This window comes from Scyliorhinus torazame, chromosome 1 (genome assembly GCF_047496885.1).
Source record: "Scyliorhinus torazame isolate Kashiwa2021f chromosome 1, sScyTor2.1, whole genome shotgun sequence".
Classification (NCBI taxonomy): domain Eukaryota; kingdom Metazoa; phylum Chordata; class Chondrichthyes; order Carcharhiniformes; family Scyliorhinidae; genus Scyliorhinus; species Scyliorhinus torazame.
In genome coordinates this window covers 404,272,537-404,334,148 of record NC_092707.1, presented here as the reverse complement: position 1 = coordinate 404,334,148, position 61,612 = coordinate 404,272,537, and the positions used below count along the sequence as shown (strand labels likewise).

The window sequence follows — 61,612 nt, the reverse complement described above, 5'->3', positions numbered from 1 at the left end:
TGTTGAAGGCCGTGATTTAAGGGAGATAGAGTTATAGATGTATACAGCATGGAAACAGGCCCTTCGGCCCAGCTTGTCCATGCCGTCCAGTTTCTATCACTAAGCTACTCCCACTTGCCCGCATTTGGCCCATATCCCTCTATACCCACCCTGCCCATGTAACTGTCTAACATTTTTAAAGGAAAAAATTATACCCGCCTCTACCACTGCCTCTGGCAGCTCGTTCCAGATGCTCAGCACCCTCTGTGTGAAGAAATGTCCCCTCTGGTCTCTTTTGTATCTCTCCCCTCTCACCTTAAACCTCTGCCCTCTAGTTCTAGACTCCTCTACCTTTGGGAAAAGATGTCGACTATCCACTTCATCTATGCCTCTCATTATTTTATAGACCTCTATAAGATCACCCCTACGCCCAGCCTATCCAGCCTCTCCTCATAGTTCAGTCTTGGTAGCATCCTCGTAAATCTCTTCTGCACTCTTTCTAGTTTAACAATATCCTTCCTATAATAGGGTGACCAGAACTGAACACGGTATTCCATGTGTGGTCTTATCAATGTCTTGTACAACTTCAACAAGACGTCCCAATGCCTTTATTCAATATTCTGACCAATAAAACCTAGCATGCTGAATGCCTTCTTCACCACCCTGTCCACCTGCGACTTCACCTTCAAGGAGCTGTGAACCTGTACCCCTAGATCTCTTTGTTCTGTAACTCTCCCCAACTCCCGACCATCAACTGAGTAGGTCCTGCCCTGACTTGATCTACCAAAATGCATCACCTTCACATTTATCCAAAGAGATCATATCGTATAAGGCACACATGGATGGAGAGGCCAGGAAGGAATGCCGGAAGTTAGTTGATGAGATCCTGGGAGTGGGCCGTGGCCAAATGACCCAATTCCCGGAACTCTTGGCATGCAGGAAAAAGCTGGGAATGCCATTTGACCTGCTGCCTACGGATACGGCGCTGCACCAGCTGGGATGTTTGAGGGGGTTGGTGCAAGGGTATGGGGAGAAGGCCAGTTGTTTTTTAGGCTCACCATGGAAGGAGGCAGGAGGCTGCCAGGAAGATCATTCAGGTTAGGGATTTGGAGGGTAGGCTGGTTTCCACCCCGGACAAGGTGAATGGGGCATTTCGAGCTATCCATGAGAGTCTTTATAGGTCGGAGCTGCCAGAGGACAAGTCGGGGTTCGCAGAGTTTTCAGAGGGCCTGGAGTTTCCCACGGTGGGGGAGGAATTGCGGGAAGGACTGGAAGCACTGCTGGGTTTCGATGAGGAATTCTACCACAAGTTTGCGGATCAGCTGGTTCTGTTATTGATGGGAATGTTTACTGACTCCCTGGCATGGGGCTCCCTTCCTGAGTTGCTTGGGCAGGCATTTATCTCTCTTCTGAAAATCCTCACCAGTCAGCTCTCGCCCTCAAAGGCAAATGCCGGCCTAACCAGTGATGCCAACATCCTGTAAATTAATTTGAAAATAATGCACATGGTATACAGGGTGATTTGATAAGGTGGATTCATAATTGGCTTAGCGTTGGAGATAGAGGGTGACGATAGATGGCTGCTTTGGTGTCTTTGGAAGCCAGTGACTGGTGGTGTACCACAGGGATCTGTGCTGGACCCCCTATTGTTTGTCATTTATATAAATGACACAAATGACTATGTGGGGGGGGGGAGCAGGATCAGTAAGTTTGCGGATGACACAAAGATTGGCCGGATGGTTAACAGTGAGGTTGAGTGACTTGGGTTACAGGAAGATATAAATGGGATGGTACAATGGGCGGATAGTGGCAGATGGAATTTAACCCTGTAAAGTGTGAGGTGTTACACTTTGGAAGGAGTAATTTAACAAGGAAGTATACTATGAAAGGTCTGACACTAGGACGTTCCAAAGAACAAAAGGACCTTGGCGTGTTTGTCCATTGATCTCTGAAGGCAGAAAGGCAGGTTAATAAGGTGGTGAAAAAGGCAGATGGGACACTCACTTTTATCAATCGGAGCATAGATTACTGTGACCACCTAAAATGGTGTCCGGCAAAGGACGCTGGGAAAAGCGGCCAAGTTCAGGGAAAACAGGCTGTAGCTTGCAAATAAGTAAAAGCTGCCGCCCAGACTTTTGCAATTTGGACAGGAACAGGGCCATCAAGAAGCCATCCCGGGACAATGGGCTAAAATGCAAATCGATATTGTATAACAGACTTGGTTGCGTCTGTTTTTCTTATTTGGGAGGGCCTACATGCCTCGGACACCAACGGACATGGTCAATAGGGACGCGCCCCGCCATCAAGATGGCAGATCTTAATTGGACATAATCACTTGGGACAGCCCAGAAAGGTGCGAAAATCCCTGGGGATCAAAGGTGCTGTGCAGTCCACCACTCTCTCGACAGCAGCTCTTGACAGCCACCAACAACGGTGACCTTTCACTGGCAAAGAAAAGACCATCCACACCAGCAGAAGGAAGGACAGAGTCAAGGACAATGATGACCAGCGACAGACTTTAAACGGACTCCAGATAAAGGCCAAACCTGCCCGGTACTTGCCAGTCACTTGAAAGTTAAGTTAAGGTCCAGTGTGTACTAGCTTAGAATTCAACTTGCATGTGTGTATGATTGATCAACAATAACAATTGTGTGATGGTGAATAAATATTGATTTGTTACATGAAACAGACTTGTGGTCATTTGTCCATCATCTATGGGTTGAAGACACACTGTGGTTTAGGCACAGCATTACAAAAGCAGAGAGGTCATGATGGAGTTGTATAGAACTTTGATGAGGCCACAGCTGGAGTACGTGTGCAATTCTGGTCACCACATTATAGGAAGGATGTGATTGCATTGGAGGGGGTGCAGAGGAGATTCACCAGGATGTTGCCTAGGATGGAACATTTTAGTTAAGATGAGAGGTTGGATAGGATTGTTTTCTCTGGAGCAGAGAAGACTGAGGGGTGACCTGATTGAGGCAACTGTTTATATTGTATTTCAAGTAATTGTTAGCTGTTAGAGGGGAGTGGAGCAGGGGGGGGGGGAGTTGTTTCATAGAATTTACAGTGCAAAAGGAGGCCATTCGGCCCATCAAGTCCGGCTCTCGGAAAGAGCACCCTACCGAAGTCCACACCTCCACCCTATCCCAGTAACCCCACCCAACACTAAAGACAATTTTGGACACTAAAGACAATTTATCATGGCCAATCCACCTAACCTGCACATCTTTGGACTGCGGGAGGAAACCGGAGCACCCGGAGGAAACCCACGCAGACACGGGGAGGACGTGCAGACTCCACACAGACAGTGACCCAAGCCGGAATCGAACCTGGGACCCTGGAGCTGTGAAGCAATTGTGCTAACCACTATGCTACCGTGCTATGCTGCCCAGAGATGGGATTGTGTAGATTAGATTATTGTTTTTTTTAGTTTACTGTTGTTTGTATTTTTGTAGAAAATGAGAAAAGCTTGATAAAAATATTTTAAAAATAAAGATTGGGGAGAGACTGGTTAAATGTCAGAGGGAAATACTAAGCTGAGAATGCTGCCAGCCGAACTCTCATTTCTGAAAGTTTCTCCACCTTTGAAAACTTTTCCTGTCCCAGCACTGCTGCTTCCGGGTCCGCCTCTGATTGGTTGCTCTGCGGCCGTGTTGCCAATCACAAACTTGTAGCAAAATTCAAACATTCGCGACTCAAATTTACCGCCAATTCCGCCCGGATCAGTAAATCCCGGCAGCACCGGATCGACAATCCCAGCAGCACCGGATTGCCACAGATCCAGCCCGGACCGCCAGAGCTCCAGCCCGGGGAGGGCGATCCAACCCGGGGAGAGATCCAGCCCGGGAAGAGATATCCAGCCCGGGGAGAGATCCAGCCCGGGGAGAGAGGTCCCGACCGGGGAAATAGATCCACACCCAGGTGAGTGAGATCCAGCCCAAGGCGAGAGAGATCCAACTGGGAGAGAGATCCAGCACCGGGAGAGAGATCCAGCTGGGTGAGAGATCCGGCTGGGGAGAGAGATCCAGCTGGGGTGAGAGATCCAGCTGGGTGAGAGATCCAGCTGGGGAGAGAGATCCAGCTGGGTGAGAGATCCAGCTGAGTGAGAGATCCAGCTGGGGAGAGAGATCCAGCTGGGTGAGAGATCCAGCTGGGGAGAGAGATCCAGCTGGGGAGAGAGATCTAGCTGGGTGAGAGATCGGCTGGGGAGAGAGATCCAGCTGGATGAGAGATCCGGCTGGGGAGAGAGATCCAGCTGGGGTGAGAGATCCAGCTGGGTGAGAGATCGGCTGGGGAGAGAGATCCAGCTGGGTGAGAGATCCAGCTGGGTGAGAGATCCGGCTGGGGAGAGAGATCCAGCTGGGGAGAGAGATCCAGCTGGGGAGAGAGATCCAGCTGTGAGAGAGATCCAGCACCGGGAGAGAGATCCAGCTGGGGTGAGAGATCCAGCTGGGGAGAGAGATCCAGCTGGGGAGAGCGATCCAGCTGGGGTGAGAGATCCAGCTGGGGAGAGAGATCTAGCTGGGTGAAAGATCCGACTGGGGAGAGAGATCCAGCTGGGGTGAGAGATCCAGCTGGGGTGAGAGATCCAGCTGGGGTGAGAGATCCAGATGGGGTGAGAGATCCAGATGGGGTGAGAGATCCAGCTGGGGTGAGAGATCCAGCTGTGGAGAGAGATCCAGCTGGGGAGAGAGATCCAGCTGGGATGAGAGATCCAGCTGGGTGAGAGATCCAGCTGAGTGAGAGATCCAGCTGGGGAGAGAGATCCAGCTGGGTGAGAGATCCAGCTGGGGAGAGAGATCCAGCTGGGGAGAGAGATCCAGCTGGGTGAGAGATCCAGCTGGGGAGAGAGATCCGGCTGGGGAGAGAGATCCAGCTGGGTTAGAGATCCAGCTGGGGAGAGAGATCCGGCTGGGGAGAGAGATCCAGCTGGGCGAGAGATCCGGCTGGGGAGAGAGATCCAGCTGTGAGAGAGATCCAGCACCGGGAGAGAGATCCAGCTGGGGTGAGAGATCCGGCTGGGGAGAGAGATCCAGCTGGGGAGAGAGATCCAGCTGGGGTGAGAGATCCAGCTGGGGAGAGAGATCCAGCTGGGTGAAAGATCCGACTGGGGAGAGAGATCCAGCTGTGGAGAGAGATCCAGCTGGGGTGAGAGATCCAGCTGGGGTGAGTGATCCAGCTGGGGTGAGAGATCCAGATGGGGTGAGAGATCCAGATGGGGTGAGTGTTCCAGCTAGGGAGAGATATCCAGCTGGGGAGAGAGATCCAGCTGGGGTGAGAGATCCAGCTGTGAGAGAGAGATCCAGCTGGGTGAGAAGTTCAGCTGGGGAGAGAGAATCAGCTGGGAGCGAGATCCAGCTGTAAAGAGAGATCCAGCACTGGGAGAGAGATCCAGCTGGCGAGAGAGATCCAGCTGGGGAGAGATCCAGCTGGGGTGAGAGATCCAGCACAGGGAGAGAGATCCAGCACAGGGAGAGATCCAGCTGAGTGAGAGATCCAGCTGGGTGAGAGATCCAGCTGGGTGAGAGATCCAGCTGGGAGAGAGATCCAGCACAGGGAGAGATCCAGCTGAGTGAGAGATCCAGCTGGGTGAGAGATCCAGCTGGGTGAGAGATCCAGCTGGGAGAGAGATCCAGCTGGGATGAGAGAGAACCAGCCTGAGGAGTGATCCAGCTGGGTGAGTGATCCAGCTGGGAGAGAGATCCAGCACAGGGAGAGAGAATCAGCTGGGAGAGAGATCCAGCTGGGATGAGAGCGATCCAGCCCAAGGAGAGATCCAGCTGGGAGAGAGATCCAGCACAGGGAGAGAGATCCAGCCCGGGGAGAGATCCAGCTGGGTGAGAGAGATCTAGCTGGAGGAGAGATCCAGCCCGGGGAGAGAGATCCAGCTGTGGAGAGAGATCCAGCTGTGGAGAGAGATCCAGCCTGGGGAGAGAGATCCAGCTGGGGAGAGAGGCCCAGCCCAGGGAGAGACATCCAGCTAGGGAGAGAGAGATCCAGCATGGGGGGAGAGAGATCCAACTGGGGAGAGAGATCCAGCCCAGGGAGAGAGATCCAGCTGTGGAGAGAGATCCAGCCTGGGGGCAGGGGGGGAGGTCCAGCCTGGAGGAGGGGGAGGGTGATCCAGCTGGGGGTGGGGAGATCCATCCTGGGTGGGGTGAGATCCATCCCGGGGGTGGGGGGGGATCCAGACTGGGGGCGGGGAGAGATCCAGCCTGGGGGGGGGGGAGAGATGCAGCCTGGGGGGGGAATTCCATCCCGGGGGGGAATCTAGTGGAGGGTGGGAGATCCAGCCTGGGGGCGGGGGTGGGGGGAGATCCAGCCTGGGGGCGGGGGGGGGGGGAGAGATCAAGCCTGGGGGCGGGGATATCCAGCCTGGGGGCGGGAACGGGGAGAGATCCAGCCTGGGGGCGGGGGTGGGAGATCCAGCCTGGGGGCGGGGAGGGAGAGATCCAGCGCGGGGGCGGGGAGATCCAGCCTGGGGGCGGGGACGGGGAGAGATCCAGCCTGGGGGCGGGTGTGGGGAGATCCAGCCTGGGGGCGGGACAAACAAAGAACAAAGAAATGTACAGCACAGGAACAGGCCCTTCGGCCCTCCAAGCCCGTGCCGACCATGCTGCCCGACTAAACTACAATCTTCTACACTTCCTGGGTCCGTATCCCTCTATTCCCATCCTATTCATGTATTTGTCAAGATGTCCCTCCGGTAGCGAGTTCCAGGCACCCACTACCCTCTGCGTAAAAAACTTGCCTCGTACATCTACTCTAAACCTTGCCCCTCTCACCTTAAACCTATGCCCCCTAGTAATTGACCCCTCTACCCTGGGGAAAAGCCTCTGACTATCCACTCTGTCTATGCCCCTCATAATTTTGTAGACCTCTATCAGGTCGCCCCTCAACCTCCGTCGTTCCAGTGAGAACAAACCGAGTTTATTCAACCGCTCCTCGCGGGGACGGGGAGAGATCCAGCCTGGGGGCGGGGGGGGGGGGGGGGGTGGGGACGGGGAGATCCAGGCGGGGGGGGGGGGGGGGGGAGAGATCCAGCCTGGGGGCGGGGGGGGGGGATCCAGCCTGGGGGGGGGGTCCGTCCTGGGGGCGGGGGTGGAGAGATCCAGCCTGCGGGCGGGGGGGGGGGGGGGAGATCCAGCCTGGGGGCGGGGGGGGGGGAGATCCAGCCTGGGGGCGGGGACGGGGAGAGATACAGCCTGGGGGCGGGGGGGAGATCCAGCCTGGGGGCGGGGGGAGATCCAGCCTGAGGGCAGGGGTGGGGGAGATTCAGCCTGGGGGCGGGGGTGGGGAGATCCAGCCTGGGGCGGGGGGTGTCCAGCTGGGGGCGGGGGGGAGAGATCCAGCCTGGGGGCGGGGAGATCCGGCCTGGGGGTGGGGGAGGGGGGGGAAATCCAGCCTGGGGGCGGGGACGGGGAGAGATCCAGTCTGGGGGCGGGGGGGGGGGGATCCAGCCTGGGGGCGGGGAGCGATCCAGCCTGACGGGGGGGGAGATCCATCCCGGGGGGGAGAGAGATGCAGCCTGGGGGGGGGGGGGAATCCAGCCTGGGGGCGGGGACGGGGAGAGATCCTGCCTGGGGGCGGGGGGGGGGGGGAGAGATCCAGCCTGGGGGCGGGGGGGGGGGATCCAGCCTGGGGGCGGGGAGAGATCCAGCCTGGGGGGGGAGATCCATCCCGGGGGGGAGAGAGATGCAGCCTGGGGGGGGGGGAATCCAGCCTGGGGGCGGGGACGGGGAGAGATCCTGCCTGGGGGCGGGGGGGGGTAGAGATCCAGCCTGGGGGCGGGGTGGGGGATCCAGCCTGGGGGCGGGGAGAGATCCAGCCTGGGGGGGCGGGGGAGATCCATCCCGGGGGTGGGGAGAGATGCAGCCTGGGGGGGGGGAATTCCATCCCGGGGGGGGGGGGAATCCAGCCTGGGGACGGGGAGAGATCCTGCCTGGGGGCGGGGAGAGATCCTGCCTGGGGGGGGAGATCCAGCCTGGGGGGCGCCGCTGGCAGAGTATTCGTCACTGCCGTTTATTATTCACTTTCCCCCTTTGGGTGCTTGCCGGAGAGGAGGTTTGGGAGCTTCTGTAGTTTAACTCTGGCGGACGGAAGGTGTGGAATCGGATGGTGAATGGGGAGGAGGGGAGTGTGGATTGTGGGGGCTCGCTATGGGGGATGAGTGCGGTGGGGATCTGCCGGGGGGGGGGGGGGTTGTGGGGATTTAGAGTCAGAGTTTTACAGCACATTAAGAGCCCCATTGTGTCTGTGCCGACCATCCAGCACCTGTCTATTCTTATCCCATTTTCCAGCACTTGGCCCAAGCCTTGTACGCTATGATGTTTCAAGTGATCATCTAAATACTTCTTAACTACTATGACGGTTCCCGCCTCTTGTCATAATATCCACTCATGTATGTAATGAGATGCAGACAGGCAGTGATTGACACACAGGATAACCAATGAACACACACAACACATAACAACCAATCACCAGACAGGACACCACCACTATAAAGCACACAGGGCATTAAGACTCTCCCTCTCTCTCACAGGACACAGCTACTGAGATAGTTGGAGTGCACAAGCCAGTGAGCACCATCTCCATGAGGTAGGGAGCTAGTCTGGTCAAACCAGTAGGGAGGTTAGAAGTTAGATTGATAGAGTGTCAACTCACAGCAGACTATGTACAGCAATCAGGAAGTTCCATAAAACAGTGTTGGACCATCTCCTGTGTCAGAAGCCTGTTTCTAGTTTCACTGCATCCAGTTGCAGTCAACGTTGAAGCAACTTACTTAACACACCAGCCTCTACCCCCCTTTCAGGCAGTGAGTACCAGATTCCCACTACCCTCTGGGTAAAAACATTTTCCTTAAATCCCCTGTAAATCTGCTGTTGACCATAAACCCATGTCCCCTGGTTATTGACCCCTGTACTGGGGGGAAAAGTTCCTTCCTATTTATCCTATCAATGTCCCTCAATCTGGTCCTCCCTCAGCCTTCTCTGCCCCAAGGAAAACAACCCCAGTCTAACCAGCCTCTCTTCATAGCTGAAACACTCCAGCCCAGGCAATCTCCTGGTGACTCTCCTCTGCACCATTTCTAGTGCAATAATATCCTTTCAATAGTGTGGTGACCAGAACTCCAGCTGGGGCCCACCTAGCGTTTTCTACAGCTCCAGCATAACCTCCCTGCTCTTATATTCTATGCCACGGCTAATAAAGGCAAGTATCCCATATGCCTTCTTATCCAGCTTATATACCTATCCTGCTGCCTTCAGGGACCTATGGACATGCACACCTTCCTCTGGTCCTCTGTGCTTCCTCGCGTCCTGCTGTTTATTGTGCAGTCCCTTGCCTTGTTAGTCGTCCCAAAATGCAGCACCTCACAATTTGCAGGGTTAAATTCCATTTGCCGCCGTTCTGCCCGTCTGACCAGCCCGTCAAATGAATCCTGTAATTTAAGACTTTCCTCCTCACTGTTTACCACACCACCAAATTTTGTATCGTCTGCAAACTTACTGATCATACTGCCCACATTCCCAACCAGATCATTAATGTATACCACAAACAGCAAGAGACCCAGCACTAATCCCTGAGGTACACCACAAGCTTCCAGTCAGAAAAACAACCTTCAACCAACACCCTCCGCTTCCTGCCACAGCCAATTTTGGATCCAACTTGCCGAATTTCCCTGGATCCCTTGGGCTCTTACCTACTTGATCAGTTTCCCATGTGAGACCTTGTCAAAAGCCTTACTGAAGTCCATGTAGACTACTTCAACTGCACGGCCCTCAACTACACACCTAGTCACCTCAAAAACTTCAAACAGATTTGTTGGACATGATCTCCCTTTGACCAAATCTTTGATTAATCCTTGCCCCTCAGAATGTTTTCCAATGATTTCTCGACCACTGATGTGAGACTGACTGGCCTGTAATTGCCTCATTAGCTGTCCTCCAGTCCTCTGGCACCTCAGCTGTGGCCAGAGAGGATTTTAAAATTAATGTCCAAGCCCTTCTCTTTCTTCACACAGCAGCCTAGGCTATGGCTCACCTGGGCTTGGGGATTTATCCAATTTTAAGACTGCTAAAACCACTAACACCTCTCCCTCTCAATGTTAATCTGTTGAGTTATATCACGTTGATTTCTATACCTACACCGTTCTTCCCCATAGTAAACACAGATGCAAAATATTCATTTAATACCTCACCGATATCATTCGCCTCCACACACAGGTTCCTAATAGGCCTAACTCTTTCCCTGGTTACACCCTTGCCCTGAATGTAATTATAAACATCTTGGGTATCTCCTTTATTTCCCCTCCAAGTGTTTTATCATACCCTCTCTTCGCTCCCCTGATTTATTTTTTAAGTACCCCCTACACTTTTGATTTGATTTATTATTGTCACATGTATCAGTATTCAGTGAAAAGTATTGTTTCTTGAATGCTGTACAAACAATGCATACCGTACATAGGGAAGGAAGAAGAGACTGCAGAATATAATGTCACAGTTATAGCAAGGTGTAGAGAAAAGATCAACTTAATACGAGGTAGGTCCATTCAAAAGTCTGATGGCAGTAGGGAAGAAGCTGTTTTTGAGTCGGTTGGTACGTGACCTCAGACTTTGGTATCTTTTTCCTGACGGAAGAAGGTGGAAGAGAGTATGTCCGGGGTATGTGGGGTCCTTAATTATGCTGGCTGCCTTTCTGAGGCAGCGGGGATTATAGATAGAGTCAATGGATGGGAGGCTGGTTTGCGTGATGGACTGGGCTACATTCACGACCTTTTGTAGTTTCCTGCGGCCTTGGGCAGAGCAGGCTCCATACCAAGCTGTGATACAACCAGAAAGAATGGTTTCCATGGTGCATCTGTAGAAGTTGGTGAGAGTCGTAGGTGGCATGCCAAATTTCCTTACCCTTCTGAGAAAGTAGAGTCGTTGGTGGGCTACAGTGTTGGCATGGGGGGATCAGGACAGGTTGTTGGTGATCTGGACACCTAAAAACCTGAAGCTCTCGACCTTTTCTACTTCGTTCCCATTGATGTAGACAGCAGCATGTTCTCCACTACGCTTCCTGAAATCGATGACAATCTCCTTCGCTTTGTTGACATTCTATACTCCTAAGGCATTCACTGTTTTTAACCCTCTTATCTGCCATAAACTTCCCATTTTTTCTCCTTATCCAATCCTGTATGACCCTTGACACCCCGGATTCTCTGGACTTGTTGATCCCACCCTTTACCCTTACAGGAAAATGTTGGCCCCGTGCTTCCTCTATTTCCTTTTTGAATGACTCCCACTACTCTGATGCGGATTTTCATTTTTGTTTAAATTTAGAGTCCCCAATTCTTTTTTTCAATTAAGGTGCAATTTAGCGTGGCCAATCCACCTACCCTGCACATCTTTTTAGGTTGTAGGGGTGAGGCCCATGCAGACACGGGGAGAATGTGCAAACTCCACCCGGACAGTGACCCGGAGCCAGGATCGAACCTGGATCCGTGAGGCAGCAGTGCTAAACACTGCCCATTTGATGTGGATTTTCCTACAAGTAGCTACTCCCAGTCCACTTTGGCCAGATCCTGTCTTATCGTATTAAAATCTTTCTCCGCCCAATTCAGAACCTTTATTTCCAGTCCACCACTGTCCTTTTCCATAACTACCTTAAATCTAACCGAGTTATGGTGACAATCGCCAAAATGCTCCTCCCCTGACACCTCTACCACCTGCCCAGCTTCATTCCCCAAAATTAGGCCATGTAACACCCCCTCTCTTGTAGGATTTTCTACCTGTCGGCTCATAAAGCTCCCCTGGATGCACTTTAAAAATTCCGGCCGCTCTAAATCGTTCACACTCTGACCGGCCAATTAATATTGGGGAAGTTGAAATCACCTGCTATCACCTTATACATTTTTGCACTTCTCTGAGATTTAATAATAATAATCTTTACTATTGTCACAAGTAGTCTTACATTAACACCAATGAAGTTATTGTGAAAATCCCCGAGTCGCCACACTCCTACACCTGGGGTGGGATTTTCCGCAATCGGCGCGATGTCCGCTGACTGGCGCCAAAAACGGCGCGAGTCAGTCCGGCATTGCGCCGCCCCAAAAGTGCGGAATTCTCCGCATCTTGAGGGGCCGAGCCCTCACCTTGAGGGGCTAGGCCCGGGCCGGAATGATTTCCGACCCGCCAGCTGGCGGGAAAGGCCTTTGGTGCCCCGCCAGCTGGCGCGGAAATGACTTTGCCGTGCGGCGCATGCGCGGGAACGTCAGCGGCCGCTCACGGCATGCGCGCGCATGCGCAGTGGAGGGGGTCTCTTCCGCCTCCTCCATAGTGGAGACCATGGCGAAGGCGGAAGGAATAGAGTGCCCTCAAGGCACAGGCCCGCCCGCGGATCGGTGGGCCCCGATTGCGGGCCAGGCCACCGTGGGGGCACCCCCCGGGGCCAGATCACCCCGCGCCCCCCCAGGACCCCGGAGCCCGCCCGCACCGCCTTGTCCCGCCGGTAAGAGAGGTGGTTTGATTCTCGCCGGCGGGACAGGCATTCCAGCAGCGGGACTTCGGCCCATCGCGGGCCGGAGAATCGCCGGGGCGGGGGGGGGGGGGGGGCGCCAACCGGCGCGGTGCGATTCCCACCCCCGCCGAATATCCGGTGCCGGAGAATTCGGCAACCGGCAGGGGCGGGATTCACGCCAGCCCCCGGCGATTCTCCGATCCGGCGGGGGGTCGGAGAATCCAGCCCCTGTTCAGGTACACAGAGGGAGAATTCAGAATGTCCTATTCACCGAACAGCAGGTCTTTCAGGGCTTGTGGGAGGAAACCGGAACACCCGGAGGAAACCCACGCAGACATGGGGAGAACGTGCAAACAGTGACCCAGGCCGGGAATCGAACCTGGTACCCTGGCGCCATGAAGCAACAGTGCTAACCACTGTGCTACCTTGCCGGCCCAACCCCCTACATTTGCCTACAGATCTGCTCTTCTATCTCTCCCTGTATGTTTGGGGGCCTGTAGCACACTCCCAGCAATGTAATTGCCCCCTTTTTGTTTTCAAGTTCCACCCATATAGCCTCAATTGAGGAGCCTGCAAAGATATCATCCCTTCTCACTGCAGCAATTGACTCCTTGATCAATATTGCGACACCATCTCCTCTTTTACACCAGCCCCCCATCTTGCCTGAAGATTCTATATCCCAGAATATTGAGCTGTCAGTCCTGCCCCTCCCTCATCTATGTCTCTTTGATAGCAGTAATATCATTGTCCCATGTGTTAATCAACACCCTCAGTTCATCGGACTTACCCGTAAGATTCTTGCATTAAAATAAATGGAATCTAGCTTCCATATTCCCTTGTGCCTGAACAGGTCTATCTTTGTTCTGTCTTCCTGGTTTATCTTCTATAGTCAGCTGTGTATGACCCCCTATTGTACCTCCACACTGTAACCCATCCCCCTGCCAAATTAGTTTAACCGCTCCCCCCCCCCCCAATAACAGTAGTAAACCTCCCCACAAGGATGTTGATTGTATTCCGATTCGGGTGTAACCCGTCCGACTTATACAGGTCCCCCCAGAAACAGACCCAGTGACCCAGGAAACTAAAGCCCTCCCTCCTACACCATCTCTTCAGCCAGGCATTCATCTTCTCTATCCTCCTATTCCTATGCTTCCTGCCATGATGCACCAGGAGTAATCCAGAGATTACAGACCTTGAGGTCCTACTTTTCAATCTGCGAATGAGCTCCCTAAATTCTTGCTGCTGGATTCCATCCCCCCTTCTACCTTTGTCATTGTAACCAATGTGAATCACAACCTCTGACAGTTCACTCTTCCCCTGCAGAATGCCCTGCAGCAGTTCAGTGACATCTTGACCCTGGCACCAGGGAGGCAACACACCATCCTGGAGTCACGTCTGTGGCCGCAGAAACGCCTGTCCGCACCCCCTAATGTCGAGTCTCCTAACACTATTGCTCTTCCACCCTTACTCCTCCCCCCTTGAGCAGCTGCGCCACCCACAGTGCCGCGAACTTGGTTCTGGCTGCGCTCTCCAGAGGAACCGTCACTCTCACCGCTTTCCAACACAGAAAAACAATTCCCGAGTGAGATGAACTCTGGTGCCTGCCCCCCTTCTTCTGACTGCTGCTCACCCATTCCCTCTCTGACTTATTCAGTGGGGTGACCACGTCCAAAAACGTGCTGTCCACGGACCTATCAGCACCTCTAACCCACGCTCAAGCTCTGAAACCCAGAGCTCAAGCTGGTCAAACGGGTGGCACTCCCTGAAAATGTGGTCATCCAGCATGCATGGAGCGTCTCGGAATTCCCACATACAGCAGGCTGTACAAAACACGGGACTGAGATCCCCAGTCACAGCCCCAGAGAGAGAGTGTTTATTGAGGGATAAATACTGGCCTGGTCACCAGGGATAACTCCTGTTCTTTGAAAGCTGTGCCATCTTTTACATCCAGTGGGAAGGCGAGGCTATGGTCTAACATCTCGTGCAGAAGATGGTACTCCCAACAGTGCAGCATTCCTTCAGTACTGCAGTGGAATGTTCAGTCTTTATTATGTGTTTGTGTGTCTGGCTCAGGCGCAAGCACTGCTCCCTCAGCCACTCCTCCCCACGTGAGTTATCTCAAACTTTCATCTATGATTGGTCATCTCAATGCCTTCTTCTAATTAACTACCCATTGGAAAAACATTGAGTTGATTTTCTGTCAATCAGATTTTAAATGACGTATTTATTTAAAATAGAATTTCTTTTCGGTTTCAGTGCTGCCAAGAAGACTGCGATGGCCACATCGCTTGGTTCCTTCGACATGAGGGGCAGAAGTTGTGGCAGCTACTTGACCATCTCTCGGAATTGTACGGTGCGTGGCGCTGGTGACAGTGAGAGGCTGGACACATGTCCCAGGAAGATGGGCAGCCTTCTGGGTGACCTAGATAGTCCGCACCGCCACCACCAGTCAGAATCTGCGGACTGCAGAATCACGTCCTCTGCTGTGGGTGAGCTGGTTGGCACTGTGCCAGCCAAAGAAAACCCTGATCGCAAACCCCCAGGGTGCTCTTGTGCCTGTCCTGATTGTAACCCCGCCTTGTGCCAGGACAGTGGTTACCTATCTCTGCTGAGTCAGCCCTCGCTCTTGATTGATGAGGAAGGGCACCTTGATCCAGACAGCGATCGCCAAGCTCGGAGCTCAGCTGAAGGCCGAGGATGCACTGGAGGGCAGCCTTGCAAATGTACTTTGGGGAAGGGGATGGAGGATCCCACAAGCATTGCCCGTGTACACTGCGTGACGGCGAACCCCAGACTCGAGAACAAACCTGTAAACCCACCTGCCGGGCTGAAAGGACTGCCAGCGTTGCAGGCGGGGTGGACAGCGTGTCAGGTTGTGGATCATGAGAAAGACCAGCTGAAGGAAACACTTCAGGAGCAGGACTGTAACGTCAAGAACCTCATCGGCAGGAAGATGGGGCTAGAACATGTGAACATCTGTAAAGAGCTTTTGGACAGAGGAGTCCTTGAACCTCTGAAAAGACCTCCTGATGTAAGTTCTATGTCCTGGTTTACTCCGACCTAACCCCCTGTGTAAAATGCTGCATCGAACCTCGCTAAGGTCCCACATGAAGCACTCTGAGTATTTTTGGTCTCTATATTACAGAAGGGAGATGGAGGTATTGGTGAAGTTACAAATAACGATTGAAAGGATGCTAGATCTGAGAAATTAGACCCATTTGCAAAGCCTGAACTGGTGGGGAAACTTATAGGTAATAAAGGGAACGTTGCGTGTTTTCTGTATCAGGAGAGTTGTCTTTCATCTGTCTATGTCTCTGTAAGAGGCTTTATTCAACTGCCTAAGAAGTCGGCCCCCAGAGGCATCCTCACAGTGTAGTCACATGACCACAGAAAGCCAGATGTGTTAATCAGACAGAGTACGCTTCAAAACCCACACAATGAGGAGTAACATGATGGAGGCTTTTAAGATTGTGAAAGGGTTTGATCAAGTAGACGTAGGGGCGATGTATCCACTTGCAGGCAAGACCCGGACCAAGAGCCATAAATGTAAGATGGTCAGTGATAAATCCGACGGGAATTCGGGACAAACCTCTGGACGCGGAGAGCATTTGCACTATGTTGGACTGAGGCAATGGGCACAGGATTGTGGAGAATAGGAACTAAACTCTGTGAAACTATGCAGATGTATTTTGTGTTGTCACCAATATGATGATGATGTCATGGTAGGGAGATTATGGGCGCGATTTAACTGGAAAAACCTATGTCCACATGAGGGCACGTCTAGCGGGATATTACCCGGTGGCTGCAGCGCGTAGAAACACCCCGCTATTCAACAACACTGCCATTTATTTTGGCCTCTGAGAGTTTCCCCCGCCGAGGCCGTGCTTGAGTCATTTCCTGCTGGCAAGCCCAGCAGGAAGGGTTCCTCGCAGATTGGGACGCCATTTTGTCTGGCTGCCCCATTTCCCCCTCCCCCCTCAATTTTGACCCCACCCCCATTTCCCCCGAACCTTGGGGAGGCTCCCAGGAACATCCCCCCTCCACGTTGGTAAGGTACACAGGAACACCCCGCACGCCTCCTCCACCTGGTAAGCCCCCCCCCCCCAGCCCAATTCCTAGCATTGACAACCTGGGCACGCGGGCTCTGGCACTCTGGTAGTGCCCCTACCAGCCTGGCAGTGCCGATGTGCCTGGACGTTTATATATGCTGATCTGCGTCACGCCAATGAGGACAAGATCCCGATCGCGACGTCTCGCGAGACTCCATTAAATCTCGCAAAACGTTTCTCGTGCGATTCAACGGCCTCATCCGAACACCAGATCAGGCGTTGCAAGACCGTTAAATGGCGTCCATCGCCTGAGGTTAGACAACGGATGATGGGCTAGTACAGAGAGAGCTCCAAACCTGTGCTATGCTCAAGAAACGTAAAGCATATGACCATGTTGACATTCCATTGCAGTGCTGGGGGAGGACACCCTAATGTGGGAAGGGGGGGAGCACTGCTCTCTCTCATCGCAGGAGACGGCGCCCTTTTCTCCGCTGCAGTCTCTGCGGACAAATTACTGATATTCTCCTTGCGCCCATTTGCTGGAGTACAGTCAGCCATTTTGGAACAGTGTGGGTTTTCGTCTGGCCTGCTCAACCCAGGGCTGCCCTCTGGTGACCACTTCAGCAGCAGCTTGTCTCCCGGATAGTTTCTGCTTCCCGACACTTCGCAGTAACTGGGACCAAGATTTTCAGTTGGGCCTCTCCTGTACCCTTCATTGTGGAGAAGCTGAGCGGGAACAGCCCCGTCTCCTCGAAGCTGCTGTCGTGATTCACTTGAAGCCAAAATGCTACTTGTACAGCTGCAGCAACTGAAAGCACGACTTACATTGTTCTTCCTCAACAGATGTGCCAAGGTGAGCAAGACTTGGAGGAGGATTATTTTTGACAATAAAACACGACGCCAGCTCTTGAAGGAGGCTTCTCACTTACAGAAAGTAGGTCATTTTCCTTCACTCCCTTTTAAAACTGAGTTTTGGTAAACACTGGTGTAGCCGGCAGGGCAGGCTTTGGATGGCGGCCCACAAGCGGTGGCGAGTGCTAATACAGAAGAAACGGGAACCGGGGTACAGCACACAGTCCCTCAAACACCCTCGACTATCCAACAAAGGTCATGACTGAACACCGACTCATCCCCTATTTTCCGTTCAATCTCTCAGATGCCTTAATTCCCACAGTGTCCAAAAATCTATCAACCTCTGGCTTGAATAAACTCAACGACGGAGCAAACACAGCTCTCTGGGGTGGAGGGTTCCAAAGATTCACAATCTGCTGAGCAAAGACATTTCTCCTCATCTCAGTCCTAAAGCGTTGACCCCTCATCCTGAGGCTGTGACCTTGTGTTGTAGACTATTCAGCCAGGGGAAGCAGCCTCTCGGTGTGTATTATCTCAATCCCTTAGAGTAGTTCAGATGTAACATTCAGCAAAGTCTTTTCTCATTGGATGACTTGGGCATGTGGCTGATTTTTGCACTCCCCCCTCATGCCAGTGTTTGGGATCATGGGCAGGACTCTCCGCCCGCTCTCCTCCAGCCGCGCGTTTTTCAGCAGTGGGAGGCGGCGCTCCGTTCGCTGCCGGCGGGATTCTGTGCCGCTGCTGTCAATGGGATTTCCCATTGAAGCGGGAAAACCGTGGCCGGGGCTGCGATGCTGTCAGGGACCAGAGTATCCCGCCGGAGAATCCCGGCCCATCTTCAACCTTTCAGGACACTATCCGGTGGGGAATCGCTTGAAACTGCTTCATGATGTAGTTTAAGAACTCGGGGCGGGGGGGGGGAGAATTTAGGATTTTTTTCATCCAACCATCGTCTCTCCCTTTCTGACTTGAGGGGATGGCTCGCTCAGGCACCGTCTCTGAGATGACACCAAGTGTTATGTTACCTGGTTTTCAGGAGGTTTTAAGGGATAATTTGATTGTAATCTTCAAAAAATTACAGGGAACGGAGAGGTTAGAAAGAGAGGGACTGCTTCCCCTGGTTGCTCAGTCCAGGGGTAGTTTAAACTACAAATGAGTCAGACCTTTCAGGAAACACTTCTCCACACATAGGGTGGTCGAAGTTTGGAACTCTCTTCCACAAACAATCATTGATGTTTGGTCAAATGTTAATTTTGACGGAACGTATTTGTACGTCTGTCTACTGTAATTCCGAGTAAAATACTGAGAAATAAAGGCCTTTCCACATAAAAAAAGAAACAGTTAGTGGGCGGGAATCTCGCTGATTTTATAATCGGCCATCGGGCGGAGAATCCCTTTTTCCGGCGGAGTCGGGAGTGGCGCCTGCTTTACGCAGGTTTCGCCAGCCCCGCCCCTGCAAAACGGCATCATCGCCGCGCACGCCGTTAGGACGGCCTCAGGACGTCACCTGAAGGCCCTCCCCCAATGCTCCGCCCCCAATAGGCCGTGTTCCCGACCGCGCGGTTCATTTCTGGTCTTAGCCGTGCAGGAGCCCGGCGTGGCCGCTGCGGACTGTGACCAGCACCGGCACAGTCGGGCGGGAGTCGTGCTGCTGGCCGGGGCTGGGGACTTCCGCGAGGGCTGCGGGGGGGGTGGCCAGGGGGGCACTATCCGGCACGTCGCCATGTTTTACGGCGTGACCGCTGCAAGTCGACGCCGTGCGCATCAGCGGCCACGGGCCCGGCCATTCTCCGGCCCCTTATTTTGTGGAGGCCGGAAGCTTTACGTGTCGCAGCTGCTAGCCCCTCACCGGTCCCAGCTGATGTTTCCACGTAAAACGCCACAGATCTTCCACACTTAGCCTCAGAATCAGAGAATCCGCCCCAGTATATTTCACCCTATTGCACTGGAAGTTACCTAAGAAAAGGTACTAACACATAGATACTAACACAAAGATTAGTTACAGATGACAATAAAAGGATAGTTATAAACATGAATTTTGGTCCGTGTTGTTCGATGCAAGCCTGGCGGTTTTTGAAGTTGAAATGTTGTGTCATAGAGTCATAGATTTTTACAGCTTGGAAACAGGCCCTTCGGCCCAGCTTGTCCATGCTGTCCAGTTTCCATCACTAAGCTAGTCCCACTTGTCCGCATTTGGTCCATATCCCTCTATAGAGTCGTAGATGTTTTCTGTGCTTTCTGCAGTGAAAGTTCTGAGATTGTAGAGTCATTTCTGCTGCCAATGGCTACTGTCGAATTGCTGGCAGCTGCTTTCATGGTAAGCTTGGTTGTGAGAATCTAGTTAACGGGGTTGCTGACAGCAGACTATGAGCTGTTTCGAGATGGCTCTCCCTGGGTTATAGTTCTTGTCTGCTTCCATGAGGATGCTTCTCAAGATGGATCCCTGCGTTGCAGGCCGCTTACCCTGCCTTTTCTAACTTATTTGCAAGCAAGTCACAAAGACCACTGTCTCAACAATGCTGAACCATGTCCCAAACAAGGAGACTGCTTGTCCCATCATGCGGTCTATCGTATCCATTGTCTGCTTGAGGAACCATTGAGTCCCAAATGTCTTTCTTGAGGTAAACGTAGTCCGCTCCACGTCTCTTTGGTAAGAGTGAATCCACGAGAAGTCTGCGACCTTCATAATCCATTGTGTTTCAGTTTGTAAAAAAAACAAGTTTGAGGTTTTGAAAAGGTAAACGCAAATTAAAGTTTCTTACAAAAATCCTACCAGTCATGAAAACTGGAGTGACAATTTTAAATCGGAGATGAATAGAGCTTTGTCAACCACAGGTATTAAGAGATATAGAGTAAAGGTGGGTAATTGGAGTTATATTGCAGATCAGACAAGGTTTCATTGAATGGTAGTAGAAGCTGGAGGGGCCTCCCCTCTGTTCCTATTTTGAAGGATTTGATTCCTGGTGGGTGTAATTGGATGGGTGAGAGGATACTATTGCTGGGGTTGGATGTCAGGCATGTGGTGCTGTCCCCAATAAGGGGAGGGGGGGAGGGTTTCCTGGGGTACAGCTGAAAGGGGTTTGGGGCAGAATCCTGGGGCTGCAGTCCTGTTTCCAGGTGCTTGCATTGGGATTATTTCAAGCGCTGGTCGGACTTTCAAAGGGAGCCAAATTTGAGCAATGGAATTAATCAGTGGGACGGAGTGAAGCAGGGGTTTGACGGTCGCTGTGGAGTTTTGAGCATTTGCTCAAATGTCCAGTCTTAGTTTTGACAAGTTCTTTAACCATGAACAAAGAGTGACTGGGGAGGCAACAGAATCTCTGCTTATAGGGACATGAGATTGCAATGCTCATCTCATTCATAGCCTACCCCCACTCCAACACAATGATTGTCTCATATTTGCTTGTTTAGAAGATCGAGGAATAATCTGATCGGGGTGTTCAAAATATTAATGGGATTGAATAGGAACTATTTCCCCTGGTGGAGGAGGCCAGGCCAAGCGTCAGATCCAGGTTATCCAGGGCTGTCGCCAGGAAGCACTTCTAATCGCAAAGCGTTGTGAAAATCTACAACTCTCTACTCAAAAAAGTTAGGGATTCTGGGGAGTTAATCGGCGTGTTCTAGACTGAGGTTGATAAATTCTTGTTCAGCAAAACCAAATGGAATAGAGGCAAAAGATTATTCTAATTGAATGGCAAAACAATTTGGAAGGGCTGAATGACCTCTTGTTTCTAATGCTCTCCCATGTAGTTGTATTTAATTGTTCGGATGCTCTCCATCCTTTTGTTGCCTTTTGTTAAGTTGCTCCATTTCTTTTTAACCCAGTGTTTTCCTTTTCCACACATTTTCAGTGGTCTGCTGACAACGTTGCAGGGGACAGAACCATTCGCAGGTACACAGTTTCCCGAGGAGCACTGTCTTCCGTGCAACGCGTGGGTGTGAATTCCCCTCAGAAAAGCTCGCTTCAGACCTTCAGCCCTGTCAAGCTGAACCCCAATTCCCGAAATTGGATACGGAACCAACGGGTAACTTAATTTTCCGCTACCGTTTGCCAGACCAAGTTCTTCCTGATTCCACTCCCCACTCTGCTCGCCTCCAATTTTCAAGTTTGTTCCCTTGTTCTGATCTTTCTCACCAGATGAACATCTCTCTCTCTCTAACTCGCCCAGTCACCTTGGTTATTTTTAAAGACTTCAATCAGATAACTTCTGTTGTCTAAACTCGAGGGAATGCAAGCCCCGGTGCATGTAATCTGTCGTAATTAACCCTTTGAGCCCCAGTATCACACTGGTGAATCTACCTTGTGTTATATTCTGTGTTGTGGCCGTAGTATAGATGTAAACAGAACATCTAGTTCTTTGACTGGTAAGATAGTTTATTAACAAAATGAACACGTGGAAAGATGACTCACAAACTATTACACAAATGGTAACGAATAAGTGAATTCAGTGAATTCTCCTGGAGCTACTTCCAGTGCGACTGTCCTCCAGTACGACTTACCACCAACTGCTGGATCTCTGGAGTCACATGGTGGATCTCTATCGCCACCTGCTGGTTGGAGGCTGTATCGATAATTATATACATTAATATATAACTATACATTACTCTGCACATGCAAATCACCACACCTTGTACCCTCCTCCAACTCCTGTGGGAGTCTGATCTGGCCTCTGTACAAATTAAGAATTGGTTCCCTCATATTTACAGATGGAGCCACTTCATTTTACAGATGAACATATTTTTATTTTCAGTACGAAGAGGCAGGATGGCCCTATCCATGGGGGTCCAGTCCTGGTCGAGCAAATTGAATGTTTTCCATGAGTGTGTGCACCCACAATTGGAACTACGCTGTGATTTATCTATCTCTCTCTCTCTCAGATCGTGAAGACACTCAAGTGGGATGAGACCCTCAAGACCTGCCCCCAGTGTAACTCAGCGGCCAGGTTTATGCCTCACGAGCAAAGGGCAGTCTGCAGCAACTGGAGCTGCTCCTACGATTACTGCTCACTGTGCTTCCATACCTTTCACGGCTCAAAGGACTGTGCTTGCCGCCATTTCAGGAAAAGGTCCCAGCTACAGCCGCAAGCAGGCAGCAAAAAGAGCAAGCGGAACTTAAAACGTCTTTGACAGAGACGAGCAAGAGAATGCATGTGTGTAAGTATCAATATGTTGGGCCTTTTGTCCATCGGAAGAGGAGGGATTTCAGAAAAAAATGAATTGTGTTTTAAGACGATATGGGAAATGTAGAGTAGCTTTATTTTAAAGTCTGGAGAGTTTGGTATTAAAACTTTCAAAAATATAATATATATACCTGCCAAGGGTTGTTGTAACTGTAGAACGAACATGCCACACAGAGATTTTAATTGTGTAAAGTTTCCTGGTAAATTGAAGCTTCCAGCCATCAATAATAAACTCGGCATTTATTTTTATAATTGACTCAGGCCATTGAAAATTCTGTCTGACTTATGCTCAGTGTGTCGTTCCTCTTGTCCGTTTGCTGTCCTCCTACAGTTTTTATACTGTTGTAAATTATTTTCTGAAATATATATCACTTTTTTTTGTCCATGTTAAGTATTCACTGTTCAATAAATGCACAAGAATTTGGCTACTTTGGAATTTATTTATGCCGAAGAAGGTGATCATTGCTGCGGAGGGAGGTGAAGAAAGGTGGGTACATTGTGGGGTCAAGGGGTAATGATTGAGAAGAGGAAGGTGTGTTGAATTGGGGTAGAGCGAACCTGGGACTTTTGATAATGAAATAAGAAGAGCACGGGCTCTAATAATCATCTTTATTAGTGTCACAAGTAGGCTTACATTAACTGTGCAATGAAGTTACTGTGAAAAGCCCCTAGTCGTCACACTATAGCGCCTGTTTGGGTACACGGAGGGAGAATTCAGAATGTCCAAATTGCCGAACAACACATGCTGGATTCCCCGCCGTGCGATATTTAGGGGCATAATAGGGGCTGTTTAGCACAGGGCTAAATCGCTGGCTTTGAAAGCAGACCAAGGCAGGCCAGCACCACGGTTCAATTCCCGTACCAGCCTCCCCGAACAGGCGCCGGAATGTGGCAACTAGGGGCTTTTCACAGTAACTTCATTTGAAGCCTACTTGTGACAATAAGCGATTTTCATTTCATTTCATTTCTGTTTCTGCACACCGGCGGGATTCTCCGTTACGCTGGCTGGTCAGTGGGGTTTCCCATTGTGGGGCAGCTCCACGCCGTCGGGAAACCCCCGGGCTGCCGGCAAAATGGAGCGGGCGGAGAATTTTGAGACTTGTGGGAGGAAACCGGAGCGCCCGGAGGAAACCCACGCACACGCGGGGAGAACGTGCAGACTCCGCACAGACAGTGACCCAGCGGGGAATCGAACCTGGGACCCTGGAGCTGTGGAGCAACAGTGCTAACCACTGTGCTACCCTGCCGCCCTAGAGAATCGCACGGATTTGCAACCCATAAGATGAGGCAACAGGAGAGAATATAAATTCAACTGCTTTTAGCAACATTAAATATGTCTGTTTAAAGTAAAAGTTTGTCAGGAAACCTGAGACAGCAAATCTTTATTGCAACAGGAGGAGGCGGTGAGTCCTCTTGGGCATCCTCCGGCCTTCAGTCAGATCATGGCTGATCTGCATCGTAATGTCATCTGCTGTCTTCTCTCCACGTCCCAGGTTAAATACGTCAATTCATCGACAGACTTGTGGGGAGCGAGATTGCGTGAGGAAGGGTTTCCTGAGCTAGAATTCTCCGGTTGTTATGATTTAATTTTCCCGCCGGCAGCAGACCCCTCTAGCGGATTTCGGGGCGGCGTGCGGTGGTTACAATGGGGAATCCCATTGACGATCGGCGGGAAGATAGAATCCCCACCACTAGCGAACGGCGCGCGGCCAAGAAACACACGGCTGGTGGACCGGAGAATCCCGCCCCTGGTTTCACTTCACAATGGTCAGGCTTCAATTTTAATTTCGTGCCACTTTTTACTGGCTGAACATTTCTCCCTTCAGTTGCGTTGGCTCCTCTGTATCTATTCCATCAAATCCCTTTCACGTTTTATACACCTAGACTGGGGAGGTCTCCTGCCACAGGGAATACCATCCCTGCCTCTGAGCGGGAAACTGCAGGTCCGTGCCCCACTCCAGGACTCGATGGGCAAGGAAGCTGTGTTCATAACCTGGCCAAAGAGATTGACTCTGAATCTAAATCTTTCCAATACACCAATGGAAGGTGGTAAGAGTGGGAGAGTCCTGGTCAGCCATGTGGTGGTAAGATGTTTGGAGCCTCCAGCATCACTATCCGTAGCTACAGGCTACAACACACATGTAGAATTACCACGGCAACTCGGAATCCCTGAGTGCAGTCAGACAACATGACCCCACATTGATCAAATCACCCCTCCATCTTCTCCAGGAATATAAAGCTATTTCTTTCAATGTAGGTGTGACATTAATAATTTTTATTATTGTCACAAGTAGGCTTACATTAACACTGCAATGAAGTTACTGTGAAAATCCCCTAGTCGCCACACTCCGGCGCCTGTTCCGGTACACAGAGGGAGAATTCAGAATGGCCAATCCACCTAACCTGCACATCTTTCGAGACCAGAGGACCCGGAGGAAACCCCCGCGGACACGGGGAGAACGTGCAGACTCCGCACAGACAGTGACCCAAGCCGGGAATCGAACCTGGGACCCTGGCGCTGTGAAGCAACAGTGCTAACTATCGTGCTGCCCAAAGATATTTTGGATCACAGCCGCTGCGAGTTGGGTAGAAAAGGTTCTGAGGGTTAGGGAGCAAAGGTGGTGAAATGGAGTTGAGATACAGATCCATGATCTAACTGAATGGGTTCGGCTTGAGGAGCTGAATCGCCTCTTCCTAATCCTCGGTGTGGACTCCAGTGCCTGTTGGCAGCAATGAGACTGAATGGGAACAAATTGTGGTCTTGCCCCTGCTTTCATCCAGATCTCCCTGTAAATGTTAACACTCCCAACGAGAGCTCGAAATGTCTAGCTCGATAAAGCCCAGACTCGATCAGGTGACAGGTTTCCTTCCAGCACGGATGTGGGTGAACAAGTTCAGACAATATGACAACTTTAACATCACTGGATTTACAGTGCAGAAGGAGGCCATTCGGCCCATCGAGTCTGCACAGGCTCTTGGACAGAGAACCCTACCCAGGGTCCACACCTCCACCATATCCCCCTAACCCAGTAACCCCAACCAACACTAAGGGCAATTTTTGGACACTAAGGGCAATTTATCATGGTCAATCCACCTAACCTGCACATCTTTGGACTGTGGGAGGAAACCGGAGCACCGGGAGGAAACCCACGCAGACACGGGGAGGATGTGCAGACCCAAGCCGGGAATCGAACCTGGGACCCTGGAGCTGTGAAGCAATTGTGCTATCCACAATGCTACCGTGCTGCCCCAAACTTCCCGATCGGTACAAGTATTAACATTAATGTCTTGCGGCAACTCATTTGAAATAAATAATCAGGACATCTGGGGTTAAAATTGCATCAACCGCCACAGTTTCAAATTTGCGCAACATCCCTAACTCAGCTGTCTGAAACGCCCCAAGTACATTACCATAATGAATTACCCTGCAGCAACTTATTTGCGCGCAGCAAGTCTCCACAAACAACATTGAAACAAATTGTCAATTAGCCAAGCAATGCTAACTGAGGAAAAATACAGACCAGGGCACTGGGGAGAGCCCCTTACCCATTCTCAAATGGTGCTGTGGAATATGGAGATACGAAATGGGAGCAGGAGTAGGCTGTTCAGCTTTTTGAGACTATCGATCAGTCTCTGATCGATCTATCTCAGCTCTGCCTTTCACAGAGATTCCACAGCCTGACTAACTGACCACACTGTGGGCAGCACGGTGGCACAATGGTTAGCACAATTGCTTCACAGCTCCAGGGTCCCAGGTTCGATTCCCGGCTTGGGTCACTGTCTGTGTGGAGTCTGCACATCCTCCCCGTGTGTGCGTGGGTTTCCTCCGGGTGCTCCGGTTTCCTCCCGCAGTCCAAAGATGTGCAGGTTAGGTGGATTGGCCATGATAAATTGCCCATAGTGTCCAAAATTGCCCATAGTGTTGGTTGGGGTTACTGGGTAATGGGGAGAGGGTGGAGGTGTTGACCTTGGGTAGGGTGCTCTTTCCAAGAGCTGATGCAGACTCGATGGGCCGAATAGCCTCCTGCACTGTAAATTCTATGATAATCTATGATTACTGAGACAAGCTTTCAACTCCAGATTTTCCAGTTGAATCTAAACTCCATCCACTGTCCATAGAATCCCTACAGTGCAGAGGGGAACTATTCAGCTCATCGTGTCTGCGCCAACCCTCCGAAAGAGCACTCTTACTAGTGTGCTCTTAGGCCCGTTTCTGCCCCCCCCCCCCCCCCCCCCCCCCCCCCGCCGCCCTGTCCACGTAACCCCTCACATGGTCAGCCCACCTAACACACGTTTGGACTGTGGGAGGAAACCAGAGCACCCGGAGGAAACCCACGCAGACACGGAGGGAACATGCAAACTCCACACAGACAGCAGCCGGAGGCCGGTATTGAACGGGCCCCTTTGTGATGCAGCAGTGCTAACCACTGTGCCGTCGTGCCATGTTGTGATAAGATTTGAACTCATGTCCACCTGGCTCTCTAGGTTACTAATCTAGTGGCTTTGTCGCTGGCCCAACATGATCAACGGATCATTCAAGCCCCTCCCCCTCCATGGCAAGATGGCAATCCAAGGAAAAGCAGACCAAACACCAATAGAATGACCGTTTTATGAACACCTTCATTCAATCCGCAAACATGACCCTGGGCATCTCGTGCCCTGTGATTTTAATTCTCGCCTTGTGCTCGTGTTGATATTTCTGTCCTTGACCTGCTGCAATGTTCCAGTGAAGTTCAATATAAGCGGGAGGAACTGCACCTCATCTTTCAATTGGTCACTTTCCAAACTTTTGGACTCAACTCGGAGTTCAACAATTTCAGACTCCAATCCCGGCTCCATTTGGTTTCCTGTTCTTGTTTCATTCTCTTTTCCTTCCGTCAGGAGCGCATATATGGACGGTAGCACAGTGGGTAGCACTGTTGCTTCACAGCTCCAAGGTCTCAGGTTTGATTCCTGGCTTGGGGTCACTGTCTGTGCGGAGTCTGCACGTTCTGCCCGTGTCTGCGTGGGCTTCCTCCGGGCGCTCCGGTTTCCTCCCACAGTCCAAAGATGTGCAGGTTAGGTGGATTGGTCACGCTAAATTGCCCTAAGTGTCCAAAAAGGTTCGGTGGCGTTACGGGGATAGGGTGGAGATGTGGGCTTAAGTAGGGTGCTCTTTCCGAGGGCCAGTGCAGACTCAATGGGCTGAATGGCCTCCTTTGGCACTGTAAATTCTATGATTCACCCCGAGCATTTTTTGCCTCAACACCATTCCGTTTGGCCCTGTGCAGGCAGGTCTCAAAGATTATGACATAATTGGTTCCTCAAAACCCCATTGTAAGATGGAACATGATAAGTTGGAATTGATTTACCCAGAGGAACACTGTTATAAATAATAATAATCCTTTAATAATAATCTTTATTATTGTCACAAGTAGGCTTACATTAACACTGCAATGAAGTTACTGTATGTTTGCTCGAGATCACCTCCCATTCCTCCAAACTCCAGGGAGTAAAGGCCCAGTGTATTTCATCTTTTTCTGTGGGACAATCCCTCCATCCCGGGAATGACTTCAGTGAACCTTCCCTGCACACCCTAAGGGGCAATACTATCTTCCTTTGATGAGGAGATCAAACTTGCACACAATGCTCCAGGTGCGCTATGTGTGATTATCCCTGCCTCCACCTCACTCTCAGACAGTGTATTCCACAACACACACTGGGAAACACACATTTTTCCAAATGTCACCTTTGATTCCTGCGACATTTGTAGAGTACTTCAGTGTTTGGGTCCTTGACCTGTTCTCCTTCCCTATTCCGACTTGTTAGTTTGACAGGCCCTTCTCCCGTCCTTCTAAGGATTCGGAAAGGACATATAGCCAGTGCTAATGAGTAACTTCCTCCCTCTGACTTTCCACTCTTCATTGTTGTGTCAGTCACCTGCAGTGAATTATTTTGTTGCTGTATTCGTATTCTGAATGATGAAAGTATAATGGAATATGACGTTGCTGCCTAGTGTACCTTCAACTCTTTCACTTCCAAACTTCAGTCACCCATCAATGGCCTGAACAGCTGATCTGGATGACGAAGAGCGACCCTCAGCGAGGCTCAAGGTTTGCTTTAGAAAGGATGGCTCGCTGCTTTGAATTGCAGCATCCTAGGCCTCTCGGAGGAAGAAAAGTTAATGGCTTTACCTTTTGTTACAAACCTGAAGCATCACCTGTAGTCGTGAGATTGGAAAATAAAATGGATCGTGCACTGCCTTTAATCATGGCTTCATCTTTGAACAACATCGTCCAAACCCTAGGGGGCGGGACTCTCCAATTCTGAGGCTAAGTGCGAAGGATCTGTGGCGTTTTACGTGGAAAAAATCGGCGCCACCCCCTCACCGATGCTGCGACCGGTGAGGGGCTAGCAGCCTCGCCATATAAATGCCCGGCCTCCGCAAAATAAACGGCCGGAAAATTGCCGGGTCCATGGTCGCGCATGCGCACGGCGCCGACCTGCAGCGATCGCGCCATACGACATGGCACCTTGTCACTAGTCGTCCCCACGGCGTGCTCCGCGATTGCACCCTTTCGGAGGGGCGGACCATGTAAAACCTGTGGAAAAAAGCAAGCGCCGCCCCCAATTCCGTCGTAAAAAGGGATTCACTGCCTGATTACCAATTACGAAAATGGCGTTGGGAACGGAGAATCTCGCCCATGTAGAAGTATAAGAGCAGGAGATGGATGGGAACATCGGCATCTGCGAGGGCCCTTCCGATCCATGCACCATCCTGACTTCAAATTATATCCCTTCCCCAGGATGAGTGAAGACTAACTGAAGTTCTATACATGTTTACATGTCTACTTTGCTTTTCAATTTTATTCCTCTGCAAATCAAACCCAGTTTATTTCCCATGCTCTTGTTAATCTGAATTGCTACTGCTAATCATTTGTCAATGTGTATCGCCAGATCCTTCTGCTCTTTCATTCTATTTAGTCTCTTATTTCCCACATGTATGTTGCCTTCCTTACCAAAATGTGTAACCTCACAATGGCACTCCAGGAGTCTTAAGCTCGTGGCAGGTTCACCCATGACGATACGTTTGGAGGGGAGGAACTAGACAAAGAACAATACAAAACAAGTCCCCAATACGTATCAGGTGGGAGATGCTCGTATTGTATCGACGGCTGTGATGGGGGATGAAGGCTGCAGCAGTAGGGAGATCCCCTGGAACTGGACCTGCCCGGCATTACCAATGTCCCGCGCCAGGCATCTACCCAGAGGAAATGTTAGATTCCTAATATTGGACTAGGCCAAGTTGAAGGAATTTTTAGTATTCCTACCATTCGGTTCCCAGCAGCACTTTGCGATTACTGGAACTCAGTAGAAATTTACAGTTAAAACTTCTCAGGTGCCAATAAGAATTGGTTTATTTGTCTTCTATTGATTACAATTTGAAAGTCATTTAAAAGGCAATTCGTAGACAATTTGAAGCTTTCAGAGAATCAAAGACATTATCTTCTTGCTTCGGCAGACAGTTCGAACTTTTAAAAAGGTCAAAGTCTGAAAATGAAATATGAAAAAGAGAGAGAGGGAGCTCATCTAAAACTAAACTCCAACTCAGAACACTGAAAACACAAAACTAAAACACACTCCCTGACACAAAACACTAAAACAAGACACTCCAAAGCACTCCGCAAAGAAACTAAACACTCCAAAATGGTGGGGCGAACCTTTTTCAGTTGTACCCTTTCATATCTGTCTTAAGTCATCTAATCACACCCCAATATAATCCTAATTGGTTTGGGTTAGACTCAAACACATTTGATTTGACGGCAATCCGTCCATCTTCAATGTGCAACATTAGTTTTAATTGTTTCATGTCTGCATGTTATGGAATGTGATATTCTGCTGACTTAGCTGTTATCTGCATTGCGAACAATGGTGCCTTCATGTTGCTATGGTGCCTGCTTCGTCCTTGATTTGATTACTGGTACAGCTCATTTCTTAATGTCAAACTGTCTTTGAAAATATCTTAGTGAAAATGTTGTTTTTATCTCCAATTAGTTTATGTATGTGTCAGGCCTTTTTGTGCCTCTGTTGAAGCTATGTGTTTTGTCATGACCTGAGGTTATGGGTGCTGAAATTCTCATTTTAAATGGGTATTTAAAACTCGGGCTTAATATTTATGCTTAAACAGCTATCTTTTACCGATACTAGTTGTATTAGAAATACCTGGCTTCTACAGGAAACCAGCACACCTCAACTCAGATAAGCCCTACGGCAATTCGCGAGAGGTGACAGGGACAGGACCATGAGGTGTGAAGTCCCTGGCTTCGGACTGGCACGAAGGCGGTGGCATTTAGATTCGGTCGTCTCGCTCTTGCAATAGGAACAGGAGAGCGTTTCGGCAGCTTTCTTCATTAGTGTGCAGCCGTCTTCAGGATCCACTCTGCTCACCCCACATGGGGAGTGGGCTAGAAAAGGTGCCCGACAAATAGTCTGTACCATCCCCAACCTGACTGGAAACCCACATCCAGAAGGTCATCTATCTGCAGTCAGAGGACAAAACTGTTAAACTAAATTTTGCAACCTGCATAATGAGCAAAACAATCGACCGGAAAGGAGACCTGCCCTTGTTTCCCGGGAACTCAGGCACTTCAATATTGACATCGCTACCCTGCAAAAGACCCGAAGAGCAGGCGAAGGACAGCTGAGGGAAGATGGCAGTGGTTGATGGGGACTCTTCTTCCGAGGTAGTATGGGCTGAAGTTAGAAACAGGAAAGGAGAGGTCACCCTGTTGGGATTTTTTTATAGGCCTCCTAATAGTTCTAGGGATGTAGAGGAAAGGATGGCGAAGATGATTCTGGATAAGAGCGAAAGTAACAGGGTAGTTATTATGGGAGACTTTAACTTTCCAAATATTGACTGGAAAAGATATAGTTCGAGTACATTAGATGGGTCGTTTTTTGTACAGTGTGTGCAGGAGGGTTTCCTGAAACAATATGTTGACAGGCCAACAAGAGGCGAGGCCACGTTGGATTTGGTTTTGGGTAATGAACCAGGCCAGGTGTTGGATTTGGAGGTAGGAGAGCACTTTGGGGACAGTGACCACAATTCGGTGACGTTTACGTTAATGATGGAAAGGGATAAGTATACACCGCAGGGCAAGAGTTATAGCTGGGGGAAGGGCAATTATGATGCCATTAGACGTGACTTGGGGGGGATAAGGTGGAGAAGTAGGCTGCAAGTGTTGGGCACACTGGATAAGTGGGGCTTGTTCAAGGATCAGCTACTGCGTGTTCTTGATAAGTATGGACCGGTCAGACAGGGAGGAAGGCGTCGAGCGAGGGAACCGTGGTTTACCAAGGAAGTGGAATCTCTTGTTAAGAGGAAGAAGGAGGCCTATGTGAAGATGAAGTGTGAAGTTTCGGTTGGGGCGATGGATAGTTACAAGGTAGCGAGGAAGGATCTAAAGAGAGAGCTAAGACGAGCAAGGAGGGGACATGAGAAGTATTTGGCAGGAAGGATCAAGGAAAACCCAAAAGCTTTCTATAGGTATGTCAGGAATAAGCGAATGACTAGGGAAAGAGTAGGACCAGTCAAGGACAGGGATGGGAAATTGTGTGTGGAGTCTGAAGAGATAGGCGAGATACTAAATGAATATTTTTCGTCAGTATTCACTCAGGAAAAAGATAATGTTGTGGAGGAGAATGCTGAGCCCCAGGCTAATAGAATAGATGGCATTGAGGTACGTAGGGAAGAGGTGTTGGCAATTCTGGACAGGCTGAAAATAGATAAGTCCCCGGGACCTGATGGGATTTATCCTAGGATTCTATGGGAGGCCAGGGAAGAGATTGCTGGACCTTTGGCTTTGATTTTTATGTCATCATTGGCTACAGGAATAGTGCCAGAGGACTGGAGGACAGCAAATGTGGTCCCTTTGTTCAAAAAGGGGAGCAGAGACAACCCAGGCAACTATAGACCGGTGAGCCTCACGTCTGTAGTGGGTAAAGTCTTGGAGGGGATTATAAGAGACAAGATTTATAATCATCTAGATAGGAATAATATGATCAGGGATAGTCAGCATGGCTTTGTGAAGGGTAGGTCATGCCTCACAAACCTTATTGAGTTCTTTGAGAAGGTGACTGAACAGGTAGACGGGGGTAGAGCAGTTGATGTGGTGTATATGGATATCAGCAAAGCGTTTGATAAGGTTCCCCACGGTAGGCTATTGCAAAAAATACGGAGGCTGGGGATTGAGGGTGATTTAGAGATGTGGATCAGAAATTGGCTAGCTGAAAGAAGACAGAGGGTGGTGGTTAATGGGATATGTTCAGAATGGAGTACAGTCACAAGTGGAGTACCACAAGGATCTGTTCTGGGGCCGTTGCTGTTTGTCATTTTTATCAATGACCTAGAGGAAGGCGCAGAAGGGTGGGTGAGTAAATTTGCCGACGATACTAAAGTCGGTGGTGTTGTCGATAGTGTGGAAGGAAGTAGCAGGTTACAGAGGGATATAGATAAGCTGCAGAGCTGGGCTGAGAGGTGGCAAATGGAGTTTAATGTAGAGAAGTGTGAGGTGATTCACTTTGGAAGGAATAACAGGAATGCGGAATATTTGGCTAATGGTAAAGTTCTTGAAAGTGTGGATGAGCAGAGGGATCTAGGTGTCCATGTACATAGATCCCTGAAAGTTGCCACCCAGGTTGATAGGGTTGTGAAGAAGGCCTATGGAGTGTTGGCCTTTATTGGTAGAGGGATTGAGTTCCGGAGTCGGGAGGTCATGTTGCAGCTGTACAGAACTCTGGTACGGCCGCATTTGGAGTATTGCGTACAGTTCTGGTCACCGCATTGTAGGAAGGACGTGGAGGCTTTGGAGCGGGTGCAGAGGAGATTTACCAGGATGTTGCCTGGTATGGAGGGAAAATCTTATGAGGAAAGGCTGATGGACTTGAGGTTGTTTTCGTTGGAGAGAAGAAGGTTAAGAGGAGACTTAATAGAGGCATACAAAATGATCAGGGGGTTGGATAGGGTGGACAGTGAGAGCCTTCTCCCACGGATGGATATGGCTGTCACGAGGGGACATAACTTTAAACTGAGGGGTAATAGATATAGGACAGAGGTCAGAGGTAGGTTCTTTACGCAAAGAGTAGTGAGGCCGTGGAATGCCCTACCTGCTACAGTAGTGAACTCGCCAACATTGAGGGCATTTAAAAGTTTATTGGATAAACATATGGATGATAATGGCATAGTGTAGGTTAGATGGCTTTTGTTTCGGTGCAACATCGTGGGCCGAAGGGCCTGTACTGCGCTGTATTGTTCTATGTTCTATGTTCTATGGTTACACCTTCTTCTGGAGAGAGAAACACGAGAATCTGCGCAGGATACATGGAATTGCCTTCGCCATCAAGAACTAACCCGTCACCGACTCGGAGCTCCCTGTCGGCTTCAACGTGATGCTCCAACTTCAACTTGCCAAGAACCAGCAAGCAATGCTCGTGAGTGTCTACGCCCCAATTCTTGATATCAATGATAGTCCGGAGAAAGCTTCTATTCCACCCTGGAACCATACTCTCCAACATTCCTAAGGGGGCTTCAAAGCCAGGGTTGGATAGGCCTCAGGCCTGGGTAGAGTAAGGATGGAGCCCTCTTCAGAGACAGAGAAAACATCCACCTTTGATGGAGAGAACACTTCAAAGAACTCCTCAACCATGATATAAACATAGATGAGAACGTATTTGTCGAAATCCCCCAACTCCCCATCAAAGATTATCTTGGACTTTCACCAGTGTGGACGAAGTCGAAGCCGCCATTAAACACATGAAGAAATGGAAAAACCGCAGGAGTGGATAGGATCCCAACGGAGATTTTCAAACTTGGAGGAGGAGAGATCACTCGTTATCTTCATCAGAAGTTGCTGAAAATCTGGGACAGAGAAGAAATTCCTGCCGACCTCAGGGATTCCGTCGTCACCATCTTCAAGAAAGGAGACAAAGTGGACAATGGGAATACCGAGGAATCTCCCTACTCTCCATCACCGGGATGATAATTGCCCAAATCCTCGCTAGTCGCCTTCTCCCAGTCTCTGCAAAATCCTTGCGGAAAGCCAGTGCGTCTTCCGACCAAACCGTGGAACAGTGGACATGATTCCCTGCCCGGTAACTTCAAGAGAAATGCCAGGAGCAACATTAGCTACTCTATACGGCCTTCATTGATCTGGCCAAGGCTTTTGACTCAGTCAATCAGGAAGTGCTATAGAGGACCCTGCCAAAGGCCGGCTGTCCCGAGAAGTTCATCAACATCCTCCGACCCCACCACGACAAGATGTCAGTGACAGTCCTCATTCAATGGAAATAAGACAGAAACCTTCGAGGTCAAGACTGGGGTCAGCAGGGATGTGTCATCATCCCCCCCACCCTTTTCTCCATCTTCATCGCCACCATTCTTCACCTTGTCAAGAGCAAGCTTCCCAGTGAAAGTTGTGCATTGTTGGTCCGAGGAATCGAATGATCTCCTAAGGCACTGCTTAGTCAGTGGACTGGTCAGTATTTAAAAACTCAGCGACCAGCCTGAACGAGTACGCCACCACAGTAACTGACTTCATTAGTAAGTGTGTAGAAGACTGTGTGCCAAAGAAACAAATCCGCGTGTTTCCCAACCGGAAACCCTGGATGAACAGGGATATCCACTGCTTGCTGAAGTCTAGGTCTGAGGCGTTCAAGTCAGGCGACCCTGACCTATACAAGAAAGCCAGATATGATCTAAGGAGATCCATCAAAGATGCCAAAAGACAGTACCGGACCAAGCTTGAGTCCCAGGCTAGCCACACGGACCCCTGCCGTCTATGGCAAGGTCTGCAAGACATAAAGGGCGACAAGATGAAGGCACGTAAAATCACCGGCTCCAATGCACCCCTCCCTGATGAGCTCAACCCATTCTATGCTAAGAGCAAGAGCAAGAGCAAGCCCTCCACCCCAGAAGCCTCGGATGAACTTGTTTCTGAGATCACCATTGCAGACGTCAGAGCAGCCTTCGCGAAGGTCAACCCAAGGAAAGCCACTGGCCCGGATGGGGTACCCGGACGAGCATTCAGGTCATGCGCGAATCAACTGGCGGGGGTATTCGCGGAAATCTTCAACCTTTCTTTACAACAATACGAGGTCCCTATCTGCTTCAAGAAGACGACCATCATCCCTGTACCAAAAAAAGGTCAAGCAGCGCGCCTTAATGACTATCGTCCAGTGGCTCTGACATCCATCATCATGAAGTGCTTCGAAAGGTTAATCATGGCACGAATCAACTCCAGCTTCCCGGATTGCCTTGATCCACTACAGTTCGCCTACCGCTGCAACAGGTCCACAGCAGGCACCATCTCCATGGCCCTGCACTCCACCCTGGAACACCTAGATAACAAAGACACCCATGTCAGACTCCTATTTATCGACTACAGCACAGCCTTCAACACCATCATTCCTACGAAACTCGTCTCCAAACTCTGTGACCTTGGCCTCGGCTCCTCCCTCTGCGACTGGATCCTGAACTTTCTAACCCACAGGCCACAATCAGTAAGGATAGGCAACAACACCTCCTCCATGATCATCCTCAACACCGGTGCCCCACAAGGCTGTGTCCTCAGCCCCCTACTATACTCTTTGTACACCTATGACTGTGTGGCCAAATTCCCCTCCAACTCGATTTTCAAATTTGCTGATGACACCACCGTAGTGGGTCGGATTTCAAACAATGATGAGACAGAGTATAGGAATGAGATAGAGAATCCGGTGAACTGGTGTCGACAATAATCTCTCCCTCAATGTCAACAAAACAAAGGGGATTGTCATCGACTTCAGGAAGCGTAGTGGAGAACATGCCCCTATCTAGTGTCACACGGGAGGGTTTAAACTAGTATGGCAGGGGGGTGGGCACGGGAGCAATAGGTCAGAAGGTGAGAGCATTGAGGGAGAACTAGGGAATAGGGACAGTGTGGCTCTGAGGCAGAGCAGACAGGGAGAAGTTGCTGAACACAGCGGGTCTGGTGGCCTGAAGTGCATATGTTTTAATGCAAGAAGAGTGGTGAAGTGGTCGTAGGAGTAATAGATAAACTATCTTGTCCAGGAATACAGTTTATCTTGGGTAATGATATAGCTGGATCGCAGGTGGGAGTGATGCCTACTGTGGTTGATAAGCCAGTGGAAAATCAGACAACTGAAGTGTTGAAGGAGGAATATCCTGGGATTTTTCCGGATTGTGTAGTAACAAGGTTGCAAAGTCACAGGTTAAGACAAGAGGAGAAATCAAAGAGTGAAGATGAAGTTGAAGTGCAATTATCAGAAACAATTTTTGATCAGATGGTTGAAAAAGAACAAGAACAGGTGGAGGATGAGGCGGATATTTTTAGTTCAGGAAAATTGGCAGAGTTACAACAGAAAGATGTAGAAATAAAACGGATATATCAGAAAGCATATACGGAAGAGGAATCTGAGAGTATACCAGAGTGTTATTACCGTAAAAATGATGTCTTGGTGAGAAAATGGAGACCTGTACATATGCAGGCGGATGAAAAGTGGGCAGATGTTCATCCAGTAGTATTGCCGGTAGGGTATAGAAAGGAGGTGTTGCGAGTTGCACATGAGGTACCAGTGGGAGGTCATTTGGGAATAAGGAAAACTCATGCTAAAATCCAGAAACATTTTTATTGGCCTGGACTACATAAAGATGTAGTTAAATTTTGTCAGTCATGTCACACATGTCAAGTGATAGGGAAACCTCAAGCAGTGATAAAACCAGCACCCTTAATACCCATTCCAGCATTTGAGGAACCTTTTACAAGGGTCCTAATTGATTGCGTAGGACCGTTTCCCAAAACAAAAAGTGGGAATCAATATCTTTTGACTATAACGGATGTGTCTACTAGGTTTCCAGAGGCCATTCCAGTATGTAATATTACAGCTGAAAGGATTGTGGAGGAGTTACTTAAATTCTTTACTAGATATGGACTACCCACAGAAATTCAATCAGATCAAGGAACAAATTTTACTTCAAAGTTATTCAAAGAAGTTATGGATAGCTTAGGAATAAAACAATTTAAATCAACTGCATACCATCCAGAATCGCAGGAAGCGTTAGAAAGGTGGCATCAGACATTAAAGACAATGTTGAGGGCGTATTGTCAAGATTATCCAGAGGATTGGAACAAAGGAATCCCATTCGTATTGTTTGCAATTAGGGATGCACCTAATGAGTCTACCAAATTTAGTCCTTTTGAACTAATTTTTGGTCATGAGGTAAGAGGACCACTTAAATTGATTGAGGAAAAATTGGTGGGTGAGAAATCGGAAATTACACTATTGGATTACGTGTCAAAATTTAGGGAATGATTAAATAGAGTAGGTGAATTGGCTAGACACCATTTGAAAGTTGCACAAAATGTGATGAAACGGGTAGCGGACAAGAAATCCAAAGTTCGTTGTTTTGCCAGAGAGGATAAAGTTTTAGTGTTGTTACCAGTGGTAGGTGAACCTTTTAAAGTTTGTAGTTTTGCCAGTGGGGATAAAGTTTTAGTGTTGTTACCAGTGGTAGGGGAGCCTTTAAAAGCTAGGTTTTGTGGACCGTATCAGATTGAAAGGAAATTAAGTGAGGTGAATTATGTGGTAAAAACACCAGATAGAAGGAAGACTCACCGAGTGTGTCATGTGAATATGCTTAAAAGGTACTTTGAAAGGGAAGGAGAGAAAAAGGAGGTTTTAATGATTCCAACTCAAAGTGACGAACCAAATCCAGATGACTGTGAATTTGACATACCTCAAATTAAATTGGAAAATGAGGATGTTCTTAAAAATTGGGATGAATTGTTAAGTTACCTTCCAGAGGAAAAACAAACTTACCTGAAAGAGTTATTGATATCACATGAAATGAAATGAAAATCGCTTATTGTCACAAGTAGGCTTCAATGAAGTTACTGTGAAAAGCCCCTAGTCGCCACATTCCGGCGCCTGTTTGGGGAGGCTGTTACGGGAATTGAACTGTGCTGCTGGCCTGCCTTGGTCTGCTTTCAAAGCCAGCGATTTAGCCCTGTGCTAAACAGCCCCATATGGGCAAGTTTGTAGAGATAAATTGGGAAGTACTAAAATGACTATACATGATGTAGATGTGGGAAATGCTGTTCCTATCAAACAACATCCATATAGACTTAATCGTTTAAAATTGGCACAGGTTAACAGAGAGATTGAGATTATGCTGAAGAATGGCATAATTGAAGTGGGTTGCAGCCAATGGAGCTCACCCATAGTGATGGTACCTAAACCAGACGGTACCCAACGGTTGTGTGTGGACTACAGAAAGGTGAATGCAATTACAAGAACGGACTCTTATCCTGTCCCACCATTGAAGGATTGCATGGAGAAAGTGGGACAATCTGCTTTTATTTCCAACTTCCAGACATGGAAAGAACATTTAAACCATCGTATGGAGTTCTTCGATTGACTTCAGGTGGCGGGTTTGGTGATGAACCTAGTCGAAAGTGAATTTGGAGAAGCCCAAATCACTTTCCTTGCGGAGTTTCCGATACCCTCGAGACGAAGGGAGGCAATGTGATTTCTTTACATGAATGAATTTGATTGAACCTTTGTGCAAAAGTTTTGTGGCGTGATTACTCCACTGATGGAATTGCTGAAGAAACGTAAAAAAATTCAATGGACAGCGGACTTTCAACAGGCATTTGACTGCCTGAAAGCTGTGATCACCAATGTTCCTGTATTGGAGAATTGCAAGGGTCTCTGTGATCAGATTGAACTAGAGTATCTGATTCGAAAGAGAATTGCCGAGGAGTAGAGGAATGGATGGATCGTGCAGAGACTTTGTTCAAAGAGACTGTCGATTGAGAAGGATTTCGGTTGGAGGAAAAAGAACAAAGAAAAATGGACTATATTAGAACATAGAACATAGAACAATACAGCGCAGTACAGGCCCTTCGGCCCACGATGTTGCACCGAAACAAAAGCCATCTAACCTACACTATGCCATTATCATCCATATGTTTATCCAATAAACTTTTAAATGCCCTCAATGTTGGCGAGTTCACTACTGTAGCAGGTAGGGCATTCCACGGCCTCACTACTCTTTGCGTAAAGAACCTACCTCTGACCTCTGTCCTATATCTATTACCCCTCAGTTTAAAGTTATGTCCCCTCGTGCCAGCCATATCCATCCGCGGGAGAAGGCTCTCACTGTCCACCCTATCCAACCCCCTGATCATTTTGTATGCCTCTATTAAGTCTCCTCTTAACCTTCTTCTCTCCAACGAAAACAACCTCAAGTCCGTCAGCCTTTCCTCATAAGATTTTCCCTCCATACCAGGCAACATCCTGGTAAATCTCCTCTGCACCCGCTCCAAAGCCTCCACGTCCTTCCTATAATGCGGTGACCAGAACTGTACGCAATACTCCAAATGCGGCCGGACCAGAGTTCTGTACAGCTGCAACATGACCTCCCGACTCCGGAACTCAATCCCTCTACCAATAAAGGCCAACACTCCATAGGCCTTCTTCACAACCCTATCAACCTGGGTGGCAACTTTCAGGGATCTATGTACATGGACACCTAGATCCCTCTGCTCAGCCACACTTTCAAGAACTTTACCATTAGCCAAATATTCCGCATTCCTGTTATTCCTTCCAAAGTGAATCACCTCACACTTCTCTACATTAAACTCCATTTGCCACCTCTCAGCCCAGCTCTGCAGCTTATCTATATCCCTCTGTAACCTGCTACATCCTTCCACACTATCGACAACACCACCGACTTTAGTATCATCTGCAAATTTACTCACCCACCCTTCTGTGCCTTCCTCTAGGTCATTGATAAAAATGACAAACAGCAACGGCCCCAGAACAGATCCTTGTGGTACTCCACTTGTGACTGTACTCCATTCTGAACATTTCCCATCAACCACCACCCTCTGTCTTCTTTCAGCTAGCCAATTTCTGATCCACATCTCTAAATCACCCTCAATCCCCAGCCTCCGTATTTTTTGCAATAGCCTACCGTGGGGAACCTTATCAAACGCTTTGCTGAAATCCATATACACCACATCAACTGCTCTACCCTCGTCTACCTGTTCAGTCACCTTCTCAAAGAACTCAATAAGGTTTGTGAGGCATGACCTACCCTTCACAAAGCCATGCTGACTATCCCTGATCATATCATTCCTATCTAGATGATTATAAATCTTGTCCCTTATAATCCCCTCCAAGACTTTACCCACTACAGACGTGAGGCTCACCGGTCTATAGTTGCCGGGGTTGTCTCTGCTCCCCTTTTTGAACAAAGGGACCACATTTGCTGTCCTCCAGTCCTCTGGCACTATTCCTGTAGCCAATGATGACATAAAAATCAAAGCCAAAGGTCCAGCAATCTCTTCCCTGGCCTCCCATAGAATCCTAGGATAAATCCCATCAGGTCCCGGGGACTTATCTATTTTCAGCCTGTCCTGAATTGCCAACACCTCTTCCCTACGTACCTCAATGCCATCTATTCTATTAGCCTGGGGCTCAGCATTCTCCTCCACAACATTATCTTTTTCCTGAGTGAATACTGACGAAAAATATTCATTTAGTATCTCGCCTATCTCTTCAGACTCCACACACAATTTCCCATCCCTGTCCTTGACTGGTCCTACTCTTTCCCTAGTCATTCGCTTATTCCTGACATACCTATAGAAAGCTTTTGGGTTTTCCTTGATCCTTCCTGCCAAATACTTCTCATGTCCCCTCCTTGCTCGTCTTAGCTCTCTCTTTAGATCCTTCCTCGCTACCTTGTAACTATCTATCGCCCCAACCGAAACTTCACACTTCATCTTCACATAGGCCTCCTTCTTCCTCTTAACAAGAGATTCCACTTCCCTGGTAAACCACGGTTCCCTCGCTCGACGCCTTCCTCCCTGTCTGACCGGTACATACTTATCAAGAACACGCAGTAGCTGATCCTTGAACAAGCCCCACTTATCCAGTGTGCCCAACACTTGCAGCCTACTTCTCCACCTTATCCCCCCCAAGTCACGTCTAATGGCATCATAATTGCCCTTCCCCCAGCTATAACTCTTGCCCTGCGGTGTATACTTATCCCTTTCCATCATTAACGTAAACGTCACCGAATTGTGGTCACTGTCCCCAAAGTGCTCTCCTACCTCCAAATCCAACACCTGGCCTGGTTCATTACCCAAAACCAAATCCAACGTGGCCTCGCCTCTTGTTGGCCTGTCAACATATTGTTTCAGGAAACCCTCCTGCACACACTGTACAAAAAACGACCCATCTATTGTACTCGAACTATATCTTTTCCAGTCAATATTTGGAAAGTTAAAGTCTCCCATAATAACTACCCTGTTACTTTCGCTCTTATCCAGAATCATCTTCGCCATCCTTTCCTCTACATCCCTAGAACTATTAGGAGGCCTATAAAAAAACTCCCAACAGGGTGACCTCTCCTTTCCTGTTTCTAACTTCAGCCAATACTACCTCGGAAGAAGAGTCCCCATCTGGCATCCTCTCCGCCACCGTAATACTGCTCTTGACTAGCAGCGCCACACCTCCCCCTCTTTTGCCTCCTTCTCTGAGCTTACTAAAACACCTAAACCCGGAACCTGCAACATCCATTCCTGTCCCTGCTCTATCCATGTCTCCGAAATGGCCACAACATCGAAGTCCCAGGTACCAACCCACGCTGCCAGTTCCCCTACCTTGTTTCGTATACTCCTGGCATTGAAGTAGACACACTTCAAACCACCTACCTGAACGCTGGCCCCCTCCTGCGACGTCAAATCTGTGCTCCTGACCTCTATACTCTCATTCTCCCTTACCCTAAAACTACAATCCAGGTTCCCATGCCCCTGCTGCATTAGTTTAAACCCCCCCAAAGAGCACTAACAAATCTCCCCCCCCAGGATATTTGTGCCCCTCAGGTTCAGATGTAGACCATCCTGTCTGTAGAGGTCCCACCTTCCCCAGAAAGAGCCCCAGTTATCCAAAAATCTGAAACCCTCCCGCCTGCACCATTATTATACCTGTTTGCGTATGTTTTTTTTAAAAATCGCAAAGTTATATTTACTGTGTACATTTCTTAGTGGATGGTGAAAAAGTGAAAAATGAAACCATCTTGAAGTTGATGGTTTATTTTTTTTCCTTGGGGGGAGGTGTCATGTGAGAGTACCTTTAGTACATGGATGTTTAAGCAATGTATCTTTAAGAAAACAGTAATGTCAGAGAGTGGGTGGGGCTGAGCTTAGGTCAGCCATTTTGCAGTTTAGTTTTGCAGTTTTAAAAGAGCTAGTGTGTGTCTGTGTTTGCAGTGAGCTGGATCTCTGACATGAAAGACTATCTGTGGATCATTTGGGTGATTTAAACTCATAATTGTAAAGCCTTTAACCTGATGTGATTTTGTTTAAAGATGTTAAGTCTCTTGGAAGTTTGAAGGAACATTTTCAGGAATTATTTACTGTTGCAATATTTTTTGAGTTATCTTTGAAGGAAGGAGTGTTAAGAGATCCAATGTTTATTTAAGATGTTAAGTTGAGTTCATGGAATAAACAGTGTTTTGTGTTTAAAAACCCACGTGTCCATAATTGTAATCCCACACCTAGGGGAAAAGCCGTGTGCTCGGAAAAGCAACAAATCCATTAAAGGGGGAGGTTGGTTGAACTCCATGATACATTTTGGGGTTCTGAAAATGCCTCGCCCATAACACCTGGAATCCAGCAAACCTCCGACTTCTGTCTCACCTGGGGGTTCCTGCCTCCACCTGATGTACATCAGCAGCAGTGCGGTGCTCACCAGATTGTGCCCTAGAAGCCTGTCCATTAACATATCCCACCGAGGTGTGCGTCTCTGCGCTGGTGGAGGGTGGGGATGACAGCTGTGACACGTCGATCATGGCATCCTCGGAGCTCTCCTCCGAGGTGGTCTCATGGGAGGCAGGGATGGGCCGCCCGGGATGGGCCGGCACCGTCGGCTGGAGGACCTGCGGGAGAATGGACATGTGGTCAGTGGGAGGGATGGGTCAGTCAGTAAGGCGATCGGTTTGAGAGTTTGTCTGGGTGGAGCCTGGAATATCCTCACCTCTGCAGCGTCCGCCAGCCTCCGCATTGGTGACCGTGTCCTCGGCCCCCCCAGACAACTGCAGGGCCCATTCTTCGTGTTGAAGGTCAGTATATCCAGCAGCACTCCGCCACTCTGGGCCCTCTCCCAGCGATTGTGGGAGAGCCTCTCCTGGACAGAGAGGGCATCGTTAGCCACACGTAGTTCACAGTGCTGGGAGGGGGGGGGGGATGTGTGTGAAGGAAGGGTGGGGGGTGTTGAAGGGAGGGGGAGTTTGAAGGAAGGGTTGGGGGAAGTTGAAGGGAAAGGGGGTGTGCAGGAAGGGTGGGGGGGGTTGAAGGGAGAGGAGGTATGAAGGAAGGGTTGGGTGCCACATGGAGGGTTGTGGAGGGATGCTCGCATTGGGGCGGAAAGTTCTAGGGGGGTGGGAGCGTCGGTGTGAACTCACACGTGCTACCCGGCGTAGGCCGCTGACCTTCTTGCGACACTGGAGGCCAGTCACCCGGTCACATTTCTTATGGCCGAGCTTATTGCCGCGACTACTTCATCCCAGTTGGCACTTGCAGCCCTGTGGCTCACCCTTCGGGACCCTTAGGGGAACAGGGCACCTCCCCTGGACCCCCACCGCACCTAGGAGCCTCCCCAAGTCTGCGTCTCCAAATCAGGGGGATGGGGGGGGGGGGACTGCTGGCGAGCACGGTCCCGGCGAATTGGCTGGTGAGCATTTGCGGTGAGAAACCTGTGGGGCCTCATTAAGTGGACCAATTAACTTTGAATAGGCCAAGCGTCGGGACGTCGCGGCAGTTGCCGCTCGCTACCACACTTGGAAATCTATCTGGAGAATCGCTTCATTGGACTACGTACAGATGCTACCTCAAGGTCCTGGAGAGGTACCATCAATCCTGTTTGGAATGGATTCTAAGCATCAGCTGGGAGGGCAGGTGTACTAACATCAGTGTCCTTGAAGTGCCAAGAGCAAAGTCTCAAGGCCATGATCATCTGAAACCAACTCCGCTGGGCCGGCCATGTGCTTAGGATGTCAGAATCCCGACTGCCAAAGCAAATCTTCACCCAGCTCAAGGAAGGCTCCCAAAGAAGAGGAGGTCAAAGGAAGAGCTTCAAAAACACCCTGAAGGCTTACCTCAAGAAATCCAACATTGTTGTCAACGCCTGGGAGGCCTTCGCTCAGAAGAGGCCCACTTGAAGGAACCTCCTGCTTGAAGGGACACAATTCATCGAGGACACTTGACGGCAAGAGGAGGCCCGGAAAAGGAGCCTGGAAAAGGAATACAAGCGATCGAGAGTCCAAGGACCGATCCCACACCTCGGAAATACCTGCCAAATGTGCGGTCGAAAATGCGGCTCCAGGATTGGGCTCATCAGCCACACGAGGACCCCACACAACCCGTGACCAATAACACGCAGTTTCCTAAGTGGACAATCATGCTCGTTAGCGAATGATCACTGAAGACGACGGTCTTCCAAATGTAAAGAAGACTACATTTCGCTTTGCTAAACCGCTGGAAGCTCTGCAGCGCTGCCACCTCCTGTTGTGAATGTTGTTGGACAATTAAACAACCCACTGGAGGAGGAGGCTCCACAAGTATCCCCATGCCCAATGATGGGGGAGCCCAGCACATCAGTGTAAAAGACAAGGCTGAATATGTACAAAGATCTTCAGGCAGAAGTCCCGAGTGAATGATTCATCCCGGTCTCCTCCTGAGGTCCCCTGTGTCCCAGATATCAAGGACTGGCTGAAGGTGCTGGATACTGCAGTAGCCATGCCCCCTGATGACTTTCTGGCAATAGTACTGAAGATGTGCCCCAGAACCCGCCGTGCCCAAACTAAAGTTCAGCTACAACACTGGCATCTACCCAGTAATGTGGAAGACATGGACAATATCCAGGTTTGGACTGACAAATGGCAAGTAACATTCGCGTAAGGTAGTGACTATCAGGGCAGCACGGTAGCATTGTGGATAGCACAATTGCTTCGCAGCTCCAGGGTCCCAGGTTCGATTCCCCGCTGGGTCACTGTCTGTGCGGAGTCTGCACATCCTCCCCGTGTATGCGTGGGTTTCCTCCGGGTGCTCCGGTTTCCCCCACAGTCCAAAGATGTGCAGGTTAGGTGGATTGGCCATGATAAATTGCCCTTAGTGTCCAAAATTGCCCTTAGTGTTGGGTGGGGTTACTGGGTTATGGGGATAGGGTGGAGGTGTTGACCTTGGGTAGGGTGCTCTTTCCGAGAGCCGGTGCAGACTCGATGGGCCGAATGGCCTCCTTCTGCACTGTAAATTCTATGATAATCTCCAACAGAAAATCTAACCATTTCCCCCTAACATTCAATGACATTACCATTGCTGAATTTCCGCAATATCAAAATCCTGGGGATTACCATTGACTAGAAACCCAACTGCAATAGCCATAGAAATACTGTGGCTACAGGAGCAAGTCAGAGGCTGGATATTCTGCAGCAAAAACCTCAACTCCTGACCCCACAAAGCCTGTCCACTATCTGCAAAGCACAAAGCACAAATCAGGAGTGTGATGGAATGCTCTCCACTTGCCTGGATGAGTGCAGCTCCAACAACACTCAAGAAGCTCAACGCCATCCAGGACAAAGCAACCCCACTTGATTGGCAGCCCATTCACCACCTTAAACATTCACTCCCTCCACCACCAAAGCACATCGTCAGCAATGTGTACCATCAACAAAATCCACTGCAGAAACTTATCAATAGCACCTTCCAAACTCGCAACATCTGCCAATTAGAAGGACAAAAGCAGCAGGCACATGGGAACCCAACCACCTGAAAGTTCCCCCCACAAGCCACACATCATCCTGACTCGGAATTACAGCGGCCGTTCCTTCACTGTCACTGGGTCAAAATCCTGGAATTCTCTCTCTAACAGCACTGTAACGAAGAACATTCTAGATCCCACCCTCTCCCCTTTTTAAATCCACCGTTGTCAGTTCAAGAGAGGGTACAGAATGTCTCAGATTGTAAGCTGGCTCTGGAATTCGGACCATAACTTGGTATTAAAGCGATGTAAAGACACCAGGCGGGTTTTTCTGATCCTGAGGCTAAGTGTTGACGTTGTCGTAAATGCCGTTGTGTTTTACGACGGCGTCGACAGGAGCAGCGATCCTGAGCCCGACAGGGGGCCAGCACGGCACTGGAGCTCCAGCTGCTGATACCGGCGTCAAACGGGCGCCGCGAGCCCGCGCATGCGCGCTGCGGCCAGCGCGAACCCACGCATGCGCGCTGCGGCCTGCACGAACCCGCGCTAGCTTCCTTCTCCACACCGGCCCCGACGCAACATGGCGGAGGGCTACAGGGGCCGGCGCGGAGTAAAAGAAGCCCCCACCAGGAGAGGCCGGCCCGCCGATCGGTAGGCCCCGATCATGGGTCAGGTCACGCTGGAGGCCCCCCCCCCGGGTCAGATCCCCCCTCCCCTCCACCAGGCCGCCCCCCTGCAGGATGCCCGCCGGGTAAGACCACATGTGAACGTCGCCGGCGGGACTCGGGCTATCTTGGCAGCCACTCGGCCCATCCCGGGCGGACAATCACCGGGGGCGGGGGGGCGCGTTGAGCGTGAATCGCGCCCGGCCTGGCGATTCTCCGACCCGACGTCGGGATCAGAGAATCCTGCACACCATGTAGACTGCAGCGGTTCAAGAAGGCACCTCACCACTATCTCCCCAAAGACAACTGGGGAGGAGCAATAAATGCTGGCCCCAGCCAACAAAACTCACACGCCATGGAAACCAGAGTTAAGGTTCACAAATATAAAATATTCACTGAAAGTCCAACGAGGAGTTCTAGTGAAACCTCTTTACCCAGAGTGTTGTCAGTATGTGGCACCTGTTACCACATGGAGCTGTTGATATGAGTAGTATAATTGCACTTAAGGGGAAACGAGATCAGCACACAGGAAAAAAAAGGATAGAAAGATAAGTTGAAGATGGATGGGGAGGGAATTGTGTGGACGCATAAAAACTAGCATAGATTACTTGGGCTGAATGGCCTATTTGAATACTGCATACTTTACGTAATTCAATGGATTTCTTTGGAGATCCCAATGATGAACAACATCCTAGATTCCACCCTCTCCCATTTTTAAATCCATCTTTGTAATTTCAAGAGACTGTACAGAATGTCTGGGAGGGCCATAACTTGGTAATAAATGATAGAATCCCCACCGTGCAGAAGGAGGCCATTCGGCCCATCAAGTCTGCACCGACCCTCTGAAAGATCACCCTACCTAAGCCCACTCCCCTGCCCACCCCTGTAATCCCATGCATCAATCATGGCTATTCCACCTAACGTGCATGTCTTTGGACTGTGGGAGGAAACCGGAGCACCCGGAGGAAACCTACACAGACTCGGGGAGAACGTGCAGACTCCACACAGTCACCCGAGGTCGGAATTGAACCCGGGTCCCTGGCGCCGTGAGGCAGCAGTGCTAACCCCTGTGATTGTATTGCCTTCGTGTGAGAGTCCTTAATGCAATCAGCTGTAAACCTGACTGCATTATTGGAAGAAATGTTCGGAAATTGCCATTAACAGATGATAAAGGGTTTTGCACAGAAGTTGGAGCTTTGTGTGTCAGCTCATCAATTCTCTGCCATTATTATTTAATGACTATTGAACAGTTTCAGTGTTCCACATGTGTAAGTGGCTCCTCTTGTTCATCAGCACTGGTGTCAGTGATTCCTTATTCGACAAAGACTCAATCAGCCATAACTTCCTAATTCTGCTGTTTTCCTCCACGGTTTACCTATTTCACTTAATGGGAAAATTGAAACCAGTGGCAGTGACTGGAAGCTGACCTTTAACTTTTTGAAGTTACACTCAACATTAAACACTCCCAGAGCACAGACAGCTCAGATTAGATACAGAGTAAATTTCCCTCTATACTGTCCCCATCAAACACTCTCAAAAGGATATGGATGCTTTGGAGAGGGTACAGAAGCGGTTTACTAGGATGTTGCCTGGTGTGGAGGCATTAGCGATGAGGAGAGGTTAGATAAACTTGGTCTGTCCTCACTGGAATGACAGAGGTTGAGAGGCGACCTGATAGAGGTCTACAAGATTATGAGTGACGTGGACAGAGTGGATCGTCAGATACCCTTTCCTAGGGTAGGAGAGTCAAGTACTGGGGAGTCATAGGTTTAAGGTGCGTGGGGAAAAGTTTAGAACTGATGTGCGAGGCACGTTTTTCACACAGAGGGTGGTAAATATATGGAATGTCTGGGGAGGTGGTGGGAACAGGTACGATAGCGGCATTTAAGGGACATCGAGACAAATATATGAATAGGGTGGGAATGGAAGGATACGGACTCCGTAAGTGCGGACGGTTTTAGTTTAGGCATGTACCATGGTCGGCACAGGCTTCGAGGGCCGAAGGGCCTGTTCCTGTGCGATATAGTTATTTGTTCTTTGACAGGTACAGCACGGGGTTCGATACAGAGTAAAGTGCCCTCCACACTCCCCATCAAACACTCCCAGGACAGGTACAGCACGGTGTTAATTACAGAGTAAAGCTCCCTCTACACTGTCCCCATCAAACACTCCCAGGACAGGTACAGCATGGGGTTAGATACAGAGTAAAGCTCCCTCTACACTGTCCCCATCAAACACTCCCAGGACAGGTACAGCACGGTGTTAGATACAGAGTAAAGCTCCCTCTACACTGTCCCCATCAAACTCTCCCAGGACAGGTACAGCACGAGGTTAGATACAGAGTAAAGCTCCCTCTACACTGTCCCCATCAAACACTCCCAGGACAGGTACAGCACGAGGTTAGATATAGAGTAAAGCTCCCTCTACACTGTCCCCATCAAACACTCCCAGGACAGGTACAGCACGGTGTTACTTACAGAGTAAAACTCCCTCTACACAGTCCCCATCAATCACTTGCAGGACAGGTACAGCACGGGGTTAGATACAGAGTAAAGCTCACCCTACACATTCTCCATCAAATACTCCCAGGACAGGTACAGCACGGGGTTAGATACAGAGTAAATCTCCCTCTACATAGTCCCTATCAAATACTCCCAGGACAGGTACAGCACGGTGTTAGAGACAGAGTAAAGCTCCCTCTACACAGTCCCCATCAATCACTCCCAGGACAGGTACAGCATATCATGGGGTTAGATACAAATTAAAGCTCCCTCTACACTGTCCCCATCAAACACTCCCAGGACAAGTACAGCACGGGGTTAGATACAGAGTAAAGCTCCCTCTACACTGTCCCCATCAAACACTCCCAGGACAGGTACAGCACGGGGTTAGATACAGAGTAAAGCTCCCTCTGCACTGTCCCCACCAAACACTCCCAGGACAAGTACAGCACGGGGTTAGATACAGAGTAAAGCTCCCTCTACACTGTCCCCATCAAACACTCCCAGGTCTGATACAGCACGGGGTTAGATACAGAGTAAAGCTCCCTCTACACTGTCCCCATCAAACACTCCCAGGACAAGTACAGCACGGGGTTAGATACAGAGTAAAGCTCACTCTACACTGTCCCATCAAATATTCAGCTCAGCACCAATATTTCTAAACTACTCCCTAAACACAGGCTCAGTAAACAAGAGATCGAATTGAGTGATAGAAATGTCAATGCAGGAGGAGCCTGAGAACACCGTGGATGATAAAGGATTGACAGGGTGATATGTTGCATATTGGGAGCAGAAATGTCTTGATGAAATATCCAAATTGCGTTGTGTATAATCCTAAAAGGCAGAAGCAAGATTCTGTAGTAAACTAAATAAAAGGACAGGGGGTTTTGAATCTGAAGGGATAGCGCGTGTGTCATGCTCATTGATCGCAGCTCAATCTGTCATAAATCGAATTGCATTTTGGAATTTTAACCTGGTGTTTCAAGACTTCTTACAATTTTGGAATGAACATTGACCACCAGCTGCAATACCCTGGCCTACCTGCTAGTGTCACTGTTGAGCTATTGTGGACCACTGTTCTGTTCATCACAGCCCCACTACAGTGCTGCAATGGCAGCTGCAAGTTTAATTGCAATCTTGGCCGGAATACTCCGATTGTTGCGATTCACTTTTCCCGCCGGCAGCGCAGCCCCACCAGCGGGTTTCCCGGTGGCGTGTGGTGGTTGCAAAGGGAAATCCCATTGACAATCGGCGGGAAGATAGAATCCCACCATCTGCGAGCGGCGTGTGGTCAAGAAACACAAGGAAATCTGATAAACTGACGTTAAAACTCAGACTGTTTCACTCATGCCTTGAGGGAAGGAGACTTGCCTCCCTGATTCAGTCTGGCCAATATGTCACCCTCGTCCCACGCCGACTCCAGATTCCTGCAGAGACACTGCAGGTAGAGAAGGATGCTGTTTTTCCAGGGTGACCTCCTCCAGCCCCATTCTCCCCCCCGAGATCTCCGAGCTCCTCCACTGCTGGTGCAACACTCACTTTTAGCGCTCCACCATTGGCAGTCCCGTCTCCCGCTGCCTGGGTCCCATGTTCTGGAATTTCCTCCCTCAAACTCTCTGCCGCAGGTAATTGTAACTACAATCGAATAGAGTTTGTCTTGCTGAGCTAAAAATCCCGAGGATAGGAGATCGTAGGCACTTTGAGAATTTGAATTTAATTTTGACGAGAAATCTGGACATAAGAAGCTGGAATAGGAATGAATCCAAAGCTGTTTGGTTTGAGTACAAAAGCCAAAGTTAGTTGCGCGCGAACCCTTGGCATGGGAGAACATTTAAGACTTTGGCAGGCAGTGGGATCTGGGTGCACAGGTCCACAGATCACGGAAAGTAAAAATGCAGGTGGATAATGTAGTCAAGAAGGCTTTGGCATGCTTACCTTCGTCAGCCAGGGCATTGAGTATAAAAACTGGCAAGTCATGCTGCAGCTGTATAGAACCTTAGATAGGCCACACTTGGAATATTGCGCACAATTCTGGTCGCCACACTACCAGAAGGACGTGGAGGCCTTGGAGAGAGTGCAGAAGAGGTTTACCAGGATGTTGCCTGGTCTGGAGGGTATTAGCTCTGAGGAGAGATTGAATGAACTCGGATTGTTCTCACTGGGACGACGGAGGTTGAGGGGCGACCTGATAGACGTTTACAAAATTATGAGGGGCATAGACAGAGTGGATAGTCAGATGCTTTTTTCCAGGGTGGGAAAGTCAATTACGAGGGGGCATAGGTTTAAAGTGAGAGTGGGAATGGTTTCGAGGAGATGTGTGAGGCAAGTTTTTTACACAGAGGGTAGTGGGGTGCCTGGAACTCGCTGCCGGGGGATGTCGTGGAAGCAGGGGCCATAGCGGTGTTTAAAAGGCATCTTGACAAATACATGAATGGGATGGGAATAGACGGATACGGAGCCCGGAAATACAGAAGGTTTTAGTTTAGACAGGCATCGTGATAGGTGCAGGCTTGGAGGGCCGAAGGGCCTGTTCCTATGCTGTACTGTCCTTGCTGTGATATTTAGAGAAAGAAGCCTGCTGCCCTCACTGGGTCTAGGCCTAAATGTGACTCCAGTCCCCCACCAACATAGAACATAGAAAATACAGCACAGAACAGGCCCTTCGGCCCACTTTGTTGTGCCGAACTTTTGTCCTAGATTAAGAACAAATCAATCTACACCCCAGCATTCAACCGTAATCCATGTACCTATCCAATAGCCGCTTGAAGGTCCCTAATGTTTCCGACTCAACTACTTCCACAGGCAGTGCATTCCATGCCCCCACTACTCTCTGGGTAAAGAACTTACCTCTGAAATCCCGCCTATATCTTCCACCATTCACCTTAAATTTATGTCCCCTTAAACATGTTTGACATATGAAGCCCAATGGAATCTCACAGCACAATTTGAATTAGCTCTCAAGTCAGTCCTGTGTCCTGAAACAGCAGATGAATGGAGCACCACCTCAATCGGATGTAGAGGGCTACTTCTAGCGCAGACTTTACCTGTTTAGCAAAGGTAATTCATGGCAAAATAAGTTTGGATAGTGTGTGATGAAGTGCAAGTATGTTTACTTATTGTAAGTGTTCATTGCTTTCCCAACTGGATTCAAAATACTGTAGTCAGTAAACAGAGTGGGTTTATGGGGCTCCTCCTGGGCTTCTGTCTGTCAGCAGTCAATAGGATCCAATAACGAAGGTTGCAAAACAGAATGAAAATGGACGTAGGCGTGGTCTGTTTGAGCTCCTGGGGAAGTAAAGCTGAATAATTGAATCTTAATTGAATTGCCTGGATCCAGTGCAGATTCCAGTACAGCACTATGGAGGGAATAATTGTCAGTGCTGAAGACATTTCCGCATAAAATGCAGCCCATGAGGATTAGTGTCCAAGGTAATTGAAAAAAACAACAAAGAGCTCAGCGAGTCTTGGTAGAGACCATACGGGGTGTTAGTTTAACAGATTGCAACCAAGTCTCTTCTTCCACTATTGAGTGAAAGTGTGAAGTTATTTAAAAATAATTGGGCTATCATTGGTGTTAAAATAGCAGACATGTTGTGAATGTATTAATAATCCCAGGGTATAACACTATCACTGTGACTGAGCCCAAAAGGGACTTGAGCCCATAATCCAAACTGATTTATTTTTTGCAAAAATAAACTTTATTTGCAAAATATCTGAAAGAACATTCCAAACATTTCAAAAAGGCCACCCCTCAAAGTGCAATAATATTCAGGTTCTCTGCAAACATCATGTTGCTCTCTGGGGAATCAGTCAACGAAACATTACAGACATTTCAAAATGGTCCTTACAAATGGTGCAAAGGTATTTAAGTTGTCCACATGGATCAACTTGCTCCCTGAGGTGCTTCAATTCAATTGTGATACATGTTGGGCCGGGTTCTCCGTTTCAGGGACTGCGTCCCCCAGCGGCCGTGCCGTGCTCCATGGCGAACTCAATCCGCGGACCTGGACCGCCGAAATAGTGCCCTGCATCGGCCGCTCGCCCGGCCTAGACTGCCCGCACTCATAGCCCCCAGTCCCTAATGAAGTCCGCCCTGCCCTTCGATCAGCCCTACCGGCCTGTGGCGACCGCAGACTGAGTCCGCAGTCGCCTCGCGAGTTTCCCGAACGGCAGAACCACATTAGAAACACGGCGTCGGGAATTCGACCAGTCGGGGACAGAGAATAGCGGGACGGGCCTCAGGCAATGGCCTGAGACGGTGGAGACTCAGCGTGGCGTACTCCCCGAGTATGCCGCTTTTCGGGGGGGGGGGGGGGGGAGAGAATAACGGAACCGGCGACAGTCCCAATTTCGTGCGGGAAAACGGATTCTCCACCCCGGCGCCGAGCGCAATTTGGGCGTCGGGGTGCGGAGAATCAAGCCCATTATATTCAGCATATACATTCAATGTGAGTCATACAGCTCGAGGGGGTTCTGTACAATTCCATTCCCCTCAGTACACTATGGCTGAAAGGTCTTAGACAGCAACTTCCACCATTGCGTCTCTGTGGTGCTGGCCCCAAGTTGTCGTGCATCCCTCAGCTTCTTTCACCGAGCTGATGATCCTCCAGCAACACTGCTCTTTGTCTTGGTGTGCCTCCCGGGAACATCCCACCGAGTCCTGGGCTTGGGAATGTGCCAGTCTGCAACACTCAGCCAGGGACTGCTCTTTGCGCTGGATGACCAACAGGTTGCGTCCTGATCGTTGCCCTCGAAGTTACAGCGGTGGGGAAGAGACAGCTGCCCACCGCCTTTTTGAATGTGCTTTTGAGAAGAAGGTCTGAGGAGAGATGAGGTGGGTTTTGTCGCGGCTCATCCCGAGCAGCTCCGTGACCCAGGATCCTGTGCTCTACGGGCTGTTTTTCGGGAGGCACTCATCAGATGTTGTTGGGGGATCATCAACTCGGTCAAAGCCGCTCTTTGGTCTGCCCCATAATCCTAACTGACATTTCAGAGCAGTGCAGCGTGAGTGCTGCACTGTCAGAGGTGCCATCCTTCAGATTAAATGTTAAATTGAGACACCCTCAACCTTCTCGGCTGGACATAGATGATCCCTTGACACTAATTTGAAGAAAATTTAGGGTGTTAGCCCCAGTGAACTGGACAATATTTATCCCTCAGTCAACATAATTAACAAATACCCCCGCCAGGCCAGAGAATCGCCGGGGAGCAGCGTGAATCCCGCCCCGATGCCGGCTGCCAGATTCTCCGGCGCCGGTTTCTCAGCGGGGGCAGCCAACGGTCGGGGGCCGTTGGCAGTGGCCCCCCCCCCGGCGAACCTCCACTTCGCGATGGGCCGAGTGGCCGCCCGCTTTCGGCCAGTCCCGCCAGCGTAAATCAAACAAGGTCCTTGCCGGCGGGACCTGATTCTGCGGGCGGTCTGCGGAGTCTTCGGGGGGGGGGGGGCGCGAGGGGACCTTGCCCCGGGCGGTGCTCCCACGGTGGCCTGGCCCGCGATCGGGGCCCACCGATCCGCGGGCGGGCCTGTGCCGTGGTGGGGTTCCCCTCCGCGCCGGCCGCTGCAAACCTCCGCCATGGCCGGCGCAGAGATGAACCCCCCTGCGCATGCACTGGGATCACACCAACGCACGCTAGGCAGTCCCGCGCATGCGCCAACTCGCGGAGGCCCTTCGGCGCCGGTTGGCGCGGCGCCAACCCCGCTGGTGCCAGCCGAGCCCCTCAAGGTGCGGAGGATCCGCACCTTCCGGGCGGCCCGACGCCGGAGCGGTTCACGCCACTCCTCGGTGCCGGTACGACCCGCCCCGCCGGTTAGGGGAGAATCCCGGCCCAGATCTGACGATAAGCACGTTTCTGTTTCTGGGAGATTGCTGTTTGTAGATTGGCTGTGTGCAAATGTCCTGCATTAAAATAGTGATTGCTTAAATGTATGTCATTAGCTGTGACAGGTTTGGGAATTCCTGAAGCTGTGTCAGGCACTACAAAAATGCAGGCTTGTTTCTCTATGAGAAAGTAATTTAGGACTGGCATCAGGAACTGTTTCGCATGCAGCATGGCCAACATCTAGTGGTTTGTGGAAGCTTGGGGATCTTGAAGAAACATTGGCTGTGCTTTGAGACACTGCCGTCTCTTTCTAAGTGGATAAATGCACATGGGTCAGTGTTAAAAACTCCGCTGATGTGACCTGCAAATGTGTCTCCAAAGCCCAAAGGATAACTTGAAATACTGGGTCTTAATGGTGTCTATGGAATAATGTGAGGAACAATGAACAGTGAGGGACAATAAACCCAGTGAGGGACCAATCCAGTCATTGTGTAAACAATGAATAAAGAATATTTATTAAAGTAAAATAAAAAAACACACAAAAGACATATACACTATGACACTTAATTATATTAATAACTAAACACACCGTTTTATCTGAGATTGCCCCTTGTTGCCAAAATATACCCATGTTCCCTGAACTCACTGAGACACCCCTTTTTCCAAGAAATATCCAATTTTAGTAACTCAATAGGTCAAATCCGGATTATAGTTACCACACAATACTGCTTCGGTGACCAAGTCTAGGAAAACGTCTCTTCTTGGTTCAGTGAAGACGCAAATCTGCATCATTCAGAGGAGAATATCTGAAATATGCTGTGGCTCTAAATGTGAGATGCAATAGTCCTCCATGGCTCGGATCGTAGATGGAACTGGCCTGCCAGACATTTGGATGGAGAACTTGCCTCCTTCCTCAACGAGGGCGCTGGCAGTTATACTGTTCAGTCTCCTTGATATCCGACCCTGCGGATTTGACTGTCTACGTCTCTCAAATTCCTTGCTTCTATAAGCTATAATTTGTATGCCCCGCTGATCTCTGGGAAGCAATTGTTCTGATTTGGCCACTTGAACATCAATGTCTCTAGAAGCCTGCTAATCTTGTTCTACAACACCCTGGGCGAGTGTGCGGTCAATTCCAGACGCACTTGACCAGAATCACAACACAGGTCAAATTAGATTTTATTTAACATACCCGAGGTCCTTGGTTGAGCCCCAATGAACTACAGTCACCAGCTTTGCAACTTTAAAACACATATAACCTTTAATTATGTGCTGAATTATAATTAAACAGACAGAAAATGGAACTGAATATCCCATATATCTTTCCCCCTTTCTAACTCCCCGACAAGGGGAGGGAGGTTTTCTAGTACTCTTCGGGAGGGTTTAAACTAATTTGGCAGGGGAATGGGAACCGGATTTGTAGTCCAGCAACTAAGGTAGCTGATATTCAGGACGCCAAAGCGTATAGTGAGGCAGTGGGGAAGGGAACACTGACAAAGGAGAGTACTTGCAGGCATGGAGATGGGTTGAAGTGTGTATACTTCAACGCAAGAAGCATCAGGAATAAGGTGGGTGAACTTAAGGCATGGATCGGTACTTGGGACTACGATGTGGTGGCCATCACGGAAACTTGGATAGAAGAGGGGCAGAAATGGTTGTTGGAGGTCCCTGGTTATAGATGCTTCAATAAGATTAGGGAGGGTGGTAAAAGAGGTGGGGGGTGGCATTATTAATTAGAGATAGTATAACAGCTGCAGAAAGGCAGTTCGAGGAGTATCACCCTATTGAGGTAGTATGGGTTGAAGTCAGAAATAGGAAAGGAGAAGTCACCTTGTTAGGAATTTTCTATAGGCCCCCCAATAGTAGCAGAGATGTGGAGGAACAGATTGGGAAACAGATTTTGGAAAGGTGCAGAAGTCATAGGGTAGTAGTCATGGGTGACTTTAACTTCCCAAATATTGAGTGGAAACTCTTTAGATCAAATAGTTTGGATGGGGTGGTGTTTGTGCAGTGTGTCCAGGAAGCTTTTCTAACACAGTATGTAGATTGTCCGACCAGAGGAGGGGCAATATTGGATTTAGTACTGGGTAATGAACCAGGGCAAGTGATAGATTTGTTAGTGGGGGAGCATTTTGGAGATAGTGACCACAATTCTGTGACTTTCACTTTAGTAATGGAGAGGGATAGGTACGTGCAACAGGGCAAGGTTTACAATTGGGGGAAGGGTAAATACGATGTTGTCAGACAAGAATTGAAGTGCATAAGTTGGGAACATAGGCTGTCAGGGAAGGACACAAGTGAAATGTGGAACTTGTTCAAGGAACAGGTGCTACGTGTCCTTGATATATATGTCCCTGTCAGGCAGGGAAGAGATGGTCGAGTGAGGGAACCATGGTTGACAAGAGAGGTTGAATGTCTTGTTAAGAGGAAAAAGGAGACTTATGTAAGGCTGAGGAAACAAGGTTCAGACACGGCATTGGAGGGATACAAGATAGCCAGGAGGGAACTGAAGAAAGGGATTAGGAGAGCTAAGAGAGGGCATGAATAATCTTTGGCGGGTAGGATCAAGGAAAACCCCAAGGCCTTTTACACATATGTGAGAAATATGAGAATGACTAGAGCGAGGGTAGGTCCGATCAAGGACAGTAGCGGGAGATTGTGTATTGAGTCTGAAGAGATAGGAGAGGTCTTGAACGAGTACTTTTCTTCTGTATTTACAAATGAGAGGGGCGATATTGTTGGAGAGGACAGTGTGAAACAGATTGGTAAGCTCGAGGAAATACTTGTTAGGAAGGAAGATGTGTTGGGCATTTTGAAAAACTTGAGGATAGACAAGTCCCCCGGGCCTGACGGGATATATCCAAGGATTCTATGGGAAGCAAGAGATGAAATTGCAGAGCCGTTGGCAATGATCTTTTCGTCTTCACTGTCAACAGGGGTGGTACCAGGGGATTGGAGAGTGGCGAATGTCGTGCCCCTGTTCAAAAAAGGGACTAGGGATAACCCTGGGAATTACAGGCCAGTTAGTCTTACTTCGGTGGTAGGCAAAGTAATGGAAAGGGTACTGAAGGATAGGATTTCTGAGCATCTGGAAAGACACTGCTTGATTAGGGATAGTCAGCACGGATTTGTGAGGGGTAGGTCTTGCCTTACAAGTCTTATTGAATTCTTTGAGGAGGTGACCAAGCATGTGGATGAAGGTAAAGCAGTGGATGTAGTGTACATGGATTTTAGTAAGGCATTTGATAAGGTTCCCCATGGTAGGCTTATGCAGAAAGTAAGGATCCATGGGATAGTGGGAAATTTGGCCAGTTGGATAACGAACTGGCTAACCGATAGAAGTCAGAGAGTGGTGGTGGATGGTAAATATTCAGCCTGGATCCCAGTTACCAGTGGCGTACCGCAGGGATCAGTTCTGGGTCCTCTGCTGTTTGTGATTTTCATTAATGACTTGGATGAGGGAGTTGAAGGGTGGGTCAGTAAATTTGCAGACAATACGAAGATTGGTGGAGTTGTGGATAGTGAGGAGGGCTGTTGTCGGCTGCAAAGAGACATAGATAGGATGCAGAGCTGGGCTGAGAAGTGGCAGATGGAGTTTAACCCTGAAAAGTGTGAGGTTGTCCATTTTGGAAGGACAAATATGAATGCGGAATACAGGGTTAACGGTAGAGTTCTTGGCAATGTGGAGGAGCAGAGAGATCTTGGGGTCTATGTTCATACATCTTTGAAAGTTGCCACTCAAGTGGATAGAGCTGTGAAGAAGGCCTATGGTGTGCTCGCGTTCATTAACAGAGGGATTGAATTTAAGAGCGGTGAGGTGATGATGCAGCTGTACAAAACTTTGGTAAGGCCACATTTGGAGTACTGTGTACAGTTCTGGTCGCCTCATTTTAGGAAGGATGTGGAAGCTTTGGAAAAGGTGCAAAGAAGATTTATCAGGATGTTGCCTGGAATGGAGAGTAGGTCTTACGAGGAAAGGTTGAGGGTGCTAGGCCTTTTCTCATTAGAACGGAGAAGGATGAGGGGCGACTTGATAGAGGTTTATAAGATGATCAGGGGAATAGATAGAGTAGACAGTCAGAGACTTTTTCCCCGGGTGGAACAAACCATTACAAGGGGACATAAGTTTAAGGTGAAAGGTGGAAGATATAGGAGGGATATCAGAGGTAGGTTCTTTACCCAGAGAGTAGTGGGGGCATGGAATGCACTGCCTGTGGAAGTAGTTGAGTCGGAAATATTAGGGACCTTCAAGCAGCTATTGGATAGGTACATGGATTACGGTAAAATGATATCGTGTAGATTTATTTGTTCTTAAGGGCAGCACGGTAGCATTGTGGATAGCACAATGCTTCACAGCTCCAGGGTCCCAGGTTCGATTCCGGCTTGGGTCACTGTCTGTGCGGAGTCTGCACGTCCTCCCCGTGTCTGCGTGGGTTTCCTCCGTGTGCTCCGGTTTCCTCCCACAGTTCAAAGATGTGCAGGTTAGGTGAATTGGCCAATGATAAATTGCCCTTAATGTCCAAAATTGCTCTTGGTGTTGGGTGGAGGTGTTGAGTTTGGGTAGGGTGCTCTTTCCAGGAGCTGGTGCAGACTCAAAGGGCCGAATGGCCTCCTTCTGCACTGTAAATTCAATGATAATCTATGATTAATCTAGGACAAAGGTTCGGCACAACATCGTGGGCCGAAGGCCCTGTTCTGTGCTGTATTTTCTATGTTCTATGTTCTACTCTCTCCGCACACATACACACACAAACAACACAGAGGGGAAGGGTGGTGAAAAGGGAAAGAAAATATTAATAAAAATAAAGGGATAAGGATCTTTGATGCTCTGGATTGACTTCCAGTCAATGTCTTTCTGAAGTTCAGGCCTTCATTTTGGTACTTCTTCCTTCTAGGCTTGAGATGGTTTTCTCTGTCTACTTTCTCTGCAGACTCAGCATCAATTCAGGTCCAAAACAAAGCTGTGCCAGGCATTCACTGCTTTCAGACCAATAGAGCAGTTATTTCACTTCAGCAAGCAGGAGAGTGAGAGAGAGAGTGCCCTTTCATTTCCAAGGACTAAACACTTCTGTCAAGTTCTCTCAGAAAGCATCGCGCAGGAGCCAATCGCCGACCATTGTCGGGCAGAACACTGCTCCTGGCCACTGGTTGCCAGTTAACCAATCAAACCGAATCCCTCCAAGACTGGTTCCTAAGATTCACTCGGTGCCGTGGAGTCTGGCCTCTTCTCTCCCAAAACAAACCTGGGATCGCAGCGGCCTGATGAACAGGCTGTTTCAACTTTAAGTCTTCTGCTTAAAGGGACATCCAAACTATGGATCCACGGACCAAAACCATAAAATCAAAATAAAAGATGTGGGGACGAAGCAAATATACAGGAATCGCTCTTATACTTGTTACTGGGCAAATCACATCTCATTATTCCTCTTGGTGTCTGTTGGTCTTTTTAATTGTTATTTTATTCTCAAATTCACTGTTAACCTTGTTAATTCACGGCGCTGTGGACCCGGGTTCCATCACGGCCCCGGGTCACTGTCCGTGTGGAGTTTGCACATTCTCCCCGTGTCTGCGTGGGTTTCGCCCCCACAACTCAAAGAAAAACAGGCCGTTCGGCCCTCGAAGCCCGTGCCGACCATGCTGCCCGACTAAACTACAATCTTCTACACTTCCTGGGTCCGTATCCTTCTATTCCCATCCTATTCATGTATTTGTCAAGCTGCCCCTTAAACGTCCCTATCGTCCCTGCTTCCACCACCTCCTCCGGTAGCGAGTTCCAGGCACCCACTACCCTCTGTGTAAAAAACTTGCCTCGTACATCTACTCTAAACCTTGCCCCTCTCACCTTAAACCTATGCCCCGTAGTAATTGACCCCTCTACCCTGGGGAAAAGCCTCTGACTATCCACTCTGTCTATGCCCTTCCTAACGTTGTAGACCTCTATCAGGTCGCCCCTCAACCTCCGTCGTTCCAGTGAGAACAAACCGAGTTTATTCAACCGCTCCTCATAGCTAATGCCCTCCATACCAGGCAACATTCTGGTAAATCTCTTCTGCACCCTCTCTAAAGCGTCCACATCCTTCTGGTAGTGTGGCGACCAGAATTGAACACTATACTCCAAGTGTGGCCTAACTAAGGTTCTATACAGCTGCAACATGACTTGTCAATTCTTATGCTCAATGCCCCGGCCAATGAAGGCAAGCATGCCGTATGCCTTCTTGACTACCTTCTCCACCTGCGTTGTCCCTTTCAGTGACCTGTGG

The 61,612-nt window shown here is 49.4% G+C and overlaps 1 protein-coding gene across 1 annotated transcript; it reads left to right on the top strand.

Annotated features, from left to right (window-relative positions):
• The first annotated feature begins 3,761 nt into the window (after positions 1-3,761).
• Positions 3,762-22,988, top strand: LOC140422558 (F-box only protein 5-like). Its single transcript, XM_072507599.1, has 5 exons — positions 3,762-3,903; positions 14,740-15,514; positions 17,332-17,466; positions 21,236-21,409; positions 22,263-22,988. Exons 2-5 carry the CDS (start codon positions 14,759-14,761, stop codon positions 22,509-22,511), a joined length of 1,314 nt encoding a protein of 437 aa, XP_072363700.1. The 5' UTR covers positions 3,762-3,903; positions 14,740-14,758; the 3' UTR covers positions 22,512-22,988.
• Positions 22,989-61,612: the final 38,624 nt, after the last annotated feature.

Coding starts and splice junctions, on each gene's coding strand:
- LOC140422558 (XM_072507599.1), top strand. CDS start 14,759: ATGGCCACATCGCTTGGTTCCTTCGACATGAGGGGCAGAAGTTGTGGC. Junction 15,515..17,331: donor CTCTGAAAAGACCTCCTGAT/GTAAGTTCTATG, acceptor CTACTTGTACAG/CTGCAGCAACTGAAAGCACG. Junction 17,467..21,235: donor AGGCTTCTCACTTACAGAAA/GTAGGTCATTTT, acceptor ACACATTTTCAG/TGGTCTGCTGACAACGTTGC.